This window comes from Chelonus insularis, unplaced genomic scaffold (assembly GCF_013357705.1).
Source record: "Chelonus insularis isolate UGA/USDA-ARS -01 unplaced genomic scaffold, ASM1335770v1 contig_59_pilon, whole genome shotgun sequence".
NCBI classification, from domain to species: Eukaryota; Metazoa; Arthropoda; class Insecta; order Hymenoptera; family Braconidae; genus Chelonus; species Chelonus insularis.
The window spans coordinates 21,231-92,278 of NW_023276661.1; the positions used below are offsets into that span (position 1 = coordinate 21,231).

Below are 71,048 nucleotides of genomic sequence, written 5' to 3' on the forward strand. Positions count from 1 at the left end.
TAAAAAAGACGGCATCAGATTGTTTCGACTGGTCTAAAGTACTAATCAACTACTAAAAACACTATGAATTTGTGAAAAAAAGAAGAGCATAGATCAATTCGTCTGTTAATAGTGGAAACAATAATTGATACTGTTAATAAAGAGCCATGCTCAGAAACTATATTAATGATCAACGAGTGCCTTGATAGCTTGACAGTTAATGATGCAGGTGTTGCAAAATTATCGAGGAAACTTTTTACAAACTACATAATAATAAATAACTATAAAATTTGCAATTCTTCGCTTAAAGTGAAATGCATTGTTAATGAATAAATATGTACTTACTGTGTCTTCAACTAATGCCAAGATAGAGAATAACTGAAGAACTTTGGGTTTCTGTGGGACTATTTTAAAAGTAGCGTCCATGAATACTTGTGTTATGTTAAACATCGATTCCACTATATTTAAGTTGGCATAGACAGTTAGATATGATGTGTCATTAGCTCTCAACGTTACTACATGAAGTCTATCTTCTCCATTCTGAAATTCTGTATAATATGACCATCTTGGCTCTTGTAATATATTAGCATATTGAGATAGAGAATGTGGTTCTCTTGGCCGTGTTTGTCTTCTCCAATTTCGCATCCGCGATTCCATTGATCTCCAAGGTTTTTGAATCGCAACAATAGGATGCCTAGAAATTGAAGGTATTCCTAAAGCTACAGCATATTTAACATAATTTGAGAATGAATGAAAAGATAATTCACATGTTTAAAAATATTTGATTATCAAATGATTAAAAATTAAATTTTTTATCTAATAGGTTATGTTTATTTTACAGTTTGTCGAAGTTGTTGTAAATTAGACAATGTTTTTTTTTGATAAAGGACACACTATAAAGCAGGCATGGGCAAACTTTTTCGAGTCGAAGTCCCCTTTGTTCCAACTTTATTGCTTGCAATAAAATTCTATTCTTTTTTAATAATTTTATGATTAGGATTACAGGATTAGGAAGGTCCGGGTAAGAAAGTTACATTCTCTCTTGCCCGTAGGGCAAGCCCATCTCAGAAAACAATTTAAATATTAATTTACTTTCATAGGTAAAGAACGGATCGGTAGCTCAGAGGTTAAATTCTCTGGCTGTGAGTTTTGTGGCGACAGGTTCAAATCCCGCCAGTTGCTTTTTTTTTTCTTTAACTTAATTTATTAATTATATTACAATATTTATCATTTTTTTTCTATGGTAATACTGATTCCCCTCTATCTGTGCTTCATGAATAATAAAAAAAAACTTTTTTGACCATTTCTTTATTAATGTCAGTAACAGCAGAAAAATAAAAGAAAAAAGTACATTGAACTTATTCACTAAAAATTGAAGTAGTAACAATTGTTACTACAATAAATTAAAAAGGGCAGAAATATATTTCTTTTTCATCCATTATCAAGACACGAATATAGGAGTCAGTATTGTTATAAAGAAAATATGATAAATATTGTAATATAATTAATAAATTAAGTTAAAGAAAAAAAAAGCAACTGGCGAGATTTGAACCTAACGCCACAAAACTCATAGCCAGAGAATTTAACCTCTGAGCTATCGATCCGTTCTTCATCTGTGAAAGTAAACTAATATTTAAATTGTTTACTGAGATGGGTTTGCCCTACGGAACAAAGAGGGAAAACTGTTTTATTATTTGTCTCACTTCTACCTACTGCGATAGATGGGACTGCTCGAAGTCCCTATTGTGTATGGGATTAAGACTGCTGGGACAATAGGGGTTCTATTGTCCCCAGCAAAAGTTAGAAAAAGTCACTTCAGGTACGAAGTCCCGGGGACTTCGAGCAGTCCCAATCGCCCATGCCTGCTATAAAGCTTACACAACGGTAGCACGTGAGTTATCTCTGTTGAGCAGGTATAAAAAAATAAACAAAAAATAAACATGTTTAAAAATATTAAATCTTAAAAATACTTTTAAAAATCAAATTAAAGAATACTAACAATACACTAACTTCATCGTAAATTATTCTTAAAAATTTGTGACGCTGTTCGATTACTGTATCATATAATATTCTTTCAAAATTGTAAATTTTTTCCCACATTGGATTGGAAGGATGGTTATGAAATTTTAAAATTTGAAATTGTCCTTTGACCATTTTGCCCGAACCTCGGCAATTTCTCAGGCGTTTTTGTTGGCATTCCAAATACCTAATATGCAAAAAATGAAATTAATAGATAATTATTATAATAATTCTTTGACAATCAATATTCAAAATACATAATACTCAAATATATAAAATATAAAGAAGGTATTTTCATGACAATACACAAAATTGCACATTTTGCGTATAATTTCGAAATAATTTATTTTAATATATATAAAGAAACTAAAAAATCTACTCAGACTATTTCAATACAAAAAAATATGCTTTTGTTCTTGAATAATATACATTTTGAATTTTTATATTACATGTAATCTTCCAAAAAATAAAAAAATGTGAAACTTCCCATAAATATTGAGAAAAGACAAAGCGATAAATAAATGAGACGATAAATAAATAGATTACTTACATAATGTTTTGATAACATTTAGCATACACATAAGTGTAATTGTCAAAAAACTTCATTTCTGACTTTTGTCGTTTTAATGCTTCAATATCAAAATAAAAGCTTATTATTTCTGCCATATTCTTGTCGTATCGTTATCCGTGTAATCGATACCGATCATTGAAGATTGTAATTATATTATATCAACGTTACACATAAAGTTAATGATTTTATGTTAGAAAACTGAATAAATAACTTTCAAATTACCAAAAAATTTTTAATAACTATATTGTGCAACAAATAGCACTAAACTGGTAAAAAAATTGTATTCAATTGTTCAACAAAAAATACTGGGAATGAATAAATTTTTTCTTTTAAATAAATAATAAGAGAGACGATTAATGAGCTATATATATGATATAAAAATTTTACAGTATAAACTGTAAATTTATATAGTAATTCAAATAAATGTTCCTGACGACATTGTATCTAAAAATCATCATCGAGTACATTGCAAATTCTTCATTGAATTTTTCTTGTGTTTAGAAGTGAGTGGCATTGCGAATATTCTCTGGAACTGTTTGAGACCAAGCCCACGTTTCAAGAGCCAATGTTAATGCTCCAACGTTCACTTCATTACAGCAGCAACAACCAATAAACGTTCTACCTGACTTCAAAGGTTTTTGTTCGTAACATTCGTAAGTCGACGGACGTGGAAAATGGCACATCAACAAAGAAACAATGCAGTTGGTGAAGAAAGAGTATTTGACGGTTATTCATATTTAGTCCATGAAAGAAGAAATAACAAAATGTAAGTTTTTTTTTAACAAAGCTAATGATTTATTAGGTAATGAAAATTTCCTTCACATTTTATTAAAAAATTAAAAATTCAATATATTTCTCATATTTTTATAAGTTACGATAAATTACAACTTTTCTCTTCTCGGCAAATTATTATTCTTGAAATAATTATTTATATTATAATTGAAAATGCGTCATGAAATGTTAAAAACAAATTTTTATTTTTTTCACTTAAAATTTTCAGCTATCTACGATGCAGACATTATCAAACTAGATTTTGCCAAGGACGAGGAAAAATAGTTGGTGGTGTTTTTATCATCACAAACATTCACAATCACGCACCAGTAGCGGATTTACAAATTATACGTAAATTTAGGAAAAATTTGAGACAAGCTTGTGAGACGCAATTTCGTAGTCCGCGCGAAATCTATAACTCATTATCACCGATGTAAGTTTTTCATGACATTTATTAAATTTACTTCTTTTAAAGATTATTTGACTTAATGATCCATTTATTTTTGTCTTCTCCTATTTACTATTTATTTATTTATTTATTTATTTATAGATATCCCGATGCAGCATTAATTGTCACATGGGAAATTATTCATAGAACAATGATACGATGGCAGTTAAATAGGAGTTTTCCAAACGCTCCATCACTAGTTCAATTAATGGACATTTTGAGTCAACCTATGTATCAACAATTAATGATTCATGAAACCAGTGAAATGAGTGTAAAATTAGTAAGACCAAACGGTGTAGATCAAATTTTTGGAGTAGTTATTACTGACACACAGCTACCAGCCAGAATCGTCTCAAATAATAGTCCAATTTTTATTTCAATTCATCGATTAAATGTCCCATTAGGTATGGACATTTTTGAAAATTTGGCAATTATTGTTCCACATCAAAATCATGTAAGTTTATTCATATTATATTGTTTAATATAAATGAAAAAATTAAGATAATAAATTGGGAAGGCAAGAAAGATAGATGAAGAGAAATAAGAAGCTAAAAAGATCAAATTTAGAATAGTAATGGTTGTATTTATGTTAATAACGAACAAAGTTAGTAAAACGAGTTATAGAAGAGATAGATAAGCAGTAAAGAAAAGTATTTTTTGCAGTCTTTTTCAGTTGGCTGGAGTTTTATCAGCAATACCAATGAAAATACCTATAGTACAATAATTGGAAAAATGATGGAGGAAATAGGTGAAAATTTCAATCCTCCAAAAATAATTTTTAATTTCAACAACAGAATTTTCCAATATTTACGAGGAGCTTTCACGACTGAGACAATTGTAAGAGGCAGCTTTTCATCTCACTGCCACGTACGTAAAAATCATATATAGTATTACTGAAGCACTCATGAAGTTAATGAATTATTGTCATCATTGTTACTTTTGATTATTTTTATACAGATAATTCTTCAGCAAGCAGTACTGATGAATATTGAATTCAACCATGATAATTTAGTAATTATTCAAAAACTAATTGCTTTAAGTTTACTACCACCTGAAAGAATTTATGAAGCATTTATTTCATTAAGGAGTGCGATACCTGGCAACATGGAACAACTGAAACAGATTTTCCAGTATTATGATAATTATTGGATCATTAATATTGGTCCTGAAAATTACAGTTTTTATAGTGATGAAGAAGCCCTATTTAACAGTGAAGATGCTCAATGGGAAATGATTGAGAGCATGATACATAACCGGGATAGAACCATTTGGGACTATTTAAGTAAAACATCTCAAGAAAATATAGTAAATTATATGATATTAATCTTCTATTCATTGATCATGAAAATTTTTCAGAAACATTTTTTACGGTGACTCAAAGATCTCATTCTACACTTAATCAAATAGCTAATGAAGATAGAAGATCAATAAATAAAATTCCTCGAGTTCGATACGTCATCCATCGACCCAGTATTCTTCGTTTATGGCATTTAATTGAGAACAACCGAATAAATATCTCTCATTTCCTGGCTGCATGTACTGGATTGTTAGAATCTTTTATTAATGATCTAATATTCAAAGGAATATATCCTGATGCCGATTTTGAAATAGTCAGATATGATAACATTCATAATCGTAAGTTAAATATTTGAAATATAATACTTAAACATTTTTTGAATATTGAACAAAAGAATATAGTATATTACAGAATATTCGATATATAAAAATTTGAGTATCACTTATCTTGTACTTGGTACAGAATTAATTCCAGAGTTTGAAGTTGAGCCGATAGCTATTTTAGCAGAACTGCACGTCAACGGATTACCTCGACGCCAAGAAGTCTTGAATAACATATTATGGCGAAACCGACTAGTTGAAGGTAAGGGAGTAATGACCAACAATTTTTTATAATACAATTTCATCAATGTAAAATTATCCAATTTATAATAAATATTTCAGAAGGTAGATTCGTTACAGACGATGGAAGATGCATAGGGTGTGTTGGGAATGTAGTACAAACTGAATTTCTACCATGTAGACATTGCGTATTGTGTGAAAGGTGTACTGAAGAGTTAAGAGAAACAGCAACTAGAGACGGACTTCCACTGAGATGCCCTATTTGTCGAGCTGATCCGGTTGAAGTGAGGCGAATTGAATAATTATTTCAAGCTGCATCATAATAATTAGCAGCATCGTCTTTTCAGAGTGAATAATAATAAAGTAGTATACTATTTGGTTTTTAATTTGACGGGTTATAAGTAAATCTAACATTAAAATAAGTTTTTTATATTATCTTTATATTTTGTTAAATATAACAAGGTAAGAGAAGATACGACAAGCCATTTTTCTTTAGGCATCGCTCTATAGAACTATTGTTGAAAAGTCGTTCTTCTAATTTTTCATTTTTTCTTTGTTGTGGAGCAACAAAAGTATTATAAAGTAATGACTAACATTATTCAAGTTTTTTTAATTACTTATTTTTTTGTATTATGTTTGTACTTGAGAAGGTATTGACGATAACATTGTAAGTTACAACGGATAATTTTAACATAGTCGAAATTGTTAGTTGTAATCAGATTTTTTAAGATAGACTATTATTGATCAAATAGGTTTATAAGTTGAGACATAATATAAGTAATAATGAATTTTCAAAATTATTGAATTTTAAAATGAATAGAGATCAACAACTCAGATTTATATAAAAGAATTTTTAATTTCGAAATATTCATTATTACAATTTACATGACAGTAATTGATAATAGATTATTTTTTTATGTTTACATGCATAATAATGGTGTTTTTTTTTTTAAAAAAATTGGATGAAAAAAAAATATAAGATATCGTCAAAAAATATTTTTATTCATAATAAAGTTAAATGCTTTTTAATACAGTTTGATATAAAGAATATTATCTGAAATGTATTCATTTTTATAAGTGAACAGTAAACTGTTAATTGAAATTACTTTTATTCTCTTACAATGTATGTTATTTCTATTTCAATAAATTTGTTCGATATATACAAAGAAAGAGTTCTTTATGAGTTTTGTAATTAATTATAAAATGTAGTTTAATTTTTTTAGTTTAATATTGATTTATTTCAATTATTATTAATTCATTTATTCTGTTTGTGTAAATGCTGAAACTCATTTTCTATTGACAATATACAGTCAAAGCTCGATGTAGTTAACCCAAAAAATGTTTTTATTATATATGAAAATAGGTCTCTGTGTACACAATTAACAGAATTATAGATAATTTTCATTTATTTTCTGTAATAATGATCTAATATTATAACAATTGTTCGAAAATATATCAGTTTATGACTGTTATCTTTTATCAGTTACTTTAAGAAATTTACTTTACCTACCGCGAAATTTGATTACCTACCGTTGGTAATATCTCGTTTCAATGTTATCGATATAGTTTGTGGATAAAATGACTATTAGAGATTTTTTTCTTTGGATACAATTGTCATTAAATATTTTAAGCATTTTCATAATCAAACTGTGGGATAGTTTATCATTGTATCTATAAGTTCTTGATTTATATCGTTACATAATCGAATTATGCATAATCATTTATGTGAATGTTGTCATTGATAATGGTGTTCTTTATAGTTGTACTAAATTTACATTAGACATAACTTCTCATAGGAACTTTTAGTTTTGGTCATTAGAATGTAGCTGTCGTTAATGTCTTTCCTGAATCTATATGGCACCCGCGCTTTTTATTGAACTCTTGTTTTCATCTCCGGTGGAAACACTCTCATCTCGATCCATGTTTTATTCAACTCGCCTCCGGTAGAAACTAAGCCAATTTCAATTGAAATCGAGCTTCGGCCTTCTGCCTCCCAACGCGAAGGCGCAAAGTCAACTTCGGAACTTTTTTAAGTATAGCCAGAGAGAAGTCTTCTCTCTGGTATAGCCCAGTCTTAAATAATTCAAATTTCTAATATCATACCAAAAACAGCTCCACGGACTGTACAAAACTGTGCGCCAAGTTTAAATGACGAAGACGATAATCTGTGTTCTTAAAATGCTATTATCGTAAATGTACATTATTTAACAAATTACAAAAAAGCGTAAAATCATTAAATGCCAAGTATTGTATTTCGAATATTAGTCACATTTATTAAGGTAAAATAGATTCATTTTATTTGAAAAAGTTTTTAATTGTTTAGAAAATTTAAAAATCACTTTTGATACTTAGAAAAAAAAGGTACCTTAAAGAACATGTGAAAAAGAGAAAAATACATTGTGTTAAAAATTAAAAAACATAAAAAAAACACATCCAAATATATTTAGTAATTTTAATTGTAATATTTTGAAACTTGAAAAACTTGGCGTGGCTATTACGACGCATCAGTAACGTTAAGGCTATAGAATAGACAATGACGTAAATAAAGTTATCAATAATAAATATTAATTACAATTATTTTCTTCAATAAAAAAAAAACAAAACTTGTAATTTTTTCAATAATGTACATTTACGATAATAGCATTTTAAGAACACAGATTATCGTCCCCGTCATTTAAACTTGGCGCACAGTTTTGTACAGTCCGTGGGGCTGTTTTTGGTATGATACTGGTCTCTCTTCTCTGGTAAAACAGTATATTTAGTATTCTTTGGTCTAACCTTAAAATATTATTATTATTGTTATTATTATGGAGCTCTATTCTATACGTTTATCAATTTTGGAGAAACTTTTTTTTTAATTTTACTCGAATGTCACTTGAATAAGTAATTATAATATAAAAGATTAAATTTTTGTTAAAAAGTTATTTATTTATTTGGATAGATAAAATGATACTTTGCAATATTATTTATAGGTCAATAGTATGGAACCATCCTTCATTGAATCAGGATTAGAACTTCTCGCTAGATTAGAAACGCGACTAACTCTTCATGCTTTGGAAAATATTTTATTTCCAAATGGATTACCGAGAAATGCAACTATTGAACTTTGCGGTAATTTATCTAGCGGAAAAGTTATTTTATTCACTCAGCTCATAGCTAAATGTATTTTGCCCGTAAAACATAATGGAGAAACAATCGGAGGTCTTGGAGTTAGTGTTTTATTTATAAATACAAATTATCACTTTGTGATTACAAAGCTTAGAAGTTCCATCATAAATTTTTTATATCAGAGAAAAATTCCTGACTTGACACCAGGAACAATAGATACAATCGTCAGACGATCACTAAGTAATTTAATTATTATAAACTGCTATGATAGTTCATCATATTTTTTAACACTTCAAACATTAGATGATATTTTATCAAGTAATAAAAACATTAGTTTAGTAGCAATTGATAATATAACTTCCTATTACTGGGAAGATAGACAAAAAGGTGGTAGTTGGATGATGAATCGGTATATTAGAAACACTTTAAAAATTGTTCAAAACCACACTTTTCAAAGAAATATTTTACTTCTTTATACTAGAGTAAGTGACTCAACTTATAAAGATAATATTCAATGTGTTGATAAATCTGAATTAGAAAAAATTAACTTCCGGATAAATTTGCAACATAATGAAGAAAGTAATACTTATTTGTGTACAGTTGAATCTCGAACTCAAACAAATAATATTTACTATACAATTGATTCCAATGGAATTATGTGGAATAAATCATTATAATACTTATAACATTAGCACCTAATTTATTAAATTATTTTTTATAAAAATTATTCAAATATCAAATATTTATACTACTCGACCAAAGAATGTTATCACCAATGTCTGAAGGATTTAGTAATCTGCAGCCAGCCAATGTTATTTGTGGAATATTGGATTTTTGATTGATTATTTCTTTAACTATTTTTATTTCTTCGGGTGTTATTCCACCCAGAATGTAAATAAGTATCCAAGGATTATCTGTAGGATGATGAGTTGTTCTGCCTTTCAGAAGTAAACTATAAAAAAGATGGAATTTATGAAAGATTGAGTAAATATTTTATGATAAGTAAAATATCAGATTGCTGACCTTATCCCTGCAGAAATTAGTGATGAATTTTTTTGCCGTAGGTCTTTTATTTCAGGTTTATTTGGATGTAATACATCATTCAAAAGCCGTTCGACTAAACCGAACGACTCAGCCATTTCCTGAGGTGATGATTTCGTAATCATTGATCTATAATTATTCAAAGGTACTAATTATAAGAATAATTATTTTTTCATACAGTACATCATTCATACAATACAGAAACTTTTTTGAATTACCCGTAATTAGATAAACTCTTTCGTTGTTCTGCAACAGCATGAAGCACATCCATTACGTGGTTTGTAATGATTTCTGCTGATCTTTCTGCAGCTTCTTTATCACTTACACCTATAACAATATTAAATCAGTACGCCGAAATAATATTGGTGATAAATAAAAAAAATTTTTGTTTAATGTACCTAAAAGAAGTAATGTTTGTTGATATACTGAAACTTCATGGGTTGTGACAATCTCATTGCATTTTTTAATATCTTCAAAAATTGCATTCTTTAAGGAACTTCGTAATTGATTTTCTTGATTTTCTGTGAAATGGATTTCTGTACCAGACAGTGAATAAATGTGAATCAATAGAACAAAAAGATTCTCCATGTCTAATCCTTTCGTTGACCTCGTTTTTATTATACTACTAATCTACAGCAAAAATAAAAAAGTTATGAAACAAGAACAATTTTATAATCATTATTAGCTTCGACATAAATCAAATACCTGTGATAAAGTAGTTGTTGATTCTCGACTAATAGCTAAATTTTGTAAGATTAATTTTTCCAAACTTATCAATAATTCTAAAGCTGCTGTCTTTTCAGATTTTAACGCTTGTATCACAGCCATAATGATTTGAAGTTTTTTACTATTTTTTGCAAGATCTGTAATATTTAGAGAGTCACGAACTTTGTGCAATAATTTTTCAAGACTATGTGCGCTAATTCTTAATGATAACTTTGCTTTGAGACTTAAAATTTCAGTAGATGCCATTTCAAAAAGCCACTTATTCAATGTGAGTAACACATCCTTTTGTTTTTTAGAAATTAATATATTAAAAACTTCATTATTATCTGTTGCTATACATCCAGGAACTGTCATTGACAATGGACTTTCCTAAAATAATAGAGATTATGAATGAATAAATTGTGCATCGTTAATAATATTACATTAATTATATAAATGTAGGAATTGAATTTACTGCTAAGTCTGGGCAAAGTGGAGTCATATTTACAGCGACATCATTTTTATGGCAAGGTAAATGTGGCAAAGTTGATAAAACTCTGGATAAAATACATTCCGTATTATTTTTTGTAGCTGTACATAAATCTAAAGTTCGGTCAACTAAAATTAAAGTCACTCCTGATGATCCTATCAGCCGCTATAACAATTAAAACATTGTAGAATAGAGTCTTTTAAACTTGTGTAGAAACATCCCGTAATTTTGCAAATGTTCAACATACGTTTCTTCTATCAATTGCAGCTGGTAGGTTTATTAGTTCTTCAGCAACATATTCACTAAATTTACCCATAAAGTAGATATCTTCTTTTACATTAAAATGTGTAAAAAGACTGTGAAGTAAGCTTACAAAATATTTTACATTAGTTACATAGTCATCGGAAATATTTCCATCAACTGGAGGCAATAATTTATCAATTGGTGGAGCTACAAAAACATTCTTCGTAATTGGTGCAATGAATATTGGTCGAAAAATAATTTCTACGAATGGTTTCTGTAAACAAAAAAAAATTCAGTATATATCCATATATTAAAATTGATAAATTTATGATCACTATTGAATAAACAATTGTTTTAGAAAATTATTATTACTTTTAATATTTCAGTATCATTCATACAGCTTAAAATGTTTTTTTTCAACATTTCATAACTATTGTCATCGCCCTCCAATCCTGATGTATAAGGTAAAATTGAATGATGTATTGCACAGATTATGGTACAAGTATCAAATGTATTTTTTTGAATAATAATATTTAAAGTTCTGTGATAAAATGCTGAATCTATGGAAGTTGTAATGATGACAGCTTTATCGGTGCCATGAACTTTTACGTACTGAAATCAATAATACAATATGTTTTAGTAATATTTCTATTATTTGTATCATAATTTCGATTATTATTACTTGAAAATTAAACATAGCCATCTCATGTACTGAGTGTGCACCAGCAGCAATTAATGACAAGTAAGATCTGTCACCTTTGAGCCAGTGTAAACACTCAATTGCTGGATGATCAATATACACAGCGGCTCCCTGTATTTTCGATAAAACATCTTGCCAACAAGCATCAGCGAATTCAGATATTTCATATTTTTTAGTCATTTTCAAAAATTTAATGTTATTATATGTATAATTAAGTTAACATTATCACTGACACATACACATTACTCCATTTCATGTTTACTTTTTACGAGTACAGAAATGACAAGTAGAGTGATCTTGTGTTGATTTTTGAAAGCACCATTTTAATGGCGGTAAAGTTTTTTGATGCAACTTGATAAATAATTTAATTAATTATGACATATATTTACTTTATTTAGTTGTTTTTTTTTTTTTTTTTTAAAAAAAGATGCTCAAGTTACTAATCTGCGTACAAGCTAGTATAACCTGTATGGCATAACCATAGCTGTTCACCTTTATTTTGTCTTGGTTTATTTTCAAGATGTTTACATACTGCTGGTGTCAACATGCTAAAATAAACGATTTTTTTCACCCGTCGAATCAAAACATTATCATAATTGTTCATTAATTTTTTTATGGTAAGAAAGTAATTATGACATAATTAATTTTCTATATCACTTTTTTCTGATAGTTGAAAAACCACAATTCATAACATTTGTAAAAGTTGATGAAAACTAACTAAAAGAATTCAGATTTTATCCAAATAAGAGTGAAAATGATAAAAACGGCAGTCTTAAGCGAATAAATAAATGCATATAGAATTACAGAGAAAATTAGAAAGTGAAAATAAACTACGATTTAAAATGACTTGCGCATTGTAACCTCTAAAACCTCTCTTGAATTTCAGGTGGTAGTGAAAAATCACAGAGAAGTAGGGGCTGGTAGGGGTATAAGGGTGGTAGAGATGGTGCAGAGGGTGAATATAATGGCAGGGAAGTACATGATTCGCTCCAGTAGATCACAGTAAATGGTCGTAACAGTCGCGCATCCAGTCGTCGCGATGGAGCTTCGCGAGCTGAGTGGTGGAACAGCGGAAGAAACTGTTGAACTTTTACGGAGCCAGGATGACGACGAGAGTTATTTTGTTGAATATGCAATACAAAAAGCAATTATTAATCGTAACCGATGGCCTGCCAGTCGTCGTCTTTTAAGTCAAGTCGCGTTTACGGACACAGCAAACAGCAATCATCAACCACCAAAGGTGTGCGAATGACATGATTAAAAGCTCATTTTTTCCTGCATCAGATTATGCAGTGATGAGCAGTGACAGCTCAACAATTTGCCAAACATGCAACCTGCTTAAAGATTTTTTTATTTTTCATGAAAGAAACATGACAAATTATTCTTGTAAACACGTGTGGTCTGTTTTTATTTGTTCCAACCTTAATTCATGCGGTGATTCCAGTTTTTTCTGTCATTAATATTATACATAAGTAATAGTTTTGAATTTTCATTTTTTATGCTCATTTTTATTTACAGATTGCACATTTTGTTGCAATTAATTATAACGCAGTGAGTGTACAAGTGCGTGTATGTGTGGGTGTTCCAGGACTTTCCAGTCATCAGTTTCATTCATACTGCTGGTCCAAACTGGCCTCCGTCACGAAAAAGAGAAGAGGCTCAAACATTGGAGAACCTGAGGAAACGAGTGGAACAATCAAAGTTGTACAAAGCAAATCAAGTGTCTGATCCGGGAGGCAAAACATCTACTAAAGTTCAATTGACCGAAGAACAACTCGAACAACTTGATAATAGACCAAAGCTTTTTAGAAAGGTAAAATAATTGAGTATTTACACTTTTTAAATGTTCATATTCTTTAGAAAATTAATAAATTCCTAATTGATTTTATCTTTCATGAATGTTATTAATGTCAAAAAAGAACCAATAAATAAACTGGTATACGTTCAAAGTTCATGATTGCCAAAAATTCAACACACTTAAATTTGTTCTTTAAATTTAGCTGACGAATTTCTTCTGGAATTTTCCGATTTCATGGACAAATTTTTTATTGCCAAGCTTTTTCTACCATATACAGATATTGAATTTGCTGTTATTTTTTATTTTTCTTATAACTCGAAAAATTCCAAGGTAACTAGGAATTTATTTATGACTTTGTTTACTACGAAATATCTGCTAGAATGTATATATTCAGGAAACGTTCAATAACCAGAAAACATTTGTTACGAAACGATTTATGATCTATCATGAATAAGTAAAATCTTTTTTTTATTTATCTCAACTAAAATTTATTATGATTATAAAATTTAATTATTTATTAATAGAAGCCAATAAAAAATTACCCACCGAATTAATTTTATATTGAAAATTTATAAATCTCCAGCTAAATGCTTATTAGTTTTTATTGATAGATTGTAATAAAATCGCAATCGTGCGTCAAAATTTCATGGCTTTGTGACAGTAATATTCAAATTTATGTAGAAATAATTAATTTTGAATACAATCCAAGTATATCACTTTTATTAATCAATCGTCATCAATAAATATATTCACTTAAAAAGCTTGGTAGCTCAATAAGAACTTTTTCCATTTATGAGAAAACTTTTATGCACAGATTTGTGATTAAAAATAATTAAACAAACACATATATTATCAACACCATTGAGACAACAATGCTAGTTACTAGGACTGCAATTTGGGTTCTGCTTTCAAGTGTGAACCTTCTTAAAAATATTGAAGGCCGTGAAGGATATTGGGTAGCTATTTCTTCTCTTACTACTGTGGAAGGAGATGCCTCCACAGCAACTTCGTTCATGTCTTTCTCAATCTAAAATTTTAAGTTTTTATTCTTTTAATGGTTTACTCAGCATCTATATTTATTCTACAAATTACTAACATCTATTGGAATTTAATTTAAAAATACAGTATTTATTATTTTACCGAAATATTAACTTTTAGTGAATCGTTTTCAGTAGCTTCATTTAGATCAGGTCCAAATGATTGTAATTCTCGTTCTTTTATGTCCTTAAAACCATTGTTATCTTCAATCATTTGATTGATAGGGTCTTGGGGTAAATTGATGTTAAAAAAGCATTCTTCACTGACAGGTGTCATGTCCAAAGTAACGTGAGGTATATTTTCTAAAGAGATAATAATGCCTTCAGGCATAAAGGGTGGTGCTTCTGCTCTCAATTTAGTGCTTGGGTATGGAAAAGGAGCAGTTTCAGGATATTTGTTTATCAATGAATCTCCTCCTGTGTATTGTACAGCGTATTGGTTTTGCAAAACATTTTTTATAAATTTTTCATCTTTATCACTAATTGATTTAGACTCTTTTATATTACTCATGGCACAATCTTTATTTATTACGCCTGGAAATGGAAGTAATAATATTGAATGACATTTATATCGATTTAGCAATAATGAAGGTAGTTGAGTACATTTATATTTATACGTTGAAAGATTTTTTATTAAAAAAAAAGTTTTATTAAAGATTTGCAACATTTTCACATGTGACGTTAGTGAAAAAACACGTGAAAAAGTTGTTATAAAAACGATTTACCTGGTTCAGTGAAAGGCGTAGTACAAGATTTACTGGTTGATAATGGAAGAAAATCCATTCAAATGCAATAGAAATTAAAATATAAGTTTGTATATTTTTTCCTCTAAAATGTGACGTCAATTTTAATGACAGTTAAACAAAAGCCTGTAGCATGGGTATATTCTTGATATTTTATAAACGACGAGTAGTGAAGAGTGGAATCTGCGAAGCCATACCAATAAATTTAAATAAATTTTACCCAAGACTTTTATCAGATTTAAAAGTAATTCGTATTTCAGCATTTCTTTTTTATACAAATTGAGAATGGACTGATAAAAAAATACCAATAAAAGCTACAACAAAAGATTATTTTCAAAAAAAAAAAATCAAATAAAAAAGCAGTGTGATTTTTTTTTAATTATTCCAATATTAAAATAAATAAAATGTTAGACAAATTTTTCATTCAAAATAGTTAGTAGAATTGTTAAAGTTCTTTATAAAGGATTGCATGTAGTAATAAAATGAAGTAATCAAGGAAATTAAATGTTTAAATAAATTTTGCTAATTTACATCAGTTAAAAGCTATTGAACCGGAATCTGATAATAACTTTACTCCCTCACGCTAGGGTTATTCATAATAAATAATTTTTTAGATTCCTTAGATTAATTCTAAATGACGAAGCAATCTTAAATACATAGAAATCAAGACAAAACGAATTCCTAAAGATTTTTATCGATTAACGAAAAAAACCACAACTAAATTTTATTCTTTATGGTCTGAGTATAATGTTTTTTATCATTTTTTTTTCAGCTGACCTTAAATATGAGCAAAAACAAGCCATAAAACTGGTTAAATCTAAATAAAGGAAAATTTATTTTTACATTTTACAGAGATGGGCTGTCTTATTTGAGGTTTTTCCTTATTTTTACTGAATGAATCTTAATAATAATGCCAACTTCCATTATTCATAAATAAGGGCTTTTGATATTTTCATTCATTATAGAACGAATGGTGCTGAAACCAACAGTTAGTGCTATAAACCAGTAGTACAATATAGACTATGGTCAGACGTGGATGTACATTAATGATGAAAACAACAAATTTCAGTTTTTAGACTCATTAATAAAAAAAAAACTTAGTTAAGAAAAAATTATGATTAAAAAACATTTTTAAGAATGTCAAAAAAAAAATCAATTCGATGTTTTTATGATAACAATCATCTCTTTCCTATAAATTTGCAAGTCAACCATATCAAAATACCTTTAATTAACCACTATGGCACTTTGAAAAATTGAATAAATTATATTAGAGAATAGAAACAACACGAACAGTAGTTGTGTGTAGATCCTATCAGTCCTCGAAGAACGTTTTATGTAAATCTACTCCTAGAGCCAAGGATGATCTTCAACTATCGTAAAACCTTGACCGAATCTAGTTTTAGGTGTGATTTTTTTATTGAATAACTTTTACTAATCAATACAGCTTTCTTTTGTTTTAGAAATTCATTCATTGCTGTTTTATATAATACCTATATCATTTTTTTTTTGTTATTTCATCGCTTGATAACTATTTTTCTTTAAACCAATTTTGTTACAAAAAGTTAGTAAAGTCAAACAGAGTTGGAGTTTAATCCCTATAGATTATGCAGAAGAATTTATACAATAAGTTATTAAAAATAAAGCTTTAATGACAGTTTTAAACAACTCCGTTTAACTGTATATCTTTTTTGGATGATTTTGATTTTATGTATAATTAAATTACTGTAAAAGGTCAAAAAGCGTGCTAGGATATATAATATGGAGATTATATCGATTCATTAAGGAAACAAACTTCAAGAAACTTTCCAAGTAAGACAGGAGGTTTTTATCTTGTATACAGACAAAAGTTTACAATTAATTTAACTAATATAATTGAGTTTTGTATACTTCATAATATTTTACATAAATAGAAACTGAAATATATAACTGCAGAATAAACTGATTTACGTAAAAATGTTGACATTAAACATCATAAATTTGACAATAATATCAGTAATGATTTTGATATTAGGAATTATCAAGATACTGCTACCATTAAATTCGTTTTATCCCATGTTTATTGATGAATTCCGTAGGCGGCAAAAACGTGCTTCGAATAAGTTTTCGTTAGTTTTAATTTAAAATTTGGTTAAAGATTGCATTACATCGAAAAATAGAATAAAAGAATATTATTATTTTACAGAAATTTTTAAAATAAACATGAAATAAATACATATTAAAAGCGATAAAAAAAAATTCCTGAAAAAATTAATCTGAAAAATTCAATATTTCAACCACTTTTTGTTAAATTTTTATCGAAATACTTCAATTAAGCATGAGAATGACATTTAAACATCAACTGGTCAAGTGCATGTCAATTGGAAAATTGTTATTTCATAAAACTTTTACATTGAAATTTTTTTAAAAAAAGAATTCTAAAAACTGAATAAAACAATTCCTTTTTTTTCCTCTGGTTAGAATTCAAGTACTAGAAAACTGTGTAAAATAATTCAAACCTAAATGTCAAAATCTAGTTTTTTTTAAAGGCTTTATCTTGTAAATAAAAAAATGAGAAAAAAAGTCTGTAATTCATCAATAACTTTTCTCTTTGTTGCAGATATTGAGCAACAAACCTATGAGTATATATCATGACAGCAGTGACTTGGAAACAGACTGGAGAGATAGCGAGTTTATTACAGAATGTCTCTGTTGGCACAATGTATATCGCCAACGGCATAATGCTCCTCCTTTGACAATGTCGCCAAAGGTGAACGCACACAATTTTACTATCAGTTTACCCTATAAAACATAAATTCAGAACGTTTTTATTGATCTACTAAATGGAACAAGGTAGAAAGAATTTGCTTCAATTATTACCTATCTGTTGACAGCTGTGTGAATATGCACAAACGTGGGCAAACCATCTAGCTCATACTAATACATTTTACTATCGGAACGATCGAGAAGTCGGTCAGAACCTTTATTGTAGACCAGGGGGTGCAGTTCCGGGTGACGTAACAGGCCAAGACGTTGCTTCATACTGGTATTCTGCAGTCAAACAATATGACTTTTCAAAAGAACCTGATGTATTACATGCCAACGTCAATGCAGGTTAAATTTGTTTGCTTTTATCAATATCATTTGTATTATTATTCAACACTATGAATGTAATAATGAAAAGGCACAAAGTACCAGATTGTTATTGAACTTAAAACATTTTTAAAAATCTTTATCTTTAACCCATTACAGCATAAAGTTTATTATAACATTTATTATGATTTTAATTGACTAAAAGAGTTTACTGGGGTTGGTATAAAAAACCTAATCAGTAAAATTTCAGCATATATGTATAAATATAATTTTATGGACCGTCCGATATAGCTGCTAAATAATTTAATTAATTGTTTACAATATATAGAATTTTCTAGCGTCCGATTTATCGGACGTTATGCTGTAATGAGTTAAGCAAACTCATCACATTAAAATACATCCTAGAACATTCTGGAGCTTCAAGTATCTGGTTATGAAGCTTTTCATTAAAAAATTTTTCGCTTTTTGTTATTCTGGGAGAAAATGATGAATTTCTCATAGAAGATGAAGAATTCCTTTAAATAAAAGCATCTTAAAGCTCGATCATTTTTCTTTGATATGGTACGATTAGTTTTGATCAGAAAATATTTATGCGAGAAAAAGTATTTGAATTTTTTTGGCAAGTACGTAACAAGCTTTCAATCATTCATGTACATACAGATATACTGAAGTTAGCACTTTAATGCTTACTGAGTAAATGATTCATGAAAAGTTTATTTGCTGAAACCGTCATTCAAATGTCTTAGCACTCTATTTTTATGAGCCAAGATAAAAGAGTTATCAAGATGGGAACCTTGAATTCTAGTTTGATAAACATTACATAAAAAAAAGTTAGTACTTGAAAGTTGATGCTTTGACCTTTACAAGTATGAATACTTTGTATTCAGGTCCAAGTCTAAAAAATTTATCTTAAAGAATGTTTCCAAACAAAATGGAGAGAAAAACTCACCTTATAAAAATTTTGAAGCGATAATTTTTATGATAACATCATTGAACAACTCTATAAAACAATTAATGTTTCAAATAGAATTGTTATCATAAACTATAAAATAACAAACATGTAGAACAATAGCTAATATATTTTGTTTTGTTGATTAATATTATACTGTGCAAAGTATCCAATTCAGATACGAAAACTATTTCTGCTTTCAAATTAGATCTGCCTTTGAAATAGGGCTTCAATGTAATCAAAATTCGAGAATGAACTAGTTTCTGCTCTTAAATGTAGTCTGTCCTAAAACACTATTTGAATGTAAATAACATTGCGTGTAAATAGATGCGATTCTTTGAGAAAAATATATTCTTCCCCAGATTTTCAACGAAATTTTTTTAGAACGGTTTCCTCTAATTTTTAACCTCCACTAGTATAATTATATGTAGAAGCTTAAAAAATACATATATTTAGAAATTGATTAAAGATATTTTTATGTTCTTTATTATTTTTATACTCTCCTGATCCATATATTTTGTATGCGCAGGCCATTTCACGCAGCTGATATGGATGAGCAGTCGCTACTTTGGAGTAGGTAAAGCGCGAAGTCGAAGTGGCAAGATCATCGTGGTGGCAAATTACGAACCAGTAGGTAATACTTCAGGACAATTCCAAAGGAATGTACTTCCTCCGCTTCCTGATTGTGGAAATTTGCCGCTTCCACCACCACCAAGAATCAGACAGTTTGAACCACCAGAATCAGATATGTCAACAAGCAGTAACAGCTCGATTAGCACGCAATAATATAGACGAGCCAACTGCTTTTTAAATTTCTGCGCGTTCTGGAGTGGAAGCAAACGATAGTAAAAATGTTTCAAAATTCTCAGGCTATCCAGGTAAATGTGATGGTATTTTTACCGTTTGAAGTCCTTTTTTTGATCAAATAATAATGAGCGCAGAGAAGAATTAAAAGCAGTGATACATCAGCTGAATTCATAAAACAATCGAAGACATTTTTTATTACTATAGTTTATTCAACAAAGAGTTCAAGAAAAAACTAGATGTATCTAACGTGCGACCGAGTTATATAAAGGATACAAAATTTATAGAAGAACGTGAATAGAAAAGACAATTATAAAAATGAGAGAAAATTTCAAGAGAAAGTATCTATTACAATAATAAAAATTGTTTCAATTTGAAGTCCAAAGACATTTAGAGATATGTTAATTGGAAGCACTTTTTTGTTTCATAATTTAAGCATTTATCGCGAGGAAACTAGGGCAAAATGATCCTCTAGAGAAAAAATGGTCCACCTTAAAGAGATTTGAAAATAATTGAAAAAAAATTTTTCAAAGCTGCTTTTGTACTCAACAATAATTTATTGATTCATTTAAATTATAATAATAATTCATAAAAAATTGTTTCAATTTGACAGGATCATTTTGTTATAATTTTAATAATTTGAATTGAAGACTTAAGCAAACGATGATGATTTACTCTAGATGAAATGAGCACGTCAAATCATCTTCATCGACTTATGTCTTAAATTATCTAAATATAAATTTATCATCCAACTGCAAATTATACAAAAATATATGTTAGAGCTAGAAACTTCCTTAAAAAGTTTTTATGAATATATATTATTTATGATTTGATGAATGGCTAGTAATAAGATGCAATTTTCCAGTGATGAATTAATATTTGAATTATCTAGTATTTTGGTAAATTAAATAAATATTTTATACAACCTCTGTGGGCCTTAATACTAGCTTTGACTTGGCGTGATTCAGAGCAATTTGCACACTTTATTCAACTGAAGTGTTAAGATAATGGAAGAGATATATAAATCACTTGTTAGATCTTCATGAGCAATAATTTCTGAATTTTTAACTTCCCAGTAGGAAGTAATTGTTTATAATTTTATAATCGAATGTCAATTCCTAGTTAATATTGAAATGCGATTTTTTACAATATTTATGAAGAAGCAAAAGAGAATTCGTTGCAACGACTTAAATAACTGCAGTAATCATAATTATTATAAATCATCACACTAATTATTATAATGGTAATCATTATTGTTATTATTATAGTAGGAGTTTTTAAAAACAATAATATTCATCTGTAGTATCATGCACCAATCAACGCAAGGAAGAAGCAATCTGAAAAGTTTAAAAATTTTAGTAACTTTTGAGAGAATCCATTTCCGTGATATACATCGATTTTCAATAAAACGTAGCTTTTAATCTCTACTTCTAGTATTCTTGATGGAATTTTTTTTATTATTATTCTTCTATTATTCTGTAGAATTGGGCAAGAAACGGAAAAACAATTCCTTAATTTTTGTTGGGAAGTTGGGAGTTTGAATTTATTCCTAGAGTGAAAAAGAAATTCTTCAAAACAACTTAAAAAAGCACTTCTAAGTTTGATCATTCTGCTTTAAAGTCTTTTTTTTCTTACTTTACTTTTTAAATTAGTTATTATTATCTGTTTTATTCTTTTTATTTTATTTAATCGCTTTACGAGCTTCAAAATCATGACCCAAAAATATTTCAAAAAAAACCTTACCATTTTAATATAAATACTTATGATCATTTTGTGGAACTTACACAGTTTTTTTCATTTATTTTAAAAATATTTTTAATCTCCATAGAAACTCTAGTGATGTTTGATTTATTTTTTACTCTTTTTATGGAATGATCAAAAGTGATCAGACAATTTTAATCAACAGTTTTTAAAACTAGAGATTACATACTTTTGAATGAACCAGAATCTATTTATATTTTTCACAGAAATTAAGCTTTTATTAATTATTAAAATTTTTAAAAGCTTTTAGCTTATTCTATTACCATTTAAAATCATATAATATTGATTATGCCATTGACTAATCTTTATATAATTCTCATGCCTCAAAATAAATAATTATTATTTTTTTTATATGCATTGTTTTACTTGAACTCTTTGAAGAATGAGAATCATGATGCAAAAACAAAATCAGATAATCAAATTTAAGCTTAATTAGAGATTGATAAAGAATATAACACGTTAAAAGCTTGCAATAAATAACGACAGAATCCGCTTAAAAATTACATCGACAATTTGCTGCGTGATTTTAATATATTGATATTTCTGAAGGCGAGTCTACAATCAGTAAAGTTAATAAAGTAAAACAACTGCTCATACGTTCTACTGTCGCGGACGTTAAATTATAAGGGTAATACATATATAGGTATTTGAAGAATATCAAAGTCGAGCATGAAATCTACCAGAAATTTATTGAAGCTCAAATGTACGCAGCTCGAACAAAATTTATATATAGAGATAAAATAAAAATAGTTAATTGCATGTTATAGCATGAAGTGAACTAATATGGATTTATAACTTTATTATTTATAACAAATTTTTGATTAATTTAATCGAATTTTATTCGTTTATTTGATTACTCTTCATTAATAATATAATAATAATATATCTACTTGAGTGTGTTTGTCAAATTTGTGTATATGTACATTTTTCTAGCAAAAAAATTAAAATCGTTAATTAACTGATCAAACAAATCCGCTGACCTATTATAGTTCACTTTATTCTATAGAATTTATTACGCAATATATGAATTTGTTGACAAGATCCGATAATGTATTTATTCAAATATTCCATCAGAGTTGAAATTAAGTGCAACCTTGTTTAAGCTCACTGGTCCCTTCAAAATACGTGTATAAAAATAACGAAATAATGGCAAAACATTTTTTTATCCTTAATAAGATATTTTATCATGAAAAAACAAATGTAAATTTCTTTTTTTTCTATAAAAAAAAAGGTCGATTAGCAGGAAAGATTATTTTTTAATTTTCTGATAGTTAACCTTTAATTTCTTTTTTCTAACTTGTATAAAATACTAAAATCAATATTCTTCAATCACTTGAGTGAAAGAGAATGAATATAAATCAAAATGAATTTAAACAGAAAATTTTGTTCATTTATAATAAATGTCAAATTATTCAAAAAAAATGAAAGAATTATGAAATATTATTTCAAAGAATTTTAGAAATTTTATTTTAACTCATTAAAATTGTTTCATTGACAAACTCGGTTCCAATCTGCTAGAGTTATTTTGTGAATTTGAAAGTTCAATTCTGAACTACAAACAAATATCAAAAGAAGAAGGGACCTGAGGGTTCTAAATAAAGAGAAAATTTTAACTCAGCCATCGAAAATTTAATTTATTACGTAAACATGCGTGCCTCTAATTGTAAGGGTTTATACAGTTATTTGCTAAATAAGTGTAAATCGTTGCTGAGAATGAGTTATATTATAGTTACTAGTGCAGCATCAAAACATTGAATACACAGTTAGTTAATCAAATAAGTAGTAACATGTTTTATACTGTTGGATTTGAAAAAGTTTATCATATAATGATATATTATAAATACATATTTACAACAAATTGCTTCATTGCACATCATGAAAATAGACAATGTTTTAAAAAATATATATACGTAAATAGATTGTATAGAGAGAAAAAATGATTTTTAAGGCATAAAAAAGCGCATTGTTTTTAACGGATAAATTTTTTATATGAAATTTATAAAAATCATTAATAATGTTTTACAATAATAACATTATTTTCATTACAATATTACTAAGCAATTATTACATTTAATACATAGTTATTAAATGAGATGTAATGTTTTATAAAGAGAAGAGATAATATTTATTGAAGAGAATTAAGCGTTATTACTATTTTACTAGAGTATATTTTAATAGATGAACATTTTTTTTCTTAGAGAAAAAAAAATGAATTGAAAAATATTGAGATATAACTTCAATGTTAAATGTTTACATCTATTCATTCAATATTCAAACTATATTGAGTTATGCTTCAAAATAAATTCTAATAATTGTTTTTTTCATTCGTAAGTTTTCTTTTATTTGAAAATTATTTTATCTCTCGCTTTAGAAACAATTGTAAACAAAAGAAGTGTATCAAAACGAAGATAATCAATGGCTTTGCTATATTTTTAAGCAATGTAAAATTTTATAAATAAGTATAAAGTAAAAATTATATAAAGCTATGAAGGAAAAAGTTGCCTATCATGGAATAAATATCGTTATTATATAAGTCGTACTATCTATAAAAATGCATTCTGCTTTCAACAGCTTTTTCGAATTCTCATATGAAAGACTTAAGTGTGATATAAACTAGATGAGTAGTGAAAATGGTGAATTATTATTCCCTGAGCTTATAATCGTTTAGGGTCGAGTGATTCTCTTTCATGTCAATCAATAATACTTTCATTCATCGATGAAAATTGTAAGGATATGCCTTAATACATCAAATGCATAGGTGGTTTAATAAAAACCACAAATTAGAGAGAATTTAGTAAAAAGAATCTCTTTCATAATCTATCGAGTCTCATCGATTTCTAGATTCTCTTCGCTTTATTCTGATTATTTTTAAATTAGAAAATACTTGATAGAAAAAAATTTGCGAGCTATAAACCAGTATAAAATTATAGGAAAATTTCAGTATTAATGTATATTTTCATTTGGACGACAGTAAAGTTTTATTAGGGAAATACAATCAAATTTTTATTGGATTAAAGAAGTTCTCGACTTATTAATATTGATCAGACTTTAAATATAACCTGTTAAAAATAAATTTAATCGAATTTGTTTTAATCTAATCTTCAATTTTAAAGATTTTAAAATTATTTTAAGAAATTTAAGAACAAACTTTTATTGTGAATTATATAACATGGAAAATTATTTTTTCAAGAATAATGGAATTATTTAGAAACTTCGAAATGGTGTAAAATTTTTGAAAGATCACATTTATATTTAAATTTGAGAATGTTTAATATTATTAAAAAAGGATGATTTAAGAGATCCACAGCTTAGATTTTCAGTTCGTTATTTAAAATTTTTTATCACACGAGTTTTAAACTTCCATTTTAAGAGAATATCTTTATCAAAGCTGTTACAACGTAGTTATCTTGCTTTATAACCTTTGAAGTCACAGAAAAATTTTTATTCTCAAAAGCCTAATAATGACATTGTAAAAAATACATTTTTAACTTTTTAATGATATCCGATTTATTACTGACTACTCTTTTTTTCAGTGTTCAGTAGTTAAAGAGTTCAAAGTCAAACATAATTTTATTGCCCCCAATAGCTAATTATCCAAGTAAAAATATAGGAAAATGAAAAAAAAAAAATATTAAATGAAATAATCAATCTTGTGTGGCATTTTAAATAAATTCTTATTAGGCTTCATTCTTTTTCCTGAGGAAAGAATTCAACATTTGTCAAATAACAAGAGATCATTTCGTTTCTTCTCCTTTCGTTATTCACAGGATGATAAGAGATAAAAGAATTTTAGTAAAAGATCTCGAAACGGGAGATTACAAGCTTTGAAATGAGCTCCTATTCATTGGAATTTGATTTTTTTAAAGAAAATGATCTTTCAAAAAATACTCAAATTTCCATATTTCTAGTAATTCTTTTGTTCTTAAAAATTTTTTGGAAATTACTATATACATTCATACTTTATCAGAGATAAGAAAATTATATAGTATTGTTTTTTGACAGTCGATTTATTTCAGTTATACATGAGAGAACGACTTTTTTTTCATTTAATTTATTCAAATTCATTCTGATTTCTTCCACTTCATATTTGACAAAAGCTATCAAGCTTTTGGAATTTTTAGCATAGTTCACGAATTGATGTACACTTTCTGTCGCTTCTATATTAATTCCATCCAATTATTTCAATGTAAATTTAACCCATTTTTTAAACTTTGAATACAATTACAAAAAAGAAAGAAATGGTGCAATATTTAAAATTAATTAGATAATACAATCGCGACATGTTTATGTAATAAAATATGAAATTACAACGGTCTAAAGAATAATAGAAATAAAGACAGATAGAATTATAAAATCTCTCATCCTTTCGTCCCTTTGCATCTTATGGAGGGTATTGCAGTGGCACCTGCAATGCGCCAAACTTAATCTTCCTCCGCTCTTCTCTCCACTCTTGCTCCACTTCATCCCCACTTATTTATTGTACAATTTCTTTCATTTTTGAAAAATATTCAAGGACAATTTGAATCGAAGAAACATTTTTCAAGCAGCCACAATTAGCTCTAGTTGATAATACATTTAACTGTTGAGTATGTTTTAATTTGTAAAATTTTCAAATGAATACTCTGGAAAATTATAGTAATCTTAATAATTTCTTTTCTTATTAATCATTTATATGATAAAATTAAATTTAAATACTTGTATTAATTTTTTACGTTATTATTATAACTTTTAATAGGTAAAGTGAAAAATTTAATAGATAAGAATCATTCTGAAAATGAATGAATTTCAAGAAAAAAGTCTAGAGAAAGGAAAATTTTTTTCCAGACCAATTAAATATTTATCACACCTAGAAGCTTCTTTAATTACAAAAAAAAAGAAAGTAATTTTAAAATGCGTTAGGATTTTTTATTTTCTGTTCACCATCAAGTACTGTTAATTTATTTACTGGTCTGCTAACTCTATTTATTTTGTAAGAGGAAGAGATGTAAAAAAAATTATTGGCTCAAATGTCTGTCTAGTATATGTAAAACCATAGTAAGAGTAATGTAAAATACTAATGTTATTTCTCCCCGTGTTAAAAATTGACACATCAATTATGCCCAATTTAACAATCGATTGTTACCTTTAACATAAATATTTAACTAGATCTAATTAAAGCTCTAGAACTTCGACGCCAATCTAGAATACATATCCAATTCACTTGCTTTCGCTGTAGAAATGAATGTTCAACATTTTGATATAATTATATAAGCAAAAACGGTAAGAAACTGCAAAAAATTGCTCAAGGCATATTACATTTATTATATTTGCATGAAAAATATTGGATTTAACACTTTAGAAATAAAGATATTATCAAACTAATAAAATATTATTACACACTGTTAGAAAAATGACGAAATACAATTCTGCTGAAAGTTATCTTTATTGATAGTCGTTTGAAATTTAATATTTATTTCATTAGTGAGCTAGAATGAGTAGCGCTTCAAATTAGTTTATTGAAGAAATAAATGAAACATCAATTTATTGTAAATTGTTCAATGCAACTCTACAATATACCATCGAGTAAACTATGCTTTATTGTGTTTCTGTTATTTTTTTGTACTGAACAAAGTCAGTTTAAACAACTATTGATTGAATGCTTTCGAGATTACTAAGTATACTGTTATATTAAATTTTGAAAAAACAAAATGTAAAATAATTAAATTCATGAAGTATATGACAATGTGTAATAACAGAAAATAATTATGCATTTGGGCTGTGATTATTTATTAAAAAATATGCGAGTTATATACAATAATTCAATTGTAAATTATAAAAATGTACTCCAATATAATTAATTCATTTAAAATTGCCAAAATAAAAAAAACAGTGTTCAATGAATGTAATATTTTATGTAAGTAATTGTTATTTGATGGAACCATCAGGATGAGAAAGAGTAGAATAAAAGATAAATAATAAATACTCTATATGATTATGCACGGAATGAAATAATTTGTCTGAAATAAATGGTTATTAAACATTAAATTATGAGTGAGTTTATTTTTAGTTGAAATTTCAAAATGTTACTGCAACTTATAACGAATAAAGTTTATGTAGGTATTTATTTATAAAAATACATACATTATGTATTAAGATTACTTATGTTATCTATTATTATTTGTGTTTCGATCATATTCAATTTTATGGTTGTTTATCAGTAATAAAATAATAGTTAAAAAATTGTTTAAATATTTTTCAAGTTATGATATTTATGATTATTAAAAATGTAAACAACAGTTTGATAGATGAATAAATTATTATTAAGACAAATATTCCTAAAAAAGATCTTGATTTTTTTCCATCAAAATAATTTTAATTTAATAGATTATGAAAAACAAAAAAATACACTTTCAAATATTTGAAAAAATTACATTTATTTTATCAATTACAGATGTGTTACCGACTTTCGGTTATTATTAGTTGTTTAAAAGGCAGATGGCAGCTCTTTAAATTTCTGTTATGTGATGACTGATATCTGAATCGTAATTTTTCATCAGATTTATCAAAATGGCAGCGAAAAGCGGTGGTAATATTGACTGGTCATCAGTTATAAAACCAATTTTAGCTTCATCTCATGGCTCTTTCGACAAAAGTGAAGTTCTAGAACTAGTAAAAGCAATAATAAAGAGGTAAGACAGCTATTTCTACTGTAACAATCGCTATAAATACTGCATTTGAAAAATAAACTTTTGCCATTGTGGATTAAGTTCACATGTTAAGAAAATTTACGTTTGTCATCGATTTAATACCTTTGGTGTTAATTTAATATCATTTTACAGTGAATCAGAATTCGAATCACACGAAGATCAATACGAAGCTTTTTATACGTCTTTTGCAGTATTAGCTGCCGATTACATCAGTGGCTGTGCTAGCACTCGTAAGTTTCTAAATGACCTACTAGATACAGATATTTTTTATTATCTATATGTAGATATTATTATTGATCGTCATACATTTTAATTTTAATTAATTTATTCTCATCTTCATTAAATTTTCAATTTGTTTATTAAATAAGGATTTTCATGCCTATTATGGAATTAGAATTTTTTTTCACCGGTCATGATAGCTACTCTTATATTTCTCATTATTTTTATTTTACAGTATCTAAAGGTCAATTTGCAACAGTATGTCAAGCCTGCAAAATTTTATTAACATATTTAGTCGGCAAACAACCCGGCGATGGATCATCTACAATTTTGACCATGAAGCAATTATTATTGTCCATCAAAGCACTTTGTACTGGGCAATCACTCCTTACAAAGACAGAAGAGGTTGTATTAATTGCTATCATGAAAAATGCTAATGTTCCATCATACGTAACCTGTCCAACTACAACCGGTGAAAAAGATACTTCACCTCAACCCATAAAAGAGCCAAAACGTGCACGAAGTGATCTTTCTACATCAATTCTTGAACAATTAACAATGCCGTTACAAGATTTTGTCCCTTCTTTTGCACTTACATCTGGAACATCAACAGAAAATAATAAAAACGTCAGTACATCAACTGGAAGTGATACAAATAATGAAGTTAAGGTTTGTGAAATAATTCTATTCTTGATTACAAATGGATAATGTAATGAATTACATTTAACAAAAAATTTCTTAATTTTGCAGATGATGTTTATTACTAATAATATAAACATACTCCAAAACATGGGAGCTGGTGATACTTTACTTGAAATGTGCTGTAATTTACCACATTTATCACGATACATGCGCAAATATCAAGCTTATATGGGTAAAAAAGGTCTTAGTTTACCAGGCAATCATGCTGAAGCTCATATAATCAGACATAGTCTTCATTCAGTTGTAAATGATATAAATATTGTACATACTGTAGTATCTTTGCCAGTTTTGGAACCATTAACATCTACAAAACTGAAAAAACTATCATTACTGACAATGTCTTGCTTATACTGTTCAATCGCGAATGCAACTGCTTCAAGTATTGTTGGAGTATCTAATGTCGTATCACCAAAATGCAGTACAAATAACGCTTCAAGTACTCCTAATAATCAAAATACAACAAAGTCTGAAGATGACTATGATTCTTTAGCAATTACAGTAGTAGAAAAAAGTTTAGAAATTTTTGGATTAGTATCAGATATTATCAAAAAGAGTACTCGAGCAGGAGGACACATTTTACAGAATCATTTGTTAATTGGTGTTTGGCTTTTGGTGGCCGGATTTCAAGTTCAGCTAACAGTTAGTAGCTTCAGTAGTACGACTGATAAAAGCAAAGAAGAAAAAGGAAAATCTCCAAGTAAAGCAAGAGATGGAACGTCAAGAATAAATTTAATGAAATTACAACAAGGATTTGGCGTATTGTCAGTGGCACTTGCATCGCATGCATTAACGTTAATGAGTGCATTACTTGAAGATGCTTCAGTAGAAACTATTGAAAACCAAGTTCCATTAGAGCCTGCTCCTCTTGACATCTTAGCAACATCAACAGCCCTTCAACGAGCAATGACTTTTCTTCAAGAAGCTCCATTAAATCATTTATTGTTTTATCTGGCCACAATTAGTTATCGAAAAGTATAATACCATTTCTAAATTAATAAACGATTATTTTTCATAAAAAATTGATCAAACTATAATTAATAATATTTTTTAGGCTTGTACATTAAAGAGAGTACAAAAACATCCACAAGAAGGTGACACATTGAGTCAATCAGATTCTACAACTTACTACGAAGATCTTCTAAGTTTTTCTGAAAGTTCAACAGATGAAGGTAGAAGTTCATATCAAACTCATTTATCATTCGTGTATTTATTTCATTTTTATTATGTTGCTGTATTAGTCAATCATAGATATATTCATACCAAGCATGTTACTGGTGATTGGTGAATATGTTCAATATAAACCTGTAATTGTATATCATTTAGATTGTTATTTTGTTAAAAACTGTAACTCAGTAGTTTTCATTCTATTCATCTTACTAACTCTGTGGGGTATGTTCACTATGTAGAACAAACTGTTATGTCGGTAGAGGAGGACAGTGAGCCTATCTTGGGTCTGTGGTTTGAGGAGACTTTATCTCCTTCGGAAGGATCACCAACAAATACAACCAAAGAAACTAATAACGAACCCAGTGCAGAACGTGTGACAACAACTATTGTTCCTGATAATCGCGAACCTCATGGAGTAAGTTATTACATACTTTAATAATATCTTTTGTATTATAAAGATTCATAAACAAAGTTTTTATACATTTCTATTTTTAATTAATAATTATTCTAGTATATTTCCTTGGCAACACAAATATTCCAATTTATGAATAAACACTTAATTGGAAGCCGCATATCTTATATCCGAGGATATGTCATCAATGGTTTAGTCGAACAACAAATGGTTATTTTAGCAGCAATTATCCGAGACTTAGATCATGAAACTGCTAGAACAGAAACAGGAACGATTTCTGTTTTCTACGGAGCAACGTTGGGAGCTATGTATTCTGAATTTTCTCAGGCTTTAAGTCGATACACCCACAATTTATTGGCACGTAATACACTAAGTGAATCATTACAGAATACTTTACTCCAACATTTAGGAGTAAGTCCGTGGACAACAGAAGGAGGATCTTCATCTTCATGGCCATTACAAGTTTATCCAAGAACACTTAGTGTTTTAGCCCAAATTTTGCTACTTAAACCACAATTAGAAAAAGAAGCTGCATGTATCAGTATATGGCAACGGTTGATTACAACTATGGTAGAAAATGTATGTAATCCTCCTGTCACGTTTGAACCAGAAAATGAAGATCTAAACGTAGAACATGCGCAACTGTTGTTATTTTTGTTCCACTCACTCAATTTGATGCAAAAGAAATCAGTATTATTAGTGACAGGCAGTGGAGCTGTTCGATGTAGTGAAGCTGTTAAAGCTCCTATGAAAGATTCTCAGATATTACATCTTTCCCGACTATTATTGCTGTTAGAGTATATGATGAGACATTTGTATGATGCTCCGCCAACATTGCTTGAACAGGTGAGAATTTAATTGAAATCTGATTATTTTTTACACAATATAAAAAAAAACGCATTATGTTTATTCCGGACATTAGACATAACTTCTCATTCTGGATTTTTGTTTTTTTTTTTCTAATTTTAAAACCATAAAAATGCAAAAATATTTAATAAGCTAAAATTTAGCTTAGTGAGATAACAGGGCCACCAGATTGACAGTAAAAGCTGCGTGGTAGTATAAGTCTCGAACACACACATTCCAAAAGAAATAAATATTTGATATAAAATAAATTTGATAAAATATTTTCTTCATAACTGATTTGACTTTTTCAGGTACAATGGAATCTTCTTTCTGCAACAAGTTTAGTTTTGGATTCCAAGGATGGTAATAAACAAGCATCAAGAATCTATACTCCATGGAAAGAAATCGAAGATAATTATCCCAAGAGTGGTTCTCAAGATGAATTTACCATGCGACCACGTTTTTACAATTTAACTAATGCTGATTTTAACAATCAAGATACACCAAAATTAGATGGACTGGCATGTAATTTCGTCTTAGGTACTCCGGATAAATTAAAATATCCGCTTCTAGTTGATGCATTGATTGATATATTAAACGTTATCAACCAAACGAGCATGCCACGCAAATCTCACGATGGAAAAGATAAAATATCAATGATTGGATTATGCGGACTTCAATGTTGTTTTTCTATTTGCTGGAGAATTCTATTAAATCTTCCACCATCAACTCCATATATGGATAAACTAGCACTTGGCGAAGAAATTCCAGCAGGGCCAATGTTATTATACTCATTAATTTGGGGTCCTCGAGCTGCTTATAAAACTTTTACTGGATGGATGAAAGATTGTCTTGTAAAACAAGGAATGTACACTCAATATGCTGAAAATCTATTAAAAACTGTTTCGTCAACAGTAAACTCTCTCAAGTATGATGTTACTTTGGCTAAAAATTGCATAAAAATTCTTAAACCCGAACTTAATCCATCAGATAAAATAATGCCGAAGTCTACTTTACCTAAACTTAGTTCCTTAACGATCTTGGCAGCAGTAATTGGAAAATTACAAGTTTTAATGGATGAGAGTATTTCGAAAACACCCACAGATAATATCGAAACTAGTAAAAGTCTACAATCAACTGAATCTTCACCATCAAATACAAACAAGATGATTATAGACATTCTTCCGCATGTACTATCTCTGACCGAAGCAATTTTAGCTTCCTGCCAATCTAGTGTACTTTATCAAATGCATGAATCTTCAGAACCAGCTGGAAAATATACTTTACGCGATTATCTAATCTTAGATGGCATCATACGTGTTGCTGGTGCTCCTTGGGCTACAGAAGCTTCTTTGATAAGTTTATTACCAAGCAATATTCGATCAGTATTGGATAAATGGAAAGCTATAAATGTATCTCACATTCCATGGAATACGTATGCTAACGATATAATACCTGCTGAAAGTTATATACTAGCTACTGTGAATCATCACATTAGTACTTTATCTGAATATGGTTCTTTTACTATAAATCCATCATTGAAAAATTTATTGCACTCATTGGTATCATTTCTTCTTGAATATGTGACACCAGTAACTGCTCCAGAAAATTCCGAAATACGTAATCAAGTGATTGATGTATTAATCCCACTTACTATGGACGCCCGAACGGAACATTTACAAGAAATGGCTTCAAAAGCTTTAACTAAATTATTTGGAAATGCAGATAATGAAACAAAACAGCTAAAAGAGCATCTTTTTGTTCTCAAATATACTTATAACGTAATTTTAGATTATACGACAAATAACGAAGAGTCGATTAATATTTCTGTTGATGAAAAAATTTTAAAACATTGTATACAGTATTGGGAACAGCTTCTTGATAGTCCGATTGGTTGCAAAGCTTTAGATCAATTATTTGAACCGTCGTCTGATAGAAATTTAGTTTATGTTTTATTGTCAATTGCATCGCCACAAGCGTCACAACCATTTAATTCTCATGTTCTCCACTTCTTTAACAAATTATTCAAAACTGCTGAAAAAACAACTGATGGTTCACTTGATCGTCTATGTTGTTCAGTTTCTAATTTAGCAAACGTTGAAAGTGGAAAACTTCAAAACTGGTTAAGACATTTGATTTTGGGAGCTGGAAGTAATTCTACAAATATATCTCCAGCAGATATTCCAACTTCGAATACAGCTACAACCACAACAAATACTGCTTCAGTTGATCCATCCACGTCTGTACTACTTGAAGCAGCTATAATCAATGCAGAGGAGGCCGCATTGTTATTAAATCCAGTACCTAATTATCAGCCAGCGATAAGTACACACGAAGATAATCAGATAATGCAAGAGAATAATCAACTACTTCAAGCTTTGACAAATTACATCGTTAAGGCAAACAGTTCATTGGGAGATCATGTTTCAGTAACGATTCTTCAAGCCCTAATTCCCTGGGGCTATCATATGCTATCATCATCAATTGAAGGAGTTGGTTTTCCAGAATTAATGCAAGTTATGTCAACATTAGCCGATGCTGGAGCTGATAAAGGCCATGTATTACTATTTAAAGCTGCCACTGATTGGGTGGAATTGTGTAAACAACAGTTGATGAATAAAGATCCTGAAATGCTCGATAAACCATTCGCCTACATCGAAGCAGGCTGTTGTGTTTTGAACTATATTGCAGATATAGTCAGCGCAGTTTGTCCTACACAATCATTGACTCAAGATCGAGCTATTAGTCCACCCTGGGAGGGTTCTGCTCCAATCAATGACTTGAATGACAGTGATTGGCTCGATGAACTAGTTCATGAGGATGAAGATAGTGCAGCTGAAGATTCTGATGAAGATAGTCTTTGTAATAAACTTTGCACCTTTACAGTAACACAAAAAGAATTTACTAATCAACATTGGTACCATTGCCACACTTGTAGTATGGTTGACGGAGCTGGAGTTTGTACAGTTTGTGCTAGAGTTTGTCATAGAGGTCATGATGTAACATATGCTAAATATGGAAACTTTTTCTGTGATTGTGGTTCAAAAGATGATGGATCATGTCAAGCATTAACAAAAAGAAGTCCGCAAAGCTCAGAACATCAAGCAGGCTCTAATTCTACCTATCATAATTCAAATGGGAGTGAAAGTAGTGTTCCTATGTCAAGTAGGTTAAGAAGACGAGCGACAAGTCCTGTTCATTATGATGAAAAACTAGAACAAAGCGGAAGAGATAAACAAAAACATGTTGCTCTAGCTAAACAATTAGAAGGCTCTAAAGATTGGGTATTATCTCAATTGTGGTCTAGTGGATTAATTTCTTCTCTAGTTGAGCTTACAAAGACTCTATTACCTGCTGTGAATTTATCTTGTCAGAAAAATTCTCCAGTTGGATGTCATACACGAGCTCAAGCAGCACTAAAACAATTACATACATTAGATAAAAAATTCGAACACACTGATCAACTAATGTTATCAACATTGGGATCCCAAGAAGGAGCTTTTGAAAATGTGAGAATGAATTATTCCGGAGATCAAGGACAAACAATTAGACAACTTTTATCAGCTCATATGATCAGACGAGTAGCAATGTGTTGTTTATCTTCACCTCATGGTAAGCGTCAACATCTTGCAGTTTCCCATGAAAAAGGAAAAATAACTGTACTCCAATTGAGTGCATTATTAAAACAGGCAGACTCTTCAAAACGAAAGTTGACCTTAACAAGATTAGCGTCCGCACCGATACCTTTCACAGTCTTATCAATTACTGGTAATCCATGGAACGAGGACTTTTTAGCAGTTTGTGGATTGAAAGATTGTCACGTATTAACTTTTAATAGTTCGGGAACTGTTTCTGACCATCTTGTCCTTCATCCTCAACGTGAATTAGGAAACTTTATTATTAAAGCCATGTGGTTGCCTGGGTCTCAAACTCAATTAGCTTTAGTTACGGCTGATTTTGTAAAAATATATGATTTAGCAAAGGATGCTCTTAGTCCTCAATATAATTTCCTTGTGCCAATTGGAAAAATTAGAGACTGTACATTTGTACATACTGAAGATGGAGTATTTTATCTTTTATTAATGTCATCTGCAGGATATATTTATAGTCAGGCTATGAATGAAGAAAGCTCTGCCAAACATGGACCTTTCTATGTTACTAATACTCTAGATGTTTACCATCCAGAAATTAAAGATTTTGGACAAGTCGGTGGAGGAGGAGTTTCTATTTATTATTCACATGCTTTACAATTATTATTCTTCAGTTATGCATGTGGGAAAAGCTTTATAGCACCATTAAAGAGTTTGGATTCTGACATTACAACAGTATTTATGATAAATTTTCAAAGTAATAAAACAAATGGCAACAAATCAAATAACAATCAACCTCAGCCACTTTGTCAATGGAGTGAAGTTGCAAATCACCCAGGATTAGTTTGTTCTGTACTACAAACAAGCAATAATCCTGTAATATTGATGATAAAACCAGATGTTGTATTAATACAAGAAATAAAAGTCATCCCTAAAGCAAAAATAATGGATATGGTTGCAATAAGACACCCAAGTTCAAATGCTGAACATAGAACTACTCTTATTCTTCTCTGTGAAGACGGCAGTTTGAGAATTTATATGGCTTCAATGGAGCAAACTGGATTCTGGATGTCTGCAAATGTTCAACCTATTGGACCGTTATCAGTTATAAAACAGACAAAGAAGAAGAAAGCTACTAAAGTTGGAAAACCGTCAGGCTCTGTTTCATTTCCAATAGACTTTTTTGAACATTGCCAGTTGATGAATGATGTTGAATTTGGCGGAAACGATTTACTTCAAATCTATAATGTTGCTCAAATAAAACATCGGTTAAACACTACAGGAATGTATGTGGTGTCAACTAAAGCTATCGGATTTAATGTTGAAGTTACGAATAATGATCCTACTCTTGTAATGACGGGAATTCGAGTTCAACTAGGAAGTCAAGATGTACAAAGAGCTCCGCTTTACGTTGAAGTGTGTATATTTACGTTTAAATTTATAAAAATGACTTATTAATGTGTCTATAAATTTTGCATAAAATTACAATTTGAAAATATTTTCAGGTATTTGGCAGGAGTATACGAACTTCTTGTACGCGCAGTCGATGGTTTGATATTCCGTTAACAAGAGAAGAAAGTCTTCAAGCTGATAAAAAATTAACTATTACCTTTGGACTTTCTCAAGACCCTGATGTTATCATGGTTGATTCAATAAAAATGTAAGTTTATTTATCAATTTATTGAAGTTTTATTTTAATTTTTTCCTATAATAGGTATTTAATTATATTATCGACTAAATTTTAGATATGGCAAGACTAAAGATGCCTTTGGTTGGCCTGAAGAGCCAGAAGAAAATCCAGCTGGATCAACAACTTCAGCTCCGGTCGCTTCAGGTTCTGCCATGAATAATGAAAATGAAAATGCGATCGCGACGCCTGCACCTTTAACTTCAATTGACAAGTAAGTAATTACTCTTTTTCAATCTACTTTACAGCTGTTAATAATTATCCGACAAATAATGGCTTAAAGCTGAGAATTACTGCTTACATATTTTTCTAAAATTGTATTAAAATGAAAATTTTTTGGCTTTTTCTGGTTTATGTTATTACCATAAATTTTTTTCATTATTTCGAAATGGTATTTTTGAGTCAATACTTTAAAGTTTTATTTATATTATAATGCATCAGACCACATAAGGATTTTGTGAATATTGAAAGGTAAGAGATAAATGTCCAAGTGCATGTACTATTTATTTTTTCCTTTACGACAGGAAAAAATTTATTTTATAATTTAACAAGCATTACCTGATCTTATTTTATGGAATTCAAATATTTAAACATAATTGTTTAAAATTATTATTAATATCAATATATTTATAGGATGGTCTCTAGTATCCTTGAAGTCTTAGAATCATCATTTACCTTATCACCTAACGATGAAGGAAAATTACTTTTGAGAAATACAGCAATAGATGTAGCATCACGTCTTCTTACTTTACCCACACCGCCTTTAGTCCAGATACATACTACAGCTCTTCTCGCTGCATTACATAACTCCAAAGTAGCATATCATGCTCACAAAGTAAGTAAATAAATTTTATTATGACTCCGTGCATAAATAAAAGTAACTTTAATCTATACTGAATTTGTAGTAATTCAAAGCAATTTGAACGTTTTAACACAAATGAAAAAAAACAATGTATATAAAAATTTACTACATCAAATAATTTTATTATTTATTTTAGGATCATGTTCTTCTTACACATGTCTTGGAATCTCTAGAAGCCATGCGATCTGTCAACGCTACATTAATGGATGCTGAAAACTTTTATAGATTGATACTTATTGTACGGAGTATTGCAATTTCACGACCTCAAAATTTAGCCAAATTTGAAGTTGATCGTATCGCACAGTACAGCCAATGTAAAGATAAAGATAGTCAACAACATCTTGTATTACAACTAATGGATATATTATGGATGCTTCATGGAGCTTATCCAAAGAATCTAGCTTTAGCACCAGTGGTAGTACCTGGATTAACGCATACTGAAGCAACAACTTATGCAATGGTAGAGATAATTCACTCTTTAACACTATGTGATGTAGAATGGAATTCCGGTTTAGCTGCTAAATTATACCTCCAGTTGCTTGTATCAGAAGATATTCCAATTAGCTTTAGCGCCAAACAAGCAATTATCAGAGTACTCAGACCGCGGTTTAAACGAAGAAGAGTATATATTCCAAGTCCTCCGCACTGTAGTACACCTGGAGCTGCTGCTGAAATAGAAGAAAAACCAGATATAATTTCCCAAGGAGTTCAAGAAAATAGAGAACTTTCACACCAATTAGATGTTGAAGCAGTTGAGCCAATGGTTCTTCTTGGAGCTGATGTTAATCCAGCTGTTGAAGGTGCACAAGCCCCAAATCCGATTGAAGCACTTCTTGGACCAGGATTTCCACCACTTTTAGACCTTCCTGCGGATGCTGATGATGAGGCTATGGTAACATTAGCAATTGCTTTGAGCCTTCAAGATGAAAATGGAGCAGATTTGCAAGCTTTACAACAAAATTTCCAACAAGGATTGATTCAAGGTCTTCAAAGTCTAAGTGGATCAGCTTTACAAAGTTTCCAAGCTCTTGCTGCTCAAGGATTAGGTCAAGTTCAAGGAGTACCAGCACAGGAAGCTGGTCATTATTCCGATACAACTACTTCAGCCGGTGGTTCTGATGATGAAGGATCTACAGCAGCTACAGATGGAAGTACTTTAAGAACATCTCCTGCAGAACAGACTGGTAGTGGTGGTAGTAAAGGTAGTGAAAGTGGTGGAAGTGAAAGTGGCGGTAGTGCTGTTGATAGCATAACTGGTGAACATAATGTGTCCGGAAGAAGTTCAGCTTACGGTGATAATAATGCAGATCCTGTACCTCAAACTAGTACTAAAAATCCATCGAAATCGGAAACAAGTTCTGTGAGTGCTCCTGCAACTATGACTCCTGCTGAACAAGAAGAAAATGGTGAACAAGAACAAGTAGAACCAGATTTAGAAGTTTCTGGAGAAAATGCATCAAAACTTCACGCTGTGCGTCTTTCATTATTAGAGAAGTTTACCAAATTCATACCTCAATTAAGCTATGTCTCAGGAGTTCATTCTATTCCATTCATGCAAGTTCTATTAATGTTAACGTCAGATTTAGACGGCCAAGAAGAGCGTGATCGAACTTGCATTGAAAATTTACTTCAAGTTCTTGTCGATGAATTGAATATGGGTAAACCGGATACAACAGATGTTAGTAAACGTACTAAAAAACGTGAAGTTCATTTAGTTATCATGCGTTTCTTAGGTGTGCTAATGTCAAGATCTAAATGTTGCACTAAAACTCAGCCAGAAAATTCCAACTTTGTTTCTCAAACAACAGCAGCTATTCTTAGCAAAGCAGGAGTTATTGAATATTGTTTAACATTACTGAAAGCTCTTTTAGAGTATTGGAAATCAACCTCAACTGAAGATAGTGGTACAGTTATTGGAGGTCAATTATTGAAAGAACATTTGACAACATCTCCTCCTGATATGTCTCCTTTCTTTTTAAGACAATATGTTAAAGGTCATGCTACTGATGTTTTCGAACCATATCCTCAATTATTAACAGAAATGGCCTTGAGACTTCCTTATCAAGTTCATAAATATGCAGAAAATAATACAATACATCCATCATTTGAACAACAAGCTTGGTATTTCTATCTTTGCGAATATATGATGCTTTACCAAACACCATTTATTAGACGTCAAGTTCGAAAGCTCTTGCAATTTATCTGTGGAAATAAGGAAAAATATAGACAATTACGAGACTTACATGCTCTTGTTTCTCATATGCAAAGTGTTCAACAATCATGCAGTGCTGGAGGATATGATCCAGCTGATCCTTATGTACTATCAATAAATCTTCCTTATGATTCTTTGGTTGAACTTATGGAACACCTAAAATGTTGTGTAGAAGTTGCTACCAGTCGTACAGGAAACTGGCAACGATTTTGTCTTAAACAAAATACTATATTATCATACCTTTTTACAATATCTACTCTTCTTGATGAAGGTGTCAGTTCTACGGTGCTTCAACTTCTACAATGTGCAATTTGTGCTAATACTAAGCCAAAAGATTCCAAACTTAAAGAATCTAAATCAACATCAAATTCTAAAGAACGTCGCGATCGAGCTAAATCAGAAGATTCAGATATAGAAGCTAAGTTTGAAGAAACACAATGTGTCAATTTAGTTGAGCAACTGCAAAAACAAGTTTCTCCAGCTTTGCTAACTAAATTCATCAAAACATTTTTATTAGAGACCAATAATACAAATGTACGGTGGCAAGCTCATTCATTAATTCTTGCTATCTATAAAAATAGTGGGCCATCTGATCAAGAAGCTTTATTAGATTTACTTTGGCATCTGTGGCCACTTCTACCAGCTTATGGAAGGAAAGCTGCTCAATTTGTCGATCTTCTTGGCTACTTTTCACTTAAAACTCCAGACGCTGAAAAGAAGATGCATTTGTACATGGAACAAGCTGTAGCAGTTCTTCATGCACAAAATCAACTTTTATCTCGTCATCCTAGCGCTAATTTGTATACAGTACTTGCTCAATTTGTTGAGCTTGATGGTTATTATCTCGAAAGTGAGCCATGTTTGGTTTGTAACAATCCTGAAGTTCCAATGGCGACAATTAAACTTTCCTCAATTAAAGTTGATTCTAAATTCACCACAACAACTCAAATGGTGAAATTAGTTTCCAGTCATACCATAAGCAGAATAATTCTACGCATAGGTGATCTGAAACGAACAAAAATGGTGAGAACAATAAATGTATTTTACAATAATAAATCAGTTCAGGCTGTTGTAGAATTGAAAAATAAACCGGCAATGTGGCATAAAGCTAAAAAAGTTACTCTAGCACAAGGTCAAACTGAAGTTAAAATGGAATTCCCTCTACCAATTGTTGCTTGTAATTTAATGATTGAGTATGCTGATTTTTACGAAAATATTCAAGCATCTTCAGAAACTCTCCAATGCCCTAGGTGTTCTGCAAGCGTTCCTGCAAATCCAGGAGTTTGTGCTAATTGTGGTGAAAACGTTTTCCAGTGTCACAAGTGTCGAGCAATTAATTACGATGAAAAAGATCCTTTCCTCTGTCATGCTTGTGGTTTCTGTAAATATGCTAAATTTGATTATACATTGACAGCTAGACCTTGCTGTGCTGTTGATCCAATTGAAAATGATGAAGACAGAAAAAAAACAGTAGCAACAATTAATACATGGCTAGAAAAAGCAGACAGAATTTATAAAACTTTGACATCTAACAAACCAACTTTAGAGATGTTTTTGATGAAAATAGCAGAACATAGATCGGATCGAGGAGTTGAGGATACTATTCAAGTATCTGGAAATATCCAAGTGAATCGCACAATTCAATTATTAGCTCAACGGTACTGTGGTGACTGTAAAACATCTTTTGAAGAATTAAGCAAAATAATCCAGAAAGTCATTGCTTGGCGAAGAGAACTAGTGGCTTATGACAGAAATCATAGAGGAGTACAAGTACCATTACCTAATTTAACAACCGAAAATGTTTCAAAGGAAGAAGTAGTTCCACGTACAGGGAGATGTTATGGATGTGCATCAGCAGCAACAGAACATTGTCTTACTCTTCTTCGTGCTTTGGCAACGAATAATGCTGCAAAAGAAGTACTTTGCAGACAAGGACTTATTCAAGAGCTTGTAGAACATAATTTACGACGAGGAACAGTTCATACCCAAGAAGAAGTGAGGCAGCTGCTTTGTCTAGTGACACGAGATAACATTCAATCAACTAAAGAACTTTGTTCGTTGCTAATGAATCGAATAACCATGACATTAAAGGGTAGAGTTGCTACTTATGATTTAGCAATGGCTTTAAGACACGAAATGGCTTTACTTGCTGCTTTGGTACAAAAAGAAGATTCTTGTTGGGAGCAAAAACTGCAATGTGTTATGCAACTATTCCTGCTGGCTTGTAAAGAATCAAAAAGTCCAGTGGTTATGGAGAGTCTTATTTTACCTTGTTTAAAAATTCTTCAAGGTCTTATCAAACCTGATCAACCAGTATCTAAGAAAAATAAAGACAAAACAATAGAATCTTTAGCTACAATTCAGCCTCCTGAAGATATTAGTATTGATATAGCAAAATGGCTTAATGGAGATTCTAAGCATTCATATTCTGAATGGGTACATAGAATGCCCGCTAAAAAATCTACTCCCGCTTCACATAAGTCTTTAAAAAAAGATGAAGCGAGAATAATATATTTAATGGAAAAGTATGGTCATCGATGGTATTATCGTTGTACGCGTTTGAGAGGAATTCAACCGCTTAAATTTATTGACGGTGCATGGTTGAAAGAGGTTCTTTTTAATCCCTCTTCAAGACTAGCTCGTCAAGTAGCTTGTAATATGGTGGAGAGTCTTTGTCAAGGTACGGAAAGAAAGAAGAAGATTCTGATTTTACTTACAACTTATTTAGAAGAATTGAGGACGGCTGGAGAAAGTAGTGCAGAATTTTTATCTTTATTTCAAAGTCTCATTCGTCAATCACCTTGGAAACAGTTCTTAGCAGTACGAGGAGTAATGACAACATTAGCAGATTTGTTGACACGTGAAATAGAAGAACTACATCAATTAGAAGAAACAACTTTAACAAGTGATTTATGTCAAGGGTACTCTCTGAAAATGCTAACTGAATTATTAGCGACATTTTTAGAACAAGAGAATATTAAACAGCAATATAAGGGTAGATTAGTTGGCGCAGTTCTGAACGGATATTTATCTTTAAGACGATTAGTGGTACAAAGAACTAGATTAATCGATGATACGCAGGAGAAACTTTTAGAACTTTTAGAAGAAATGACTTCTGGAACGGAAGAAGAAACAAAAGCATTCATGGCAGTTTGTGTAGAAACTGTTCAAAAGTATAGTCCACATGATGTAAGAACTCCTGTGTTTGTTTTCGAAAGACTTTGTTCAATTATTTATCCTGAAGAAAATGATGTTGGCGAATTTTTCCTTACTTTAGAGAAAGATCCACAGCAAGAAGATTTTTTGCAAGGAAGAATGCTTGGAAATCCTTACAGTAGTTTAGAACCTGGTCTTGGTCCACTCATGAGGGATGTTAAAAATAAAATCTGTCAAGATTGTGAACTTGTAGCTTTGCTAGAAGATGATACTGGAATGGAACTTCTAGTCAACAACAAAATCATTAGCCTTGACCTTCCAGTGAAAGAAGTTTACAAAAAAATTTGGGTTCATGAAGGAGGAGAATGTGATGCCATGAGGGTTGTTTATCGAATGAGAGGTTTACTTGGAGATGCTACTGAAGAGTTTGTTGAAACTTTAAATGCTAGTAGTGAACAAGAAATCAATAATGAAGAGGTTTATAAAATGGCCAATGTATTAGCTGAATGTGGAGGTCTTCAAGTGATGCTTGACCGCTTGGCTGCCATTCAAGACATAAGTCGTGCTCGACCTCTACTTCAAGTATTATTAAAATTATTCAGATTGTCGGTAAAAGTAAAAAAGAATCAAGAAGTTTTAAGTAGGCCTGAATTAGGAGCAGTAACCGTTCTTTTAGAGGTTCTTCAAAAATGTCTTCTTACTGAATCTGATAACACTCAAGCTAAAGTAACAGAACAGTTATTAGATATTATGGAAACAATTTTAGCTAATGCTACTTCTCAACCTATAGAATCGTTTGAAGAATTTTCAAAAACCCTTGGAGGACCAGAACATATCAAAGCTCTTATTTCTTGTACTCAATCAGCCGCAGTAAGACAAAGCACAAATGTTCTAATTCATCTTGCACGTGTTCTAGCAGCTCTTACTTATGGAAACCAAGAGAAAATGAGTGTCTTATATGAATATTTTAAGCCAGTACTCAATTTTTATGAATTCGATTATGAACATACACCAGATGATGAACAAAAATTGGAACTATTTTGCGTATTAACTCAAGGAATCGAAAGAAATGCAATTGGAAATACATTAAAAGACTATTTTATTAATATGGGAGTTGTTAAAGATGCTTTTGAATATATCACTGTCTATGCACCTTGTGTAAAACCAACATTACTGCGTACTGATAGTGATGAACTCAAAGAGTTTATTTCTAAACCAGCACTTAAATACATCCTCCGTTTCTTAACTGGTCTAGCAACAGATCATGAGCCAACTCAACTTGCAGTATCTCAAGTCACAATAAGTATAATTCATCGATTGGAACAAGTTTCATCAGATGAGCATGTAGGATCTCTAGCTGAAAATCTTCTTGAAGCACTTTGTACTAATAAAAAGGTAGCCGAATTGATAGAAGATGCTCGTCAGCATACAAGAAGTGAAAAGAAACGTTTAGCAATGGCAATGAGAGAGCGACAATTGGGTGCTCTTGGAATGAGAACAAATGACAAAGGCCAAGTTACTGCTAGTGGAACAATTTTACAACAAATGGAGGATCTTGGAGACGAAACTGGGCTCATTTGTGTTATTTGTAGAGAAGGATATAAGTTTAAACCAAACATGGTTTTAGGAATTTATACATTTACTAAACGTTGTAATATTGAAGAATTTGAAACAAAACAAAGAAAAACTATAGGATATTCAACGGTAACTCATTTCAATGTCGTACATGTAGATTGTCATATGTCAGCAGTACGTTTAGCAAGAGCAAGAGATGAATGGGAAAGTGCTGCTTTGCAAAATGCTAATACAAAATGTAATGGATTACTTCCTCTTTGGGGACCTTTAGTTCCGGAATCAGCTTTTGCTAGTTGTTTAGCAAGGCATAATACATATTTACAAGAATCAACAGGCCATAGAGATATTTCTTATACATCAACAATTCATGATCTGAAGCTTTTATTGCTCAGGTTTGCTCAGGAAAAGAGTTTCCATGATGATACTGGTGGTGGAGGACCTCAGTCTAACATGCACATGATTCCTTACTTGGTACATATGGCTTTATATGTGATGAACACAACTCGATCTGGAGGTAAAGAAGAACAGCAGCTATCAAACTATTTAAGATCTTCACCTACTTCAGCATGGCTGGATAGCTGTTACGAAGCTGAAGGGCCACTTTACCAAGCGACACTTTCTCTACTTGTGCACTCACCCACTCGTTGGGGAGAAGAAAGAATTGTTCATTTAAGGAGGCTTATAATTCTCGCTCATCAACGTCATATTTCTCCTTCAGGTCCCACTAAAACTGTTTCAGACATTACAGTCAAGGATTATTCAGTTTATAAAAGCGTTTTTGTTTTCTTTGGTCTCATTGATGCCATATATACATTCTTTTTCAAAAGTGCAACTTCTTCAGTTAAGATCACCTCTTCTCAACAATGGTCGACTACTTTGGCTGATTACATTAGAGAGAATGATGAAGCCTTGATGAAATCCTCTGAAAAAGTTCTTGCAAAGTATAGAGATGATTTACTACCGTGTGCGTCATTTGACGAATTTTGTGATGTTGCTGGTAAGTTTTTATTATCGTTATTATTATTATTGTTAATTCTGTTGAATAAACTATACATTCTAATGCTATAATAATTTTTTTTAAGGTCTACTTGATGATATTTCGGATCTTGCGTCATATATAACAGATATGCTACGAGCACTTGCTTGAAAGACACACAAAGTCATCTTTCCAGACTACATTTGATTAAAAATAAATTTATGAAAATTAATAAATTGTGACTAATTGAATTGGCTTTTTTAAATAAATATAAACTATTGTAATGCCTTTTTAAATGTAATAAAACGCTCGAGTATCATCGAAAATAGTATTGATGTCGATGGTGATTATTGTCTTGATTCTAAAATATTTCTGTGTATTCGCCTTTTCATTTATACATAGATTAAAATAAAATATAAAAATTTGTGCTTAAATAAAATATTTGCAAACATGATAAATATATTAATGTTTTTTATTTTTAATTTTAATAATTGGCATTATTCAAGCATTAATTAATATTAATTTAAAAAATAATAACTATTAATATTTATAAAAGTTATGAAAACTTAGTCAAAAAATAATTTATTCACAAACTTCAAAAAAAGACTTAATGCACGTATTATGAATTTTTATTATAAAACGATTGTGTAATATATTTTGAGTAATTATATAAAATAATTTTCATTTGTTTACAGTATTTTTTAAAAATTTATACAGACAAAGTTTGATATTAAATTTTATTATAAAGTTATTCACGTATCACTTTTCCATAATTTAATGGTTTTATCGTTTTCTAAAGCTGCTGAAGCAATGATGTTATCAGTTGGATGACATGTTGTACAGAGAACTACATCAGTATGCCCTTGAAGTTTTTGAACAATTTCTTTCGTTTGCAAGTTCCAAATATAAACCATATTGTCTTCTGAGCCAGAAACTATCCACTGAATAATAAAATAAAATTAGTTAACCAGAACTAATTTAAAATATTTTGTAATAGTAAATATAATGATTTTTGTTACGTACTTTTCCTCCTGTTACAGAAAAATTCGCAAAAATACAATATTTCTCATTTCTATGACCTGTATACGTTTTAAGACATTTTCCTTTACTGTAATCCCAAAGTTTTAATGTATTATCTAACGTTGCTGCCAGTATATATTTTCCGTTTGGTGAAAATTTAACAAACGACACAGGAGGATTGTCATCATCGATTAAAGTTTTCAGACACTGCCCCGAAGCCGTATCCCAAATTCGACTGAAACAGAATAATATATCTTTTTATTATCAAATAATTTAATAAATTTATTATTGTAAAAATTTACCATAATCCATCATAACTGCTAGATACAATTAATGACCCGTCTCTATTGAAATGAACAGCACTCACTGGATCAGAATGCGCGGGTAATGTTTTCAAACATTTTCCCGTACGAACGTCCCATATTTTTACGCTTTCATCAAACTAAAAACAATCAATTAAATAATTAAAAATATTTCCGTAAATTACTGATAAAATAGAAATAATTTTACTTTTCCTTACCGATCCAGAAACAATAAGATTAGATTGCGGGTTGAAGTTACAACAAAAGACGTAATTACTATGTCCTTTTAAAGTTTTTAAACATTTACCCTAAAATAGCCGTAAAAATGGAATAATAAATAAGTAAACAATATAAAATAATAATTCTAAAGAATCACACAAAAAAGTAGTTACCGAACTAAGCTCCCATATTTTCAATGTTTTATCATCAGAAGCTGAAACTAATAATCTACTGTCACTAGACCACGCAACATCGGAAATTCCTAATTTATGTCCAGCTATAGTTTTTTCAAATTTTCCATCATAGGAACCCCAAATTTTTATCAGCTTATCAGCAGCTGTAACATTGAATAATAACGTTAGTTTATTTGAACATAAAACAATAAAAACAGACAAAAATAAAACTCACAAGAGCTAGCAAGCCACTCTCCATTAGGACTGAATTTTACTGAAGATACAGCTTTAGTATGACCAGCAAGAGTGTATTTTAATGTATAATTAGGTTTCTGTAATAGCAAATAGTATTGTTAAAAAAAAATATTAATTTTAATAATATAATGCAATTATTGATAATCTCACCACAGCAGAACTTCCTTTTGAAGTTGCACTTGTTGGAGTAGAATTATTCATAGATGCCGGATGCCCCGGAGAAGGTCCTAATGGAACCATCGTTATTTAAATAATCTAAACACTAATTTAACTTTAAATTATTGTGAAAAAAAACAAAACAAAATGTTTAGAAGAGATAACCTCTTCTAAAGCGGCTTTACAGTAGTTTAATTCTGCTGAAATTTTACTCTTTGCTATAATCACATTATAAAACTTTTGTACTGTTAAATTATTATGGATGATAATTTTGTATAAGTTAAAAATTAAATAGGATTTTAAAAAAATAATAGTATTAATCAATGCACCAATACAGGAGGCAAAACAGCTTGTTTCGAAGGAATTTTTAACTCGATTATGCAGGGCCGAGCCTATGGTGTCACTACTGTCTATTGCTATAGTCAGAACCATTTTTAATGTACACTCGGCGTCATTAAGGCTGGGCTGAAGTCAGAAAGGCGACTGATTCCCCCTATCCAAATATATGGGTTCGGGAAATTTCTAATTTCTTCGCCAATTTACGATTATTTCTATAAAATTAGGTACCAAATTACAGAGGAATTAATGCCGGACTGACGTAAACAACAATTTTTTGTATGTAGTGAATATTTTTATTAAAAAAATTAGAAAGAATAATGAAAAAATTATGAATTGACTTGCCGCGCTTAAATTTCAAGATGGCGGCCACATCATTCAGATGAAAAATCACTAATTATTTCATTTTTATACGTTTTTCGCCCAAAATTCGTGTTTGCGTCAGTCCTTGCCACCTGTCTGAATGTCAAAAAAATCAATTCATAGTATAAAATTGAATAATTTAGAAATAATTAGAAATCTTGTATTCCAGATGATATTCTCCGGAAAATTAGTTTGAAAAAATTCTGATAGGTGACAGCATTATGCTCGCAGATGACCTCAGTCATTCATATTGAAAAAATGCTCAATCCGTATCCAGAACTGATGGTGCCCTGCATTTTGGTGAGTAATTTGTGTATGAGTGTGTACGGGTAATATATGTATGTGATGTAAACATAGTGTATCGCTTTACAATGCCTTATACTTTGATGACTATTGCAGTTAGAATAAATAAAAATGATGATACTCATTTAACATTAATTAATATAATACCTGAAAATAACTTCAACAAATATTCATCCATTATCATCATTTTTATTAGGTATAAATGTTAATAAAGAAGCTCAATTCCAAGTCGGCGTATCCAAGCATGTAGTATAAAAACAAATACACATAAACTCAATATCGAGATTATGCTGGCCATGTGGTTAGAGCGTCAGAGTTCTATTTTGCCGGGCAGGGTTCGATCCCAGTCATAATCACTTTTTTTCTACTTTATTCGTTAGATTAGCATGTGATTACAATATTGACACGCCATAATTATTCCTTTATAACGATTTGATTTTTTTTTCTCTTTACTCATTAAATTTATTGACGCTAAGTCGGAAAATATTTAAACAGAGCCATAAACTTTTTTTTTGTATAAATACATTGATAATAGCCTGTGTTTAACAACTTATACATCTTTACATATATTAACAATTTTATGTTATTAAAATGTTATTAACAAGTTAATCATATTATTATTAACATTGAAAAGTAGTTCAAACAATCTGTGGCGAGTACCGGCACTTCCCCGGCAAGCTCTACCCCCACTTTCTGTGCCCAAGCCTGCAGCTTATAATTTTTAAGCATATATAATTATATTGAAACCATAATAGCTCAGTGGTTACAGCATCGATCTTTTATTTGGCTAAGCAGGGTTCGATTCCAGTCATGATAAAGTTTTTTTTTTCTTTTTCATTTGTTAGATTTGCATGTAATTATAATATTGACATGCTAAAATGAATTCTTACTAAAGATTTGATTTTTTCTTCTTAATTATTTATGTAATTTATCGACGTCGAGTTGGAAAACATATGAACAGGGTTATTAACACTTTTTTTTACTATAGCTATATGAACGTAGCTTTCTTTTAAGCAGTTTAGAAATATTTAGAAGTAGTTGAAATAATCCACGGGAATTTCCGGCACTTCGCCGGCAAGCTCTATCCCCACCCTTCGTACTCAAGCCTGCAGCTTATAATTTTGAAGCATCGTTAATATTGTTGGAATCATATATTATAATAGCTCCAAAGAATACAGACCCATAGAAGCCCAGGGCAATAGGATTTAATGTCGCAGTAGAACGCTCAGTACTAACTGCGACCACAGATGTCGCAGCAGTCCAAATGAGTAGGCTGGAGATGGAGTGGCCAGCAGTCGTTGACCAAACGTCAATCGAACCAGTATTGAGTCAGTATGTAGATGAATGTTTGAATTTTTAGGTGATTTAGATAGCAGTAAACAATGATAACATGGATGAAAAAATTCATTAAAGAAACAACTAGGTAAACCACTAATCAGAGCCAGGTTATATTTCCGAAATTCTCGACTATTTCCAATTAGGATATCGCATTTTAAATAATGCAAATTTCGAATAAATGACAATGGAACATGATTTTTTCATCTTTTATAATTGAGAATTTTTTTAATTATCAACATTGAAGAATAAAAAATGGCAAAATTATGAATATCAGTCTGATGTAGAATTCTGTATAATTAAAATATCGAAAAGTCGGAAATCAAGCTCGCAGGCAATTATGAGAGCGTCCATTTTAGGGGAAAAAGTGCTTAAAACATAACTTTTCCATCTTTGAAAATTAATTACTTTGTCAATTATTAAGATTAAGAAATCAAAATTAGCAGAATTATACAAAATAGTCTAATGTATAATTCTGTATAATTAAAATAATGAAAAGCCGCGAATCAAGCTCGCGGCATTAATTATAATCGCAGCATAAAGGACATAAAAAACAATATTTTTTGCAAGAGGACAATAAATTTTAGTGATCTCCAGGTAATAATGTTATATATTCATAATCGGTAATAAAACATCTAAGAGTAGTGCCATAACATAAATTTCACACTATTCGATGTACCACCTAACCTTACTTACTAGATTGTATACATTTTTCTTGTAGACGAAGTCTAATTAACAAAATATTATCAACTCCTGGTAGAGTTTTAAGAGTGAGACTTTTTTCTAAATTCTTATAATTTTTTATGAATAAGCGGGGAGCCTATTCTTTTTATTATCCATCTCAAAAAGTTGAGAAGTCACGAGTACAGTGGTCTATCTTGCGGTAGAGACTATACTACAGGTAGTTTAGTAACTTTAGGTTAATCGGTCATTTCAATAAAAATGGAACCTGTCAGCAGAACATTCACTATTTATCGTTGAAACAAACTAAAAATAAGATTTATTAATTTTGAAATTTTCTTTTCAAGATGGAAATTGAATACTACCGTTTTGAATGGAAGGTCGGTACAGCACCTATGGATAATGAGGAGAACGTGATGGTAACTTTTTTTTCGAATATTTTTTTAATAAAAATTTTTAGGACAATATTAATATCACTAATTTATTCATGTTAGATCGATGATGCTTATAATATCCACTGCATAAAGAAGCATCCATTTTACGTCACAATTGAATTGCCCCGTACACTTATAGGACCTCGACTTATAATCTTCAGTTTGATCAATTCTTTATTACATAGTCAACTCATTGAACGCTGTGAAAAGCATACTAAATCTGATCGATTAACACAATTATGTCATAAAGCACTCCCATTAGTCATACATGAAGATCTTTCTCCGATGCACGGTTTACGAAAATCGGACGGAATTTAGAGCTCAAATAGCTAGAATATAGTGAACGACGAGAAATGGCGAATTTCCCGCGATTACAGTCTATTCAAATTGATTTTAGAGATAGCGTACTGGCTGAAAAAATAGTAAAAAACATCTTAAAGGATTTACAAGAATCGGTTGACACCAGAAATGTAGGAACTATGTCAGCTATCAATCAATTCCGTCCGATTTTCGTAAACGTGCATCGGCAGAATTTTTATTGGAACGTCTAATTCTTCATTTAATACGCATACCATGAGACTAAATGGTTTTCGAGTACATTTTGATGAACACTTGATGGCAACAGGAATTCCATGTACTTGCTGTTGCGGTGGCAGTATGATTGCAACACTCCCATTCTCGGCATACCTATAAGGGTAATCCGAAGAAAGATCTTCATGTATGACTAATGGGAGTGCTTTATGACATAATTTTGTTAATCGATCAGATTTAGTATGCTTTTCACAGCGTTCAATGAGTTGACTATGTAATAAAGAATTGATCAAACTGAAGATTATAAGTCGAGGTCCTATAAGTGTACGGGGCAATTCAATTGTGACGTAAAATGGATGCTTCTTTATGCAGTGGATATTATAAGCATCATCGATCTAACATGAATAAATTAGTGATATTAATATTGTCCTAAAAATTTTTATTAAAAAAATATTCGAAAACCATTTAGTCTCATGGTATGCGTATTAAATGAAGAATTAGACGTTCCAATAAAAATTCTGCCGATGCACGTTTACGAAAATCGGACGGAATTGATTGATAGCTGACATAGTTCCTACATTTCTGGTGTCAACCGATTCTTGTAAATCCTTTAAGATGTTTTTTACTATTTTTTCAGCCAGTACGCTATCTCTAAAATCAATTTGAATAGACTGTAATCGCGGGAAATTCGCCATTTCTCGTCGTTCACTTAATATTCTAGCTATTTGAGCTCTAAATTCCGTCCGATTTTCGTAAACGTGCTCGGAGAAAGATCTTCATGTATGACTAATGGGAGTGCTTTATGACATAATTGTGTTAATCGATCAGATTTAGTATGCTTTTCACAGCGTTCAATGAGTTAGACTATGTATAAAGAATTGATCAAACTGAAGATTATAAGTCGAGGTCCTATAAGTGTACGGGGCAATTCAATTGTGACGTAAAATGGATGCTTCTTTATGCAGTGGATATTATAAGCATCATCGATCTAACATGAATAAATTAGTGATATTAATATTGTCCTAAAAATTTTTATTAAAAAAATATTCGAAAAAAAAGTTACCATCACGTTCTCCTCATTATCCATAGGTGCTGTACCGACCTTCCATTCAAAACGGTAGTATTCAATTTCCATCTTGAAAAGAAAATTTCAAAATTAATAAATCTTATTTTTAGTTTGTTTCAACGATAAATAGTGAATGTTCTGCTGACAGGTTCCATTTTTATTGAAATGACCGATTAACCTAAAGTTACTAAACTACCTGTAGTATAGTCTCTACCGCAAGATAGACCACTGTACTCGTGACTTCTCAACTTTTTGAGATGGATAATAAAAAGAATAGGCTCCCCGCTTATTCATAAAAAATTATAAGAATTTAGAAAAAAGTCTCACTCTTAAAACTCTACCAGGAGTTGATAATATTTTGTTAATTAGACTTCGTCTACAAGAAAAATGTATACAATCTAGTAAGTAAGGTTAGGTGGTACATCGAATAGTGTGAAATTTATGTTATGGCACTACTCTTAGATGTTTTATTACCGATTATGAATATATAACATTATTACCTGGAGATCACTAAAATTTATTGTCCTCTTGCAAAAAATATTGTTTTTTATGTCCTTTATGCTGCGATTATAATTAATGCCGCGAGCTTGATTCGCGGCTTTTCATTATTTTAATTATACAGAATTATACATTAGACTATTTTGTATAATTCTGCTAATTTTGATTTCTTAATCTTAATAATTGACAAAGTAATTAATTTTCAAAGATGGAAAAGTTATGTTTTAAGCACTTTTTCCCCTAAAATGGACGCTCTCATAATTGCCTGCGAGCTTGATTTCCGACTTTTCGATATTTTAATTATACAGAATTCTACATCAGACTGATATTCATAATTTTGCCATTTTTTATTCTTCAATGTTGATAATTAAAAAAATTCTCAATTATAAAAGATGAAAAAATCATGTTCCATTGTCATTTATTCGAAATTTGCATTATTTAAAATGCGATATCCTAATTGGAAATAGTCGAGAATTTCGGAAATATAACCTGGCTCTGATTAGTGGTTTACCTAGTTGTTTCTTTAATGAATTTTTTCATCCATGTTATCATTGTTTACTGCTATCTAAATCACCTAAAAATTCAAACATTCATCTACATACTGACTCAATACTGGTTCGATTGACGTTTGGTCAACGACTGCTGGCCACTCCATCTCCAGCCTACTCATTTGGACTGCTGCGACATCTGTGGTCGCAGTTAGTACTGAGCGTTCTACTGCGACATTAAATCCTATTGCCCTGGGCTTCTATGGGTCTGTATTCTTTGATAGCTCAGTGGTTAGAGCACTAAGGGCGAGTTTCACCACATAGCAGACTGCTATTGTGTACCAACTTAAAATTTCAAAAATGAAAGAAATTACCATTTGTGCCATCTGGCGAGTTCTGGTGAAGTAACTTATGTTCTTGGAAAGAAATTTCAATATGGTTGACCGGCAAAAGTGATTGTAAACAAGAATAAGACTGAATAGGTAAATTTTACTCCTTATAACTTTTCTTTCACTTATTTTACAATAAATATTAGTAAGTATTATTACTGAATCATGTATTAGCTAGAAAATCGTTTATTGAACAAATGTAAATAAATAGTAGCAATTGTTATTAGCATAGAAATTGAAAGAAGTAAGGTTAAAGGCTCATTTATGTTCATACATTTGAATCAATGGAAATGAATGATTCATTTTAATAATGTAATTTCATTCTAGATTATTATTGAAATGTCACAAAAACATTATTCCGTTGATGACAAACTAATACTAATTGATTTGGTAAAGCAACATTCAAAAGTGGTGGAGAATAAGAGAACTGATGCAGTCGGAAATCTCGAAAAAGATGAAGCATGGAGTGTCATAACGGAGACATTCAACAAGAAAGTTGTATTCAAACGAAATACTGCATCCTTGCGAAACTGCTGGCAGCATATAAAACAATGTGCTCGAAAAAATGCAGCACAATCTAAGCAACAAACACGTGCTACAGGTAACCTAATAATAAATAAAATCAATAATAATTCGAATCCAGACTTACTATCAATTATCATTAATACTAATTTTTACAGGTGGAGGTGTTAATACAGGTCAAATGAGTGTAATTGATATGGCAGCATTGGAAATAATTCATCCATTCTCTGTAGAAGGCCTACAGAATATATTCGATAGTGATGCTGAAAATGAATGTCCTAACAAAGTAGTGTTTGATGTAAGTTGAATTATTTCATTTTATTCTAGAATTTTTAGATCTTAATACATGCATTAATTTTTATTGAGTTTTCATAGATTTTTTAGTTATTAATTGTGACACAAAATGATAATTTAAATAAGAAACATTTAGTTATTATTTTTTATAGCATTTACTTCAAACAAAAAAAATAGAAAAATGGAACAAATGGGACCCGAAGAAGTTAAAAGCATCATTGAGTGCTCCTTTACGTAATGCCGTCAGTAATGTTTCACAGCAAATTCCTAGTACATCCACGGGCATTACTAATGCATCAAGACAAAAGTGGTCTGCAACCGAATTAACGTCTCTTAAAGTAGAAGCTTTTCAATTACTTAAAAAAAGTTTAACTGAAAACCAAGCATTAGAAAAAGAATATCTAAAAACAAAGTTAGCGCAAGAAAATCTCGAACTGGAAATTCTAAAAGCTAAATGTTTTGGTTTGAATAAAATGAAAAAGAACAATTCTAGTAATGATAACATAAAGAAAAATATAGCTAGCCATGCTAAAGTACAAAAACCTGATTATAATGATGAGAATCAACAGACTGCTTCTCAGAATGATGATTCGATTTTGCTTAGTTCCGAATCCGATTAGAGGACATAGATATATGATATATTTAAAAACGAAAGTACAATTTTAACAATATAGTCTAATAACCAAATATTATCGTTCAAGTATTAATTATAGTTCGTTAATTCGTTTTTAAATCTTAATATTTACATGTGAGATTGAGCATATGTTTCTTCTTAAACTTAAATGAAAGAATTATTTCATAAAATTTTATGAATAACGTTTAGTATTCTTCAAAAAGAATGATCTATGTGCAAAAGTATTGTTATTAGTAGATCAGCATTTAATATATTAAAAAACAAATTAGTATAAGAAAATGTTATTTAGTTTTGTGAAAAAAAATATATTTTTTATGCACGTGATGAAAGTATTACTATGCAATATGATTGTGATTCTAAGTCGATAAGTATTGCAAGTTCTATCATTAATAAATGTTAAATCATATTTAATTATTAATAATATTAGTACAAAACATGAAAAAATTATTAAATCGTAGTTTAGTAACTCGACATTTTGTATTTTTTTGAGTTAAAAAGATCTTAATATTACTTTTGTGAAAATGGGCAACATGTATGATTAAAAAAGTTTAATATACACTGTATAACTTTATTATCACAGTTAAAAATAAATAAACATCTATAAACCTTTGTAAACGACATTCTTATTATTGCATTATCATGTTATTATTTTATCAAATCTTTTTACAGATAATAATCTAAATAGATGTATAGTAGATGTAATGTACACAATCAAAGCATATCAAAGATACCCATTCAAAGTAAACTGAAACAGAGTAGACTCAATAAATTACAACCCTGGCGGAAATATATCTACAACTTTCTACGTGACTCTACAACAAATTACAATTTTTGACAACATTTTGCATGGTTGTGTAAAATTGTAGTTTGTTGTAGATATATTTCCACCATGGAATATAATATAATAATCATGATATATATTAATTTTCGATACTTACTTATGAAAATAATTATTTATTATATGTCTCTGCTGATTTTGTATAAGTTGCTGATGAGTTTCAGGAATTTGATCATAAGCTCTTTGATTTATTAGCGATTGAGGAATTGCTCTTCTTGTCACATTATATAACACAGCGGATGCAATTATTGCATGCATACTCAACTCTGATTTAAAAAACCTGGAACCTATAGTTAAAACGGCGAACATTCGTCCCCAAACACCAAAACATCTCTCAACCATCGTTCGTGTTCGAATTTGTGACTCATTATAAAGGACTTCAGCTGGAGTCATAGGATTGTGCAATGGTGTCATAATAAATGGCACTTGAGAATATGCAGAATCACCTACAAGCAATGAGTTATAGAATTCACCGTTTTCGAATCGTCTTTTTATTCTAGAATTGTCAAATATGGTAGCATCGTGTGCCGATCCAGGCCAACGTGACACAATATCTATAATCTCCAATCTCGAATTGACAATGACTTGAGTGTTGATTGAAAAAAACGATTTCCTATTCCGGAATAACTCTGCATACTCTCCACCTGTAATATTGATACCTTAAATTGTAATAGTTTACATAATTGATTAAAATTATATACATGTATGTATATATCGCATTATAACAAGATGAGTTATTGTATATGTATACATACCATACGAACAAACCCGAACATGGACGCAATTGATAGCACCCAGGACACGAGGAAAGGCGGCTTGACTAAAATTTTGACTATGAATAGCTCTAATTTCTTGATGAGAAGGCGGTATATAGATGTAACGTTCCCTCAATCCAGCAATTGCTTCTGATACTCTATGCACGATTCGCCAAACGCTAGTTTTGCTAATACCAGTAAAATCTCCTATTGTGATGTAAAATGATCCAGTAGCTAGAAATCTCATAGCTACAAGCATCTGGGTCATTGGTGGAATCGCATTATTGCTGAAAATTGAAATGAATGTACATGAAATTGAAATGCCTAGAAATAATCTATTGATATGCGCTTAATATTAAATTTATTACATACAGTGGTGAGTCGGGAGTTATTCTTGCCTCTATTTGCTCAAAAACTTCCCTTGTCATTACTTTGGTTAGGCGAAATCTTTGTACAAAATCTTCGTCATCAAAAGTATCGAACCAATTCATTCGAGGACGAATTATCCGAGACCTTCTGACAATATCATCATCATCATCGTCGTCAAAAAGAATCAGTAGCAAAAGATTATTCATTCTCCTGAACAAAATAAATCATAGCATACAGATAATATTTATGAGAAAAATTAATATAAATTGCAGTTACCTGCACTATATTGAGATAATTAAGAAGTTTATTTATCAATAAGTGATGATTAATGAGTGAATTAAGTGAAAGAAAAGTTATAAGGAGTAAAATTTACCTATTCAGTCTTATTCTTGTTTACAATCACTTTTGCCGGTCAACCATATTGAAATTTCTTTCCAAGAACATAAGTTACTTCACCAGAACTCGCCAGATGGCACAAATGGTAATTTCTTTCATTTTTGAAATTTTAAGTTGGTACACAATAGCAGTCTGCTATGTGGTGAAACTCGCCCTTAGTGCTCTAACCACTGAGCTATTATGATTCCAACAATATTAACGATGCTTCAAAATTATAAGCTGCAGGCTTGGGCACAAAGAGTGTGGGTAGAGCTTGCCGGGGAAGTGCCGGAACTCGCCACAGATTGTTTAAACTACTTTTTATTGTTAATAAGTTGTTAAAAAAGGCTATTATCAATGTATTTGTACAAAAAAAGAGTTTATGGCTCTGTTCAAATATTTTCTCATTTGTCATCGATTAATTGAAAAATAATTTCACATAAAAATTGAAATTTAAAACTCATTTTTGGCATAATAAAATTGCAATTACATGCAATTTGAATAAAAAAAAATTTTGCCGCAATTGGAATCGAACACCGTTCGGTAAAATAAATGTCGAACTTTCTGACTACAGAGCCAGCATATTTTCATTTGCTTTGTTTACGTTTAGATATCATAAGCTTCAGGCTTGGTAACAGAGGGTGGGGGATGTGCTTATTGTTATTATTATTATGAATGGCATTGGAGCGGTCGCCCCATCCAGCCGGTGGCGATCGTGAGAACTTCTTTAGTGAGGCAGTGTCTTAGATTTGTAGTTTAGCTCTTCGTAGAAAATTACAGATGGCGTGGATTAGTCGGCATGGAGGGTCCCTCAGGATGTCGGTGATGGTAAAGTGAGGTAGCTTGGTGATGGTGCTAATCGTGGTTTTTAGGTTCGCTCGTAGATGATTATACGAGGGGCAGTCGAATAGAATGTGCCAAATGTCCTGGAGATTCCGGGAACAAGGACAGAGCGGAGATGGTGCCAGATGGATGCGGTGCAGACTGGCGTTTAGGTTGTAATGGTTGCTGCGAAGGCGGCAGAAGGTTGCGATTTCCCGTCTTTCCAATGGAAGCTTGTGGAACCATGGGTTTGCAGCATCGTTGAAATAGTGTTCGAAGTATGAGGTTCCTTTGTTGATAGATAGGGTAGTTAAAAGGTTCTTGGTCCTTGACTGTGTTTTAATCCGGAGTGCTGGGTAGAAGTCCGAGAAGGGTAAGTGGATGTCGAGGTTAGTCCCCGAAGAGATACCCGCCTTGGCGAGGTTGACTGCAATTTCGTTGCCTTTGATGCCAGAATGTCCAGGAATCCAGGCAAGCGTGACAAGCGTACTGGAGTCGGTAAGAGATTGGTAAATTTTCCGAATCATGAACAGGAGAGGAGATTGTTGCTTTAGAGTTGGGTTGGAGAGGGCTAACAGGACACTCAGGGAGTCAGTAAAGATGATGGCTTTTTTGAGTTTAAAATGTTCTATGGTGATGAAGGCTTGATGTAGGGCGGCAGCCTCGGCTGTGAAGATGGAGGCGTAGGAGGAAATTTTAAATTTACTTCTTACTCGAGGGTTAGCGGAGTATACCCCCAAACCCACGAAAACAGCAGTTTCCCCTTTGGAGCCGTCGGTATAAAAGAGGTTATAGCCGGGGTAGGACGTTCGGATAAGGTAGTTTAATCGGGTGGGGATAAGGCTAGGGCTGGTATTTCGCAGTTTTCTTCCAATTTCCAAGTCTATAGAGATATTAGTAAAGGGAAGGAGGTAAGGAAAGTGGTAAGCTAAGGGTGAGGGGCTGGTGTAGACAAGATTGGTGTAGTGTTTGGTGGCTCTATAGGCACTGATGAGAACGAAGTTGTTGTAAAAGGAGGGTCTTAGGGAGGGTTTCGAGATGAGAGTGAAATATAAATCTCGGCAGGAGTCTAGAACCGAGTGAGCGCAAAATGCGGACGATCTAAGGATGTAGCGACGCGCGAGTTCGTGAATTCGAAACCTGATGAAAGGTTCCTTAGCTTCAGCAAGAAGAACTGGAATGGGAGTCGAGATTCTGAGGCCAAGAGCTAGTCGGATTGCGTTGTATTGTATTTTCTCTAATTTGGTAAAGGTGGTGTAGTTGGAAAAGGAGAAAATATGGGAGCCGTATTCCCATTGGCTTCTGATAAGGGAGCGGTAAATGTTCAGTAGGATGGAGGGGTCAGCACCCCACCATGTGGTTCTGAGCATTTTAATTATCGGGAGAAAGGTCTTTGCTTTGGACGCGACTTGGGTAAAATGAGGTACAAACGATAGCTTGGGGTCAAATATGACTCCCAGGAATTTAGCCTGGGATTGTGGAGAGATGATGGTACCGTTGATAGTGAGGTTAACTGGGGGGATGCTTTTTTTAGTAAATACCATAAATTGGGTTTTGGAGGGTGAAATATGAAGGTTTCTTGCCGAGAGAAAGGGAGTGATTTTATCGAGAGACCGTTGGATGGATTGAATAGCAAGGTCAGTTGAGGAGTTCGAGGAGATGAGGTAGAAATCATCAGCAAACTTCAGGAGTCGGGAGTTTCGATCGATGTGGCGTGGGGCATCCGCAACGTAGAAGTCAAAAAGGAAGGGAGCGGAGATAAGACCTTGGCCTACACCCCTGTTCACCCTCCTCGGACTGGAAAGGCGGTTGCCTATAACAAACTGTAGTGAGCGCGAGTTAACGAGGTTAAAGAAAAATTTGCAATAATTGACTGGGAGCCCCTTAGAGCTTAGGTCTGAGACGAGGATCTCGGGGACGACGTGGTCAAATGCTCCGATCATATCGAGGCTGACCACAACCGTCGTTTTTTCGGAGGAAAACGAGTTAAGAATTTCCGCGGTGAGAGAGGCCAGAACGTCTGCTGTGCTGCGTCCCATGCGGAAGCCATATTGGCAATTCGGGAGAATTTCGAAGTGCTCCGCCCACCAAATAACTCTGCGGATAACGATTTTTTCCATGAGTTTGAGGAAACAGGATGCTAAGGTGATGGGTCTGAATTTTCCTGGGGTGGGTTTCGGGATAAGAAGGACCAGGAACTGGAGCCACGAGGGTGGCAGAGTCCCTGAAGAGAAAAATTTATTGTAGCAGGATAAAAGAGCGTCTAGGTAAGAGTCCGGAAGTTTTTTGATAATACCATAGGTGAATTGGTCTAGGCCGGGGCTGGAATTGGTTTTGGAGGTTTTAAGGGCAGAAAGAAGTTCTGATTTGGAGAATTGGGACTTAAAGTAATCGAGTTTAGGGGAAAGGGAAGTGTGGGGAGTAATGAGAGACTCAAAGTCAAGAGGTGCTTGGTGAACAAAGGAGTTATTTGAGAATTCATCGGCAAAAGAGGACATAGAATTAATAGTTGAGATATTTTGAATTGTGGCAGGGAAAGGGTTGAGAGCTCGATTTTTAAAACTTTTAATTTTTTGCCAGATCAGGCCGAGGGGCGTGCGATGATTAAATGTGTGGCAGAACGCGATCCACCCTTCCCTCTTAGCTTGATTGACAGTACGACACATGAGGGCTTCTTGTAGTTAAATGTTGAAGAAGGCGGGCTCTCTTGGGTCGGCTTTGTATGCATCGTAAGCAGCCTGGCGGTTAGATTGAGCCTGGTCGCAGGCATCATTCCACCAGGGGGCAGGGGGCCTAGGGTTTGTGGCGCGAGGGTTGCGGAAGGATTGTTGAGAGCTGTCGCGGGCTCCTGAAGAGAGTAATGAAACTTTAATGATTTTTGTGAGGTTATCGTAGAGGGCAAGGCCTGAGTTGTCATCTGAATAGTCGGGAAGGTTAGGGCAGAGGCGTTCGAGGTTGTCCAGGAAGAGGTCCCAGTCAACGCGAGATAGCTTCAACCGGTGAGAGAACAGACGGAAGGACTTGGAGGCAACGCCACACCGGATGAAGATGGGGAAGTGGTCACTTGCCAGGGCGTTGTTCGAGACTGACCATGAAGTCTGGAGGGCGAGGTTCGTTGAGATCAGCGATATATCTACCGCCGAGGGATTTTGTCCGGGTCTGGTTTTTCTGGTGGGAGATCCAGAGTTTAGGATATGCAAGTCGTGGTCAATAGAGGCCGAGAAAATGGCGGAGCCGTTCTTGCAAGCACTTACCGAGCCCCAGGAAGGATGGTGAGCATTGAAGTCTCCGCCGATAAAGGAGAAGGGATGAGAGGCCATTGCTTCGAACATAACGGACCAGGAAGTGGGAGGAATGACTGAGTCGGGAGGTCTGTACGCGGAGACAATGAGCAGATTGACTTGATTGGTTGGAATGGAGATCGCGAGGGTGTCTAGCGAACCGGGAAAGGTGGGGAAGCCGCGGTCAACCTCGTAAAGTCGGTTGGTGCGAACCGCGATCATAACCCCACCTCCTGATCTAGAACATCGGTCATTACGAATAATGTTAAAGCCCGGAAGGCGGAAAGGAGAATTAGGTGTAAGCCAAGTTTCCGATAGAAGGATAACGTCGTAGGGGTTGCTGATGGTTAATAGACTCTCCTTTTTGTCTCGTATACTGCGGCAATTCCATTGAAGGATGTTGATATCCATGAGATTTTTTGCAGCCATTTTAAGTGAATTTAGGGGAAGGCAGCCTGCAGTGGAACAGACTGATTCACGTTTGAAATGAGGTAGTCACATGTTTGGACGAGATTCGCGAGGAGAGGATGGAGAGGGTCGCTGGGGGGCCTGTCATTTGAGAGCGAGAGAAGAAGGCGTGATATCCCAGTTAAGATGTTGGTCAGGATTTGAAGGTTCGTTGATCCGAGGATAATTTGAGACTCTGATTGGCTTTCTGAGGAGGGAGATGAAAGGGGGAAACCCGTATCTGGGCTGGAGGGGAATCTTCCATTTGGGGAGAGGAGAAGGTCGTAATGCGCTTGGGAGATGCCTGAGCGCGAAGAGGGGGTGGATGGTCTAGAGGGAGATGTATATTTTGGGGAGAGAGCGGGGGGAGGTCGGGGTGACCTTAGGGGAGATGTAGGTTGTTGGGGAAGAGAAGGTGGAGAGCGGGTGGTTGGGAGCGAGGGGAAGTCCGCTTGGCTGAATGGTGACGGGCAAGGGGGGGAGGGTGGCTGAGCGGATTAATTTGCTGGCTTCTGCGTACGATAGATTATTGATGGCGGAAGTTTCGCGAATAGCTTTAAGTTCCAAAAGCTTAGGGCACTTAGGATCTTTGGTATCGTGAGGGCCGCGACAGTTTAGGCAGGCCGGGGGTTTTTCCGCCGCGGGGCAGATCGATCCATCCAAATGTGCGTCTTTAAAGCAGCGGTTGCATCTAAATCTACCAGGGCAGTGGGAGGTGGAGTGGCCAAATATGAGGCATTTGCCGCAACGCTTAACGTTCGCGATGAAGGGGCGGACTTTAAATGGAATTCCCCAGATGGATACTTGGGTGGTGGAAGGTCCTGCCCGATAAAGGTGAGGCGTACAGTCCGCGAGGGGACAAAAGAGTTGGATTTATTGTCTCTTCTGGTGCATCTCTTGATTTCTTTTATGGGTATTGAAGAGGAAAGACCGGGTCTCATCTCGTCTTCCGAGACTTCCGTGGGGACGTTGCTGATAACTCCCTCCCTATAGAGCCTATGGTTAGGGATAAAGGGTTCAAGACCTTTTTCAATAAGAGATAGGTGGTTGACGAGGAGATTAGCCGAACTGCGTTTATTGAAAGTTAAGTTGAAGGTTTTCCCTAGGTAGTTGGATGTTAAGATGTCTTTGGCTATATTGAGGGAATTAAGAGTTGTGAAAACTTGTTTACCGAGGCTAATGGGATGCCATTTTCCCGGGTTAGAAGGCTTAACAAAGATTTGAAAAGGGCCTGGGTGTCCAGATGGATACAGGTTTTTTATTACGGGTCTATTGTTTATGGGTTTTTCCAGGTTGATAGGGGGATTAGGGGAAATTCCAGAGTTGCTTGCTTTCACGCTTACCCCGAGTGCCGGCGGTTCCGTGGATGGCTTGGGCGCGAAGAGTCGTGGTGATGAAGGCGATGATTGGGAGAATCCATCCTTGTTTTTCCGTCTCTTGTTAGATCTTACTGTTACAAAGTTGTCATTATCACTTTTTGATTCACTGGAAGAGGCTGAAGGGGTGTGGTTAATAGCAGTTAGATTAAGGGAACACTGTTTGTTATCTTGGGAATTCACTTCACTGGTTAAGGCACTAGTCGTAGGCTGATTGTCTTGAGGCAGCACTATCTCCTCAGTGGGAAGATCGACTTCCATTGCAGAAGAGCGCGTAAAAACGTCACTAAAAGATGATTTTATTTGTAAAATCAATAAAAAGATTGCACTGATACTGGGGTTTCACCCCTGAGGGGTGAAAATCACAAAAAAAAGATTGCACTTTATCACCGTTCTGATATTGAGAGATTTGAATTCGAACTAGGTTTTAGAACGGAAGCCTAGAGCGCCACGGAAGCGACCGCACTCTCCGGCTGTCAGGCACCCGGGGGATGTGCTTGCTCGTCAACTGTTCGAACTCGCAGTCTTCTCTGAAAAATAAGACGGAGATAGATAGATATATTCTGTGCTCTGTCTTGCTCGAAACAGATTATTCAAAAAGCTGTAAATTTCTTAGTGCCCTAAGGCTCCCTTTTTGTAGTGCATCCCTGAAAATTATCATTTTTCGAACGATTTCATTGTTACCTACTCAATTTCAGTTGATGTCAAGCTTCGGCCTTTTGCCGCACAACACGAGGGCGTAAAGTCAACTCCGGGAAACTTTCTGACTTCAGCCCAGCCTTAATGCCTGGTCCATCAAAAACTTTGATACCATCCGAGCAATTATCGATGGAGTAGTTTTTTTTTCAAATAGAGATTCCACATCTAAATTAATTTATAAAGTTCATGATTAAATACTCTTTTAGATAGTCCCTACAACAATAGAATATCCCGACTAAAAAATTTCTAAACCTTAATTTAAATAATAACAAGAAAATTTAAGTAATGATAATTATAATTTAATTATAAACTTAAGTTTATAATTACTATAATTAAACTAACTAAGGTTTATTATAATTATTTAAATTGAGGTTCAAAAATGTTTTAGTGGGGATAGTCTACTGTGTAAGGACTATCTAACAGAGTATTTAATCATGAACTTTCTAAATTAATTTAGATGTTGAATCTCTATTTGAAAAAAAAAAACTACTCCATCGATAATTTCTCGGATGGTATCAAAGTTTTTGATGGACCAGGCATTAATGACGCCGAGTGTACAGTACCGGACATAAATGCTGTGTGATTTTCTATAAGACAGTATAAGGAAATTGCATGTATAACCTTCAAAAAATTGAACAGCATTTATGTCCAGTACTGGGGAGCGTGACATCCGTCCCCAATAAGATGTCAGTCAAAGGCATTTTTACAATCTTTTAAATTAAAATTTTTAAATGTATAATCTTACTGATTGTCAATTAAATTCTATGATACCCAGATTTTTCATCTAATGATCATTTTAAAAATAAGCTTTATTCTTTTAATCTTTTAAAATTGGTTTTTTTTATTTTCAATCATTTAATATTCAATCAAATTATAAAAATTCTTCTTTTTTTAATGTTTATCATTTCGTTGAACAGTCAACTTGAGAAATTAGGACTGGTAAATTATCTTGCGTCGGTATAGTCAAAAAAAATTCAACTAGTGTCACTGTTTTCTGATAGATGACAGTAATTGCACTGTTTTCAATCAAAAATTCGAAATGCTTATACAAAGAAAAGTCTTCTTTCTGGCTCATGTAATGTCATGCAATTCCTACTACATAAATAAGGATGTTTAGGCTTATAATCTAATGATAATAATGAATGATAATTTAAAATAGCCATGTAACTTCAATGAAGATTATACGTGAAGTTACAAGAAAGAAACCAAGTCATCCAGTTATTATAGCAGAAAATCCTGAACTGATAAAAAGTTATCAGTAATAAAGAAGGAGCATTTTTTTATATAATCGAACAAAAATATCATCTATATTAGATAAATTTAACAAAGAATGTATAAATGGAAAATATCCTCCATTATGAAGCATAGATAACATTGGTTTGGATACATTAAATTTAGGAGTAAGTTATAAATTGTACAAGAAAGCTTGTTAAAAAATAATATTGATAAAGTATTCATCATTATTCTTATCATTAATGTAGGAAGAGTGATAATTTATTTATAATTTTATTTTTGGATATCCAATGATTGTATCAAACTCAATAGAGTTCAAACTTCATCACGGATTATGTCTACAAGTAATATGTTCATTTCTGTCTCACTGTAGTAAAAAAATTCAGTATTTATTATCGTTGATATCGTATTTCAATAGTAAGATAAAATAAGATATAACTCATATATACAATTTTTCATAAAAAATAATATCATTCAACAGGAAGGATGTACTCATTTACTACCAACATTGATGGCCACAATTTATTTACTCAAAGCTGACTAGTGATTTATATTAAAATTTATTAATAAATTTATATTCATATTATATTTATATTTAAATTCAGGTAAATTGAGCGATTCATTACAAATACTGATTTATTTTTATAAAAACTTAAGTAATAAAACTTTTTTTTTTCGTTGCACGAAAATTGTTTATGTTTATTAAAGAAGAGAATAATACTGACAGACATTATTTTTGAAATTTTTCAACTTTTTAATAATTCAGTTTTCAAATTTTTTTCACTTGAATTACGTTAACATTAAGATAAAAATGTTATTATCATCAGATTATAAGCCTAAACATCCTTATTTATGTAGTAGGAATTGCATGACATTACATGAGCCAGAAAGAAGACTTTTCTTTGTATAAGCATTTCGAATTTTTGATTGAAAACAATGCAATTACTGTCATCTATCAGAAAACAGTGACACTAGTTGAATTTTTTTTGACTATACCGACGCAAGATAATTTACCAGTCCTAATTTCTCAAGTTGACTGTTCAACGAAATGATAAACATTAAAAAAAGAAGAATTTTTATAATTTGATTGAATATTAAATGATTGAAAATAAAAAAAACCAATTTTAAAAGATTAAAAGAATAAAGCTTATTTTTAAAATGATCATTAGATGAAAAATCTGGGTATCATAGAATTTAATTGACAATCAGTAAGATTATACATTTAAAAATTTTAATTTAAAAGATTGTAAAAATGCCTTTGACTGACATCTTATTGGGGACGGATGTCACGCTCCCGATTGTTCATAGCAACGAGGAAAGAGTTTGTTGATCTCCAGTTTTTGACTGAGACTCGAGTTTACCGCACGGATTCTTTCGTTTTAATCAATTGCTGTCAATTTTTAATAAACATTTTTCTTTATTTATTAATTTTCCGAAGTTGTTATTTGGTCTTATTTTACAATATTATAAGGAGATGAAATAGGAAAGATACTTAGACCAAAAACGTCTTCAGGCTAATTTATCAAATTAGAATATTAATATTTGTAATAATACGTAATTCTCCAAATCCTTTTCTTTATATCTTTAGATAAAAAAAACAATCACAAGAAAATGACGAATTCATATAATACACTATAAGAGATTCAGTGAAAATATAGTAAAATCCTTTAAAATGTATAAAAATATGTAAAAAATGGTTAATTCTCTAATGAAAATATGCTACAATACTACAGAAAACGAACATTTTTTATCAATATTGTCTAGAAAAGATATAAAATAATAATTTTTGAAGAATGTTGTTTTTTTATAATTCTGATTGTAACGACTTAATTTCCTTAAGGCGAATCCTCAAGAAAAAGATTTTCAAACTATCGAATTTTATGGACTAGGATTCTTTGCGGGATTGTTACAAAGTAAATTCTCCTCCAAATAATTGAAACAATTAAAGCAATATTTGTTAATTCAAACTAACAACAACTAAAGTTAACAATAATCTGCTGAATAACGTTATAAACTAATAGTAAACAAGGAATACAAAAATAAATTACAATAATGTTGCGTGTATGTCATACACGGCGACGTACATTAAATTTTACTCTTCTTAACCAACAATTTGGTCTTACAATATACTAATACAACAAATTAACCTAAATAGATCCTTAAGTATGCGCGTGGCTCAACGGTGGCGATACAACAATAAAATAATAATAGTTTTGGTATTTGTGAAGATAATTCTCATCCAAAAATGTTTACTTCTCAACCTAACCCCTAATTGGTCGGGCTACAACCCAACCCGGGATACTCTGAGAGCTAACAACTCTCAGAGGGAAGGCTACAATCCTACCTAGGTAATCGACGAGCTCTAACCCGTCGACGAAAAGCTACAACTCTTCGAGGGAGACTGGTGTGAGCTACAACTCTTCACCCTCTAACCTAAAAGGGCCTATCTAAGTGTGGACGAGCTACAACTCGTCCCAGGGTACTCTAGGGGCTAGCAACTCTTAGAGGGAAGGCTTCAACCGAGCCTAAATAACTGACGAGCTTCAACTCGTCAGCGAGGAGCTACAACTCCTACACGGTCTTAATCGTGAGCACCAACTCTCGATTGCTAGCTAACACCAAGAGCACCAACTCCTAGCCGGAAGGCTACAACCCTCCGTGTCTAATCTTGGTGACTACAACCCTCCAGGTCCTAAGTTTGGAAAGCTTCAACTCTCCGGGGAACTAAAAGGCTACAACCTCTTAGCCAGAGCTACAACTCTGTGTTTTACAACGTGAGCTACATTTCTCGTTGGTCTCGTCAGTCTAGTACCTTGGAGACAAGTGACGATCGCCGCAAAATCCAGCGGTTTTATACTGTTTGGCTCCGCCCATTTAGTTGGTAGTGTGGGGGAGTTGCCATGGAAACTGAAATCATCACAAATACCTTCTCTTTCTATTGCTTATAAATTCCTATCTCGATCTTTATTTATCCTATGTTCCTAAAGGCAAACTCGGAGGGGAACGATCTTCAATTTAATCGATAAACTAGTTCGATAGTTTATCGACCCGATGGCCAAATATATTTCCCTATTTTATCTACCTTCAGGGACGTAACTTCGTTACATGATAAAAAATGACAAAATCTGGAAAATTTACAAAGATTGTGATAAATGATAGTTTTTATAATATTTGACAAAAAAAAACGTCAAATGGGTTCAGTTCCTACGCAAATTTTGATAAATTTTGACAATAATCATTATGATAAAAAATGACAGGGTAAATAATTTAAAAAATTATTTGGACGCAAGTGTACAGTTGCAAAAAATGGTTAAATATTAATTTTTAAATACAACTACAAATTTTTAGCTTGGGATTTTCTATCAGAAAATAGATTTGTATTATAAAAAATTTTTGCTTAATTATATATTCTGTTAAGTTTAACTGTTTATAAATTATTATTAGATAAAAAAGAATTATTAAAGTTGTTGAAAATGTATATAAGTAAAAAGCGACTAAATTCTGTATGCTTAATGTTGGTTTAAAGTTACTGTAAGACATTCTTGTATTTTAATCATTCATTTAGTATTAGTTGATTAAAATTTTTTTTTATTATGGTGTGGCTATAAATTATATAAACCATTAAATAAATTATCTTTCCACCTACAGCTGTAATAGCCATACCAAGTTTACTGTGTTTAAATAAATTTTTACTAAAAAAGACAAATTTGTTGTAATTTGATTTTTTTTTTTTTTTTTGTATTTTTAAAATCTTAAAACGTAATCCTGTCAACTTTCTTTATTGATAGAAATTTTTTTTTCATCTTACTATAAAGAGTTTTGCTTTGATTTATGTAGAAAATTACACAAAAACTTAACAAAAAATAAATACAATTTTTAAGAATTATATCTGGAAATCTTCTATCAATAGAGAAGATTACAAAAATTGGGTTACGTCTTATGAAATTTCTTTTCACTAGCTATTCTTTGAAATTAAGTCCAAATTGATTGCACAAAAAATTTATGGTAAATTTTTATCTACAAAATTACTTTTTAAATTATTTCCAGAAAATTCGGAAAAGTATTTTTTTACACAATTCATTAAAAGTAAATAAAAAAAAAAAACTTAATTTTATAGATAACATAGCACTCCATTTGATTTCAAACTTTTTTGATGTTTTAAAATTTTTAAAACAATTATTGAAAAATGAAAATTTGGGTATTTGCAGAGTCATTTGGGATGTGTGCATGGCGCAAAGTTTTACTTTCATCCGATGATGGCAGTTTCAGTAGGATACTTTAAAAACTTTTTTTTTTAAAAAAAAGTTCTGAAAAAGATTTATGCTAGCTAATGTTTATTAATATTTGAATCAAATATTTGATCTGAAATTTCTCACGCACACTTATGCAATTTTTTTAATTAAACAATTGATACAAACAATTTTATGGTTTTGCGATTATGGCAAGTCAAACTTGGCGCAATTTTATGATTTCAGAAATTTTTTGTGTATAGAATAATTTGAAGATATCGGATTTTCAAACAACAGTGACGTAGCGCCATTTTTTCCAAATATCGTTCGATATCTGTTTTTGGCAAATTTCACTTACTATTTTCGATAAGTTTTCATATTAGATCAGATAATATTGATTTTAAAAAAAATTAAAAACCAACGATATCGCAGAGTCACCGCG

At 31.6% G+C, this 71,048-nt stretch overlaps 8 protein-coding genes and 1 non-coding gene across 13 annotated transcripts; 5 read left to right on the top strand and 4 right to left on the bottom strand.

Annotated features, from left to right (window-relative positions):
• The first annotated feature begins 8,427 nt into the window (after nt 1-8,427).
• Nucleotides 8,428-9,457, top strand: Xrcc2 (X-ray repair cross complementing 2). Its single transcript, XM_035089051.1, has 2 exons — nt 8,428-8,528; nt 8,618-9,457. The coding sequence occupies exon 2, from the start codon at nt 8,627-8,629 to the stop codon at nt 9,428-9,430; it is 804 nt and encodes a 267-aa protein (XP_034944942.1). The 5' UTR covers nt 8,428-8,528; nt 8,618-8,626; the 3' UTR covers nt 9,431-9,457.
• On the bottom strand, nt 9,437-12,188 carry LOC118070448 (sec1 family domain-containing protein 2-like). Its single transcript, XM_035089050.1, has 9 exons — nt 11,915-12,188; nt 11,605-11,844; nt 11,237-11,506; nt 10,975-11,154; nt 10,500-10,889; nt 10,193-10,424; nt 10,013-10,121; nt 9,777-9,923; nt 9,437-9,705 (listed from the first exon to the last, which is right to left on the bottom strand). The coding sequence occupies exons 1-9, from the start codon at nt 12,110-12,112 to the stop codon at nt 9,489-9,491; spliced, it is 1,983 nt and encodes a 660-aa protein (XP_034944941.1). The 5' UTR covers nt 12,113-12,188; the 3' UTR covers nt 9,437-9,488.
• A 755-nt stretch (nt 12,189-12,943) lies between these two features.
• LOC118070443 (uncharacterized) lies at nt 12,944-22,062 on the top strand. Its single transcript, XM_035089044.1, has 5 exons — nt 12,944-13,172; nt 13,521-13,745; nt 18,107-18,256; nt 18,381-18,600; nt 20,058-22,062. Exons 1-5 carry the CDS (start codon nt 12,972-12,974, stop codon nt 20,312-20,314), a joined length of 1,053 nt encoding a protein of 350 aa, XP_034944935.1. The 5' UTR covers nt 12,944-12,971; the 3' UTR covers nt 20,315-22,062.
• On the bottom strand, nt 14,493-15,619 carry LOC118070445 (uncharacterized). The gene is made up of 3 exons (XM_035089045.1): nt 15,493-15,619; nt 14,871-15,301; nt 14,493-14,757 (listed from the first exon to the last, which is right to left on the bottom strand). The coding sequence occupies exons 1-3, from the start codon at nt 15,548-15,550 to the stop codon at nt 14,563-14,565; spliced, it is 684 nt and encodes a 227-aa protein (XP_034944936.1). The 5' UTR covers nt 15,551-15,619; the 3' UTR covers nt 14,493-14,562.
• A 6,577-nt stretch (nt 22,063-28,639) lies between the features above and the next one.
• poe (E3 ubiquitin-protein ligase-like protein poe) lies at nt 28,640-46,641 on the top strand. Of its 2 annotated transcripts, none has more exons than XM_035089047.1 (13): nt 28,640-28,761; nt 28,912-29,009; nt 29,234-29,667; nt 29,749-30,672; nt 30,752-30,869; nt 31,107-31,282; nt 31,379-32,125; nt 32,437-37,131; nt 37,221-37,375; nt 37,461-37,616; nt 38,036-38,237; nt 38,401-46,204; nt 46,290-46,641. In XM_035089047.1, exons 1-13 carry the CDS (start codon nt 28,640-28,642, stop codon nt 46,352-46,354), a joined length of 15,696 nt encoding a protein of 5,231 aa, XP_034944938.1. In that variant the 3' UTR covers nt 46,355-46,641. The 2 variants fall into 2 exon arrangements, with proteins under 2 accessions (XP_034944938.1, XP_034944940.1); XM_035089049.1 differs by having other exon boundaries at nt 31,128-31,282.
• On the top strand, nt 32,225-32,357 carry LOC118070452 (small nucleolar RNA U109). Its single transcript, XR_004690783.1, has one exon. It is a non-coding gene; the product is annotated as a small nucleolar RNA U109 (small nucleolar RNA).
• A 265-nt stretch (nt 46,642-46,906) lies between the features above and the next one.
• wds (WD repeat-containing protein wds) lies at nt 46,907-48,697 on the bottom strand. Of its 4 annotated transcripts, none has more exons than XM_035089042.1 (8): nt 48,638-48,697; nt 48,303-48,379; nt 48,133-48,229; nt 47,898-48,061; nt 47,724-47,813; nt 47,506-47,645; nt 47,207-47,438; nt 46,907-47,124 (listed from the first exon to the last, which is right to left on the bottom strand). In XM_035089042.1, the coding sequence occupies exons 2-8, from the start codon at nt 48,351-48,353 to the stop codon at nt 46,936-46,938; spliced, it is 963 nt and encodes a 320-aa protein (XP_034944933.1). In that variant the 5' UTR covers nt 48,354-48,379; nt 48,638-48,697; the 3' UTR covers nt 46,907-46,935. The 4 variants fall into 4 exon arrangements, with proteins under 4 accessions (XP_034944933.1, XP_034944932.1, XP_034944934.1 ...); XM_035089041.1 differs by having other exon boundaries at nt 48,474-48,687; XM_035089043.1 differs by having other exon boundaries at nt 48,644-48,658.
• A 5,957-nt stretch (nt 48,698-54,654) lies between these two features.
• LOC118070446 (uncharacterized) lies at nt 54,655-56,302 on the top strand. Its single transcript, XM_035089046.1, has 4 exons — nt 54,655-54,825; nt 55,060-55,333; nt 55,413-55,552; nt 55,701-56,302. The coding sequence occupies exons 2-4, from the start codon at nt 55,072-55,074 to the stop codon at nt 56,166-56,168; spliced, it is 870 nt and encodes a 289-aa protein (XP_034944937.1). The 5' UTR covers nt 54,655-54,825; nt 55,060-55,071; the 3' UTR covers nt 56,169-56,302.
• Nucleotides 56,303-56,770: 468 nt separating this feature from the next.
• LOC118070450 (putative nuclease HARBI1) lies at nt 56,771-58,683 on the bottom strand. The gene is made up of 5 exons (XM_035089052.1): nt 58,518-58,683; nt 58,148-58,354; nt 57,776-58,062; nt 57,121-57,664; nt 56,771-56,927 (listed from the first exon to the last, which is right to left on the bottom strand). Exons 2-5 carry the CDS (start codon nt 58,348-58,350, stop codon nt 56,918-56,920), a joined length of 1,044 nt encoding a protein of 347 aa, XP_034944943.1. The 5' UTR covers nt 58,351-58,354; nt 58,518-58,683; the 3' UTR covers nt 56,771-56,917.
• Between the last annotated feature and the right edge of the window lie 12,365 nt (nt 58,684-71,048).

Coding starts and splice junctions, on each gene's coding strand:
- LOC118070443 (XM_035089044.1), top strand. CDS start 12,972: ATGGAGCTTCGCGAGCTGAGTGGTGGAACAGCGGAAGAAACTGTTGAA. Junction 13,746..18,106: donor GACCAAAGCTTTTTAGAAAG/GTAAAATAATTG, acceptor TCTTTGTTGCAG/ATATTGAGCAACAAACCTAT. Junction 18,601..20,057: donor ACATGCCAACGTCAATGCAG/GTTAAATTTGTT, acceptor TTGTATGCGCAG/GCCATTTCACGCAGCTGATA.
- LOC118070450 (XM_035089052.1), bottom strand. CDS start 58,350: ATGAATAATCTTTTGCTACTGATTCTTTTTGACGACGATGATGATGAT. Junction 58,063..58,147: donor ATAACTCCCGACTCACCACT/GTATGTAATAAA, acceptor TTCAATTTTCAG/CAATAATGCGATTCCACCAA. Junction 57,665..57,775: donor TGTTCGGGTTTGTTCGTATG/GTATGTATACAT, acceptor TCAATATTACAG/GTGGAGAGTATGCAGAGTTA.
- LOC118070445 (XM_035089045.1), bottom strand. CDS start 15,550: ATGGATTTTCTTCCATTATCAACCAGTAAATCTTGTACTACGCCTTTC. Junction 15,302..15,492: donor TACGCCTTTCACTGAACCAG/GTAAATCGTTTT, acceptor TTCCATTTCCAG/GCGTAATAAATAAAGATTGT. Junction 14,758..14,870: donor CACTAAAAGTTAATATTTCG/GTAAAATAATAA, acceptor TTAAAATTTTAG/ATTGAGAAAGACATGAACGA.
- poe (XM_035089047.1), top strand. CDS start 28,640: ATGGCAGCGAAAAGCGGTGGTAATATTGACTGGTCATCAGTTATAAAA. Junction 29,668..29,748: donor ATACAAATAATGAAGTTAAG/GTTTGTGAAATA, acceptor TTAATTTTGCAG/ATGATGTTTATTACTAATAA. Junction 37,132..37,220: donor GAGCTCCGCTTTACGTTGAA/GTGTGTATATTT, acceptor AAATATTTTCAG/GTATTTGGCAGGAGTATACG.
- LOC118070448 (XM_035089050.1), bottom strand. CDS start 12,112: ATGACTAAAAAATATGAAATATCTGAATTCGCTGATGCTTGTTGGCAA. Junction 10,122..10,192: donor ACAAACATTACTTCTTTTAG/GTACATTAAACA, acceptor ATATTGTTATAG/GTGTAAGTGATAAAGAAGCT. Junction 9,924..10,012: donor AAGAGTTTATCTAATTACGG/GTAATTCAAAAA, acceptor GAATAATTATAG/ATCAATGATTACGAAATCAT.
- Xrcc2 (XM_035089051.1), top strand. CDS start 8,627: ATGGAACCATCCTTCATTGAATCAGGATTAGAACTTCTCGCTAGATTA.
- LOC118070446 (XM_035089046.1), top strand. CDS start 55,072: ATGTCACAAAAACATTATTCCGTTGATGACAAACTAATACTAATTGAT. Junction 55,334..55,412: donor GCAACAAACACGTGCTACAG/GTAACCTAATAA, acceptor TAATTTTTACAG/GTGGAGGTGTTAATACAGGT. Junction 55,553..55,700: donor CTAACAAAGTAGTGTTTGAT/GTAAGTTGAATT, acceptor TATTTTTTATAG/CATTTACTTCAAACAAAAAA.
- wds (XM_035089040.1), bottom strand. CDS start 48,392: ATGGTTCCATTAGGACCTTCTCCGGGGCATCCGGCATCTATGAATAAT. Junction 48,062..48,132: donor AGAGTGGCTTGCTAGCTCTT/GTGAGTTTTATT, acceptor TCAATGTTACAG/CTGCTGATAAGCTGATAAAA. Junction 47,814..47,897: donor AAATATGGGAGCTTAGTTCG/GTAACTACTTTT, acceptor CGGCTATTTTAG/GGTAAATGTTTAAAAACTTT.